This window comes from Phalacrocorax carbo, chromosome 17 (assembly GCF_963921805.1).
Source record: "Phalacrocorax carbo chromosome 17, bPhaCar2.1, whole genome shotgun sequence".
Classification (NCBI taxonomy): domain Eukaryota; kingdom Metazoa; phylum Chordata; class Aves; order Suliformes; family Phalacrocoracidae; genus Phalacrocorax; species Phalacrocorax carbo.
The window spans coordinates 9138788-9210876 of NC_087529.1; the positions used below are offsets into that span (position 1 = coordinate 9138788).

Sequence of the window (72089 nt, forward strand, 5' to 3'; positions counted from 1 at the left end):
CATGGGCCTCTCAAGCAATCAATAATATAGACAAAGCAGCTGTATTTAGAGACTTTGCTCTGCTGTTTGATTCCTGAGCAGACATTTCATGACCAAGATAGAGAATGGAACTACTGACTATACAAGAAACCTTGTTACAGAATGAGATCCCATAGTCCAGTCCCATAGCTTATTGTCCACATGGAAACCCAGCTGAGAAATCAGCATTGCTTTATCAGCAAAGTTACAAATATTTACTGAGGCACAGAAGTCAAACGGGAAGAACTGTCTAATCCAGGCTATGTATGCTTATAACTGCTCTGAGCATGAAAACCACTGGGTTTTCTCAATTTTTCTTGCTTTATGGGTGGTCTCCAGTGGTATCCATAAATAATCTTTTTATTTTTTTTCTTACTTTGTACAGGATAAAGAGGATAATAACCGTACCAGCTTCACCAGCCCATGGAGAGAACAGCTGAAGAGAGCATGTGAAATTGCTATGATGAATAGCAGAAGAGGGGAAGGCTTCTTGCAGCGAGAGACATCTGAGCAGGCTTCAGGCCAGGAAGCAAACTGAGGAAAAAATTCTTTGGATGTAACCAGGTAGGTTGCTAGGAGTGGTGAATGGTATTGTAGAACAGAAAGCCAACAGGTTCTGCATGCAAAAGAAAACCAAAGAAAAATGGATGCAGTAAAACATGTCATTCAAACCTTATCTAAATTAAGGAAGGAAAACCAAAGTGCTATTCCAAAGAAAGAGCTTGAACTCAATCAAAGAAAAGAGATTCTAAAAAAGTAATCTGTAGCTTAACATGGGCACAGCAATGAGAAGTTTACCTTGAAAAATCAGTTGCAATTGTTTGAATAGTTTCTTTCTAGACATATCACAGTATCTAAGATTCCAACGAGTACTATAGTCAGGTATCTAGGAACTGTCAGGTGTGCCAGCACTGCCTGCTGTCACCATTTCCAGATTCAGTCTACTCAAAGACTTATAAAAAAACCAGCTTAAAAGAGGTCAGCCTTCTGACCATCATGCAGCAGACTAGTGCTGCGGATCTAATACACAGCAGTCTTTCCTAAGTTCCTAGTGGCTCTGTATCTTCTTTCCTTTTAGAGACAGTATGAGGATAGCTTCATTAGGGTGGCAGGGGCTAGGCTATTGTGAAACTGTCTGAAGAAAGAAGAGAACGTTTCTGCTCTTTAGAGACACTGAAGGAGGAAATAACGTGTACCTTTCTATTAAAAATATGTTTTGCCAAGGAGAAGCAAGGCTTGCACCCCGTGTGTTCCAAAAATATTAGCCCTGCTGTGCTCATAGTTAACTGTTTCAGCTCCGTGTGCAGTGATAGCACATGATGCAATGATGGTGGCAATGATGGTAGCAGAGTACTTCTTGGGAGCTCGAAAAGCAGTAACCTAGAAGCCTCTGTTCCAGAGGCAAGATCAAGCTGTTCTGTCTGTCAAAGACACTGACCAAATTCATAATGTAAATATAGAATATATGCAAACCACATCTATAGCATCCCGGCCTCCCCACTGCCGTTACTAGGTGCTAAAGAATTCAGGTAGCTCAAACTAAAGAGGCATAAGCCGATTGACCCCTTTAGCTCCAGATGCCTTTGGATTATTGGTAGGTGGACTTGCTAAGCTTTAGCCTGACTCTGGCCAGTCAAAACACTTGTGAAGGCCTCAGGATGGTTTGACTATTTGTTACCAGCAGCAAGCCAAATGTTAAAGACCAGCATATTAGATAAATATTATCAGAATTTCAGGCCAACAGTCCAGCAGTAAAATGCTGCCACGTGTTGAGATCTATAGCTGTCACTGGTGTGAGTTTATGCTAGCGGCTTTCTTCTCCATTTCACTAATGACTGCTGTAAACCGCCTCTGTCAACAAGTTGGCTTAAGCTATGACATGACTGGCTTTGCTCATCACTCTGTACACTTAGCAATCTCCTCCTCCGTCTCAAAGTGTTTTGGAAGCTCACATACATCATAGCAGGACACTGAATCTATTGATGGCTTAGTGATGAACAGATGCTGGGAAAAAAATAGTAACAGGAGAAAGTCTGAAAAAAGTATTCTCCCAAGAGGGCCTTCCACCCAGCAGAGGCATTAGTAAAATGCAGGAGAGTCTGTCTTCAGGTTGTTCAATGGCAATCAGTTTAGGTCATTCCTGAATGGAGTTTTCCTAAGCAAATAAACATGGGAAGTTACTTTTCCACCAGAGTGTTGGTGAAGCTTGTGAAGATGAGTGTGTGACCAATCTTGGACAAGCATTTAGGTACATTGAATCCACAATGTTGCCTCCCTATCTGAGGCAGGCCTAAAATTTTTGGGTGGGCATGCTATCAGAAAAGGTATGTGTATACTATTCCCCCAAATAATTGCGCATTTCAGAAAAGACTTGATTTTTTTAAAGTAGTTCTTGAATAACCAAGTGCCTAAATCACTTCTAAAAGTAAAATACTAACTCTTCAATCAGAAGATCTTGAAAGTATTATCCTCTGTGTTTTTGAGTTACGTTCCTTTTCAAGCATTTTTCAAGGCACTGATCACCCATAGATCGCTTTGAAGTTACTGACAGATGTGAGTAGTCAGCACCTGTGGAGAAGTTGAGAAGTTTGGTGCCTCAGTTCATTTGCCTGTATTTTAAAACTGTGGCCTCTACTTTTATTGACTTTTGAGACAGGTGAAGTTGATAAAGTGAATGAGTATAAAAAAACTTAAGTACAGCAGAGGATTAAAAAACAGGGAAGATGATGAGAAGAGAGATTGTGGCTGAGATTAAAAGGCAGGATTTCATTGGGATGTTTTCTTTATGTCAAGACCTCCTTTTTATTGCCTTTTTTCCTTTATATGGAGTTGCACTGAAAAAGCTGCATCCTGACTCTCCCACATCCCTGTATTTTATCATGGTCAATGATGTACATCCTTGTAAAATGCAGGTTAAATATTTTTGTGGTTAAATGTCACCTGGCTTGGTGGAAGCAGAAGGCTTACATATAGGGCTGGTAGGAATGAGTCATTTTATAAGTTGCAGTTTCTGCTGCTCCCCCTCGTCTGGACCTGTTTTCATCCTACACCTAGCAGGATCCTGTCACTGAAGTCACTTAAAACATGGAATGGAGGATTCATGCTCCGGCATACTGTGCCTGTATCCTGCACTGAGCTGGGACTGTGTTCCCTGGCTGCAGTTCCTTACTCTCAGACTCCTCTGAGGCTCTGTGGTGTGTTTCGTATCTAATTTTGAAGCTCTGGACAATTTTGCTGCTTCGATCTCCTAAGTTATACAGGGTCAGACCTGGTTGATTCTTGGATGGGGTGATCTCCAAGGAAAACACAGGTGTTAGCCTGCAGGAAGCGTGATGGTGATTCAGTAGGTGGCTCAGTTCCCTCAGAGTCAGGATTGAACTGGTAAGTTTCTCCAGGGCCAGAATGCAGTACTGGCAGAGATGACATCTTACAAAGGTCAGGGCAGGATGGAAAACTGATGTCTGTTTATTTTGTTTGCAAGGGCATAAGGAAAAGTTCCTGCCCTAGGAACGAGGCGCCTCTGATGTGATTAAAGAAGTCAACAAAACTTTGCTGCTTTAAAACTGGGACATGACCGTTAGAAAAGATCACACCTATGGTGTTCTAGGAGGCCACAGAACACCATTCCTTAGTCTACAAAAGTCCGGTTCTTTTTTAGCCTTGCTGCTAGTGGAGAGCCAGCCCTGCTGCCTATGTGAAGAACATTCCTCCTTTACATGCCAAAGATACCAGCTTGATTACCTTGATGGGTCAGTATAGGTTACTCACGGAGTAGGTTTACAGGTGAAACACATCCAAAACAATTAAAGCATGCTAGCTACTAAGAACACCTCCATTTGTGTTCCTTCCTCTTTAAATAATAACAGCATGAGATGAAACAACCCTTATAATATTATGGGTCATAGGTAGGCCAAGACTTTAATGAATGGGCCTGTGGTATCTGCTGGCACAGTGTGAAAGCCTCTTCAGGACAGCAGAGCAATGTTCCTCTGGAGAAAACTTGCATCATGTCTCCTAATTTCTCTCCTCCACTGTGGCCATGTAGTTGCATCTCCTGACCACATGATCCATCTGTTCAGTGCTAAAACTAGGAAAATGAAAGAGGCTTCAAACGGGTGGGACAACTTGGAATCATAGAATCATTTAGGTTGGAAAAGACCTTTAAGATCATTGAGTCCAACTGTTAACCCAGCACAGCCAAGTCCACCACTAAACCATGTCCCAAAGCACCACATCTACATGTCTTTTAAATACTTCCAGGGATGGTGACTCCACCACTTCCCTGGGCAGCCTGTTCCAATGCTTGACAACCCTTTTGGAGAAGAATTTTTCCCTAATATCTAATCTAAACCTCTGTTGGTGCAACCTGAGGCCATTTATTCTTACCCTATTGCTTGTTACTTGGGAGAAGAGACTGACACCCACCTCACTACAACTTCATTTCAGGTCTCCCGAGTCTCTTTTTTTCTCCAGACTAAACAACCCCAGCTCCCTCAGCCACCCCTCATACGACTTCTCCAGACCCTTCATCAGCTTCATTGCCCTTCTCTGGACACACTCCAGCACCTCAATGTCCCTCTTGTCCTGGGACAGCTTTCAAGCCACTCTTCCCCAAGCCTGTAGCATTGCATGGGTTTGTTGTGACCGAAGTGCAGGACACGGCACTGAGCCTTGTTGAACCCCATCGAGTTGTCCTCAGCCCATCAATCCAGCCTGTCCAGATCCTTCTGTAGAGTCTTCTTACCCTCAAGCAGATCTACACTCCCACCCAACTTGGAGTTGTCTGCAAACTTACTGAGGGTTCACTCGATCCCCTCATTCAGATAATTGATAAATATATTAAACAGAACTGGCCCCACTACTGAGACCTGGGGAACACTGCTTGTGACCAGCTGCCAGCTGGATTTGACTCCATTCACCACAGCTCTCTGAGCCTGGCCATCCAGCCACTTTTATCCAGCAAAGAGTATGCCTGTCCAAATCGTGAGTAGCTAGTCTCTCCAGGAGGATAGAGCGGGAAACAGTGTCAAAGGCTTTACTGAAATCTAGGTAGACACTATCCATGGCCTTTCCCTCACCCACTAGGTGGGTCATAGAAGGAGATCAGGTTGGTCAGGCAGGACCTGCCTTTCATGAACCCATGCTGTCTGGGCCTGATCACCACATGATGGCACTCAAGATGATCTGCTCCGTAACCTTCCCTGGCACCAAGATCAGGCTGACAGGCCTGTAGTTTCCCAGATCTCCTTCCGGCCCTCCTTGTGGATGCGTGTCACATTTCCTGGGACCTCCCCAGTTAGGCAGGACTGCAGATAAAGGATTGAAAGTGGCTTGGTGAGCGCTTCTGTCAGCTCATTCTGTACCCTTGGGTGGATCCTATCCAGTCCCATAGAACTGTGTGTGTCTAAGTGACGTAGCAGGTTACTAACCATTTCCTCTTGGATTATGGGGACTTCATTCTGCTCCCCATCATTGTCTTCCAGCTCAGGGGGCGGTGTACCCCCACAACACTCCTACCTACCTTCCTCACTCTGCTTATTTAGATACTGCTCTCTGCAGCATGCAAGGAGAACAATTACTGAAAGGTTTTTCATCCCAACCAGGATTAAAGCAATTACTCCATGTGTGTGGACAATTGTGTCCACGTCTCATAAGAGGTCAAATTAAGTAGGAAAGTCCTTTGTAGACTTGGCACAGTCTGTGGTTTGTCTCAGCTTTTGACATAGTAATTTGGCTTAGAATGAAGTTTTCATTCTGGTTTTATTAAGATTAGTTTTTACTTTAATGATTTTGGGTCAAACTTCCTTTTTGCTTAGCACTTTTCCTAAGTTTCTGAGTAGTAGTGAATGAAAGTTCTTCTTGTAACATAAATCTTTCTACATTTTTTGACCCAGTCATGTATGTTACACCTGGCTCAAAACTTCAGCTCTCTAAATGAGAAATGATGCTGTGGTTCATCCCACTAAAACTGGACAATGATCTCACTGATATCAAATTTACTCATGCCTTGTTACAATAAAATGCCTTAAGATGAAATCTACCTTTACAATAGATTTTTGCCTCATGAAGTGAGAACTTTTTCAGGACAATTATTGTTATTCCTAACTGGTATTGTTAGTCTATTGATCATTAATTTCATGCATCTTTATTTGTGACAGTGCTGAACACATGCTTAGTTTTAAAGTACTGAGGCACTGTTCATTACTGATGAGGTCTGTAGTGGAAAGAGAGTGAAACAGCGCTAAGCATTTCTGAAAGTAAAGTCAAGTGAATGTAAAGCATATGTTTACCATTTAGTGCCTGCTTAAATGTTGTCCCAAAAGAAGGTTGGATTTCTCATCCTTAAGTATTTTGCATTAAATCAGAGGAGTCAAAATTCAGGATTTGTTTCATTGAATCAGTCAGCTCAGTATAAATGAGCTGTTTTCTGATCAGCCACTGATGGTGCTTTCTATGCAGACATGCTCTTGGATGCTCCATCTCATCTGTTGCTTGTGCTCTTTAGTCCTGGAGTTCTTTATGTACATTTTTTTGCCAATTGCAGCTGGAATTGCCAGTTACTATTTGAAAGTAGAAGGGGAACAAGTACAGTTTCTAGATTTTTGTGGGTTTAGGCATCTTCATGGCAGCTTTACTGAGCTTGCTCATATTATGCTCTTCCTGGCAATTCCTCCTTTTGAAGTAATTAAAACCAATTTCATATTTATAAATAAAATGTCCTAATGCATCTAATATTTGATAAGGTATGTCTGCTGCCTGCTTTTCGTTTTAATGTTTACACCAGGTGCCTCTTGCTATCAAGGAACTAAGCAATGAATAAATTTAACAGATATTTCTTTTAATTAGCCCCCAAAGAGCTAGCAATGAAAAACACTATCAGAAACATTTTACTGCTTTAGAAAATATAAGACTTTTTCACAAAGCCACTGCACAGATTTACAGAACAGCAATAAAATCATCACCTGCATGCAGAAATAGATTGTTTACACAGGGATCTTGTATGAACTGTGCATTTATTATTATTAACTTCTAATCATGCAAACACTTCCACACATGCATCTGAGTAGAGCTATTGAATTCACCAGGACAACTATGCTGCCTAACATTAGGTACATGCGTTAAAGCTTGTAGGATTAGGGCTCCATTTCTGTATATCCCTAAGAGCTTTGCCTTCTCTCAGAAGGGAGGAGGAAAATTTATATTCCAGATCGGTGTAATTATTGTAGCACATACAATATTGGCAAACTAGATTCTCTAAATGTCTGCAACGTTTCAAAGTGGTTTAAGATACAGGCTAAAGGCTGACAGTTTCTTATTCTGACTTATATTCTGCCCCCTCTGCTTTTGATTCTGCATTCAGAGCTGCCACAAGAATGTCAGCACTGCAATAAATATGCATTTATGTAGCACCTTTTTTTTTGAAGTTTTCTAAACACTTTACAGACAGCTCTTTATATTCACATATCTCAAAGTATTTCAGAAATCTCTCTTAGTATTGTTATCCCTCTTTTATTGAGGGAGAAATGGGTGTGTTTCAGGGAAGTGACTGATCCAGGAAGCATTGCTTTCAAATTAGATAAATCAGAACTCTCCTATGAAAATTTCCTCTGAAAGATCTCAAGTGGCTCTGAGGGAAAATGTAGTTTTTATTTCCATGTTGCAGTTAACTGATATAGGTAGGATTACATAAGGCTAATAACCCTCTTGTGTGACGAGAGTTAGCCTAGAAAACTCCCATCAACCAGAGACACAGTAATTATCTCCACTCTATGGCTAGGATATTGTGAAGGAATTCCAAGAATCCTAACTTCAGAGTTGTTTGTTGCAGACCATAGAACATGGGGGTGTGGTAATTCTGCACTGAGTCCCTCCCACAGGTCAGTTTTACACAGGACTTTTAAGGGAGACTGAAATGACATCCTGGAATATATTTTTTTGTATATGGTTTATCTGGCTTGCAGCTGAATTGTCCCCAAGATTTGCAGATAACATAGCAGACAATGTGCCCATGTCGCCCTGCACTTGTAACATACCCAAAACCTGGAGCGACGGGCAGTGGAGAGCAAACGTCCACACAGATCTGCAGAAATTAGCCTGACCTGATTCAGCCAGAGTTAGCATATCCTTTTGGTAGCTGATGCACTGCTATCCAGTGTGTCTGTGCCACCGTCTGTGGTACATCCCATAGGATCCATAATGCCTCACCGAGGAGTCACGATCCCTAGGGTACAGGGTCATCCCATTATATTGATCCAATCCCTGAACATCTAGGGAAAAAACCCAACTTTGTCCCCCAGCTGTGTAGAAGTTCCTTAATCAGAGAGCACTATAGAGATACAAAAACATTCTCTGCCAGCAAAATATTTCCCATAATGTTGTTATGGGAAATGTCTTGGAAGTGGCAATCGATTCTTCTTTGAAGTTATTAACAACGAAAAATTAATGCCAGAATTGAGGAATGAGAGGGCTGCAAATATGAGAAGATTTAAAGTCTATCTCTTAAATGTGCTCCAGCAGGGAGAAGTGAAGAGATCCAATTGCTTTCTTACTCCTGGAATTTCACTGTTGGTTTTAATAGTGTGATACCCTAATGACAGACTCCACATACACTCTGGGGTATGTTCTCAACTTAATCCATGGGGATACATGTCTGTAATACTCATTAACATCAAGGAGTGTTAGGATGAACATAAATCTTTGCTCACTAAGATGTGAATCTAGACCCTGATGTACACCATACAACATCAGCTGCTGACTGAAGAAAAAGAGGAATTCCAGCACCTAGAAAGTCTACTTGAGAGTTCCTAGACTAAACAATCGATCCAGCCAAAAAAATCAGGGATGAAATTTCTACTCCATGTTTTGGTTCAAAAACACCAGCTGTGATAGAGAAAGATGCATACCCAATGGGCAGTCTCTGGCTCGCACGGGAAGTCCATAAAATCCCTATGAATCCCCAGCTGGCTAGGCAAACTCTCTAGTTCCATCAGAAACCTCAAAAAACAGAGAAGCAATGCATTTCTCAGTAAAATTTCAGTGCCATAGAGCTAGGGAAAACATCACACTATGCATATACATAAAGAGAAATTTTGATGCCAAGAAATTGGAACTACTCTATAACAGACTTCTGATTTGTGATTTCTTTGGCATGGAGCCTAACAAAAAATCACTGTGATTTCCAACTACAAATATTTTTGGAACCACTAGACTTGCTCCCATGTGTATGTTAAATGAAATGAATGTTCAAAGCCTGTAATAAAACCCCAGAGGGAAGACTCCGATCAGAATATTAACATTAATCTTAGGAAGTCACTAGGAACCATTCAGGCTACAATAATAAATTGCAATAAAGAAGGAATATAAGGGCTTTTTTTCTGTCTGTCCAGTAAGCAGGTGTTACTGCGAACACTCTAATCTACACAGCACAGAAGTGAAGTGGTTGCCCTTAAATTTCCAGTTGCGTAAAATAAATAAATGACATTACCATAGTGTGTACAGCAATCCCTCTTATACTAGCCTAAGTGTAGTTTAGGGAATAGTGCAGATACTGAGGCAACATAATACAGCTATCTGAGACAAGGCTAGAAAGTTCTCAAAAGCAATCCTTCTATCAACAGCTTCAGAGTCTCTGGATTTATGGTAAGAGCCATGGCCAGGCCACTTGCTTGTGATTGGGTCCCTGGTCATTCAGCCTGGGAAGTCAAAGATGCCAGGACATGATGCTATCACCTTGCTCCTAGAGCAAGTGGCTGAGCTGCATTGTTCTGACCTGCCACCTATACTGAACTTTGACTTTGATTTTATTTGGATCCAGACTGCAGTGCCTAAATTTAGGTCTCTGAAATGGTAGCAAATTACCTTATCAACAGTGGCTCCATTTTCAAAGCTAATGATCATTTTCAAAAGCAACTTCCTTTGACGAGCAGCAGTTAATCAGGACTGTTCAGCACTGTCATCTAGATGACATGGATATATATGTTCAGTCTTAAACCATTGAGTTTAAATGCCTTGACCACAGTCTCTAACACTGAAATAAAACTGTGGTTCTCTGTCTGCCATATTTGCTTGTAAAATTTAGGAAGAAGAGTGACCAGGAGGTGAATCAAATCAAACCAAACCTGCCCTTTTACTTTGATTGGATTTTTTTTTAGGTTTGGTGTTCTGAAATTTAAGTGGCGACAGAAAAAGTTTCTTGTTATCATTAGAAAGATAGACTCTACCACGACTAGCACACAATTCTACTGGCAACGTCATAGTGTTTTCACAAATAAGTGGGAAATAAGATGTACAGGAATTTCTTAATTCAGTAGAAGGTTGCCCTCCAGTTCAGGCGCTGACTCCCAATGCCGAACATATTTCTGTTGTCATGGAGAAGTCATTTTACACACCTGGCTGTTTCATGGTGTTCACTGTATTTCTGATGCAACTCAGATTCCTGGCAGTCTGGGAACTCCCACAGCAAAGCCTGCTCTGCAGAGATCTGTAGCTCAACAGTAAGGAGTTGGAAGCTAACCCATGTTGAACCATATCATCGAATCTTTTGGGATACACTCAGAGCTTGTAAGGAAACAGAGAGGTTATATCTCAAATACTGAAATGCAAAACACCAAGACACCTCAAGGAAGTTTTTTGATCACATGTACAATGCAATTCACAAAGAACTGTCTAAACATATAGTGCCTTTAGTGTGTGTAGTGTGTCCCTATTATGAGTTTTCTGTGTGCAACCTCACAGAATAGCAAGATTGTCCTCCCAGGTATGAACAGTGCTCTATTAATAGTCTATTAAGTACTAGGAGCAAATGGAAGTCACTTCAGATGGCTCTTGAAAAATGAATCAGTATCTACTCTGAAATTAGACCCCAAGTATGGAAACATAAAATAGGATGTGGCTGTGAGAGATTATTTTGGGGCCATATGGTTTCTTACTCAGCTCTACCCTCCTTTTCAGGAAGCAAACATGTCCCAGCACCCTGTGTTCTTTTGAGATTAATATGGGCGTGTTTTGTGAGAACACTTTGTTGGGCTACAAGGAATTTTGTTCTCTCATAACATACAACTGCTCTGGTAATGTCTCTTGACCTGTCTTTGTGGAAAACACTTATGCAGGCAGAAGCTCTTATGCACCGATTCTTGTCTTCATCCTACAAAAAAAGTTGCTGTTTTTTCTCTTCACCACTCTGTTTTTATCTCCCATCTATCCTATTTGACACATCTCTCCTCCTGACTGCTGGTAGGGCAAGCCTGTGATTTGTTCCAAGCAAACACTTGTGCCCACTTTCCACCATTGTGTGGTCTCATGTTATGAACTTACCTGTGGGTGTTTACTTTGGTGGCATGACCTGGTATTCTGTAGCTCTGTGTCTTTTTTCTCCTTCCTTGATTTTTTTTTTCCCCTCAGCCACGATAACTCTTTGTCAGAAGCTGTTGCATTTCTGCTTTGATCATATAGAATGTACCGTATAGCCTCGGGTAACACAGTGCTGCTTAATACAGATGAAATAGCTACAAACCCTCTTAGAAGCAGGGTTTAAAAAGGGATACCAGTGAAATCAGATCCCTCTAGCTGGACAGCAGTCTGATAGGAGAACAGGAGCTGTTGTGGTATTTGGCAGCCAGACAGTCTTTATTGTTATTAGATGAAACAAAGCTTGTGATCTTTAGTCCTTGACCTTAACTGCAGCAGCACACTCTTAATCAGACCTTAATTTAACACCTAACATGGTCACAGAAAGGATCGGACATGGGCTGCTGGTTTAATTACATATAGCTGATATCATCCAAACCAATTTAACCTCATTGCTGTGTGTTGGGCACTGGATGGGGATCGCCCTTTAGACACAGAATGAAACAGTTTCCAACAGGAAAAAAAAGCAACATACTGTTCCAAGTTTTGGGCATTCACTTTAAAAAAGAAAAATACTCTTTTGGATACTTTGCAGTTGGTGTTACAACCTTTTCAGGAAGAACTAGAATCAGCATGATTTGCTAAATCTGTTTGCCCTTTATGCTTCCATTTTAAGTATTTCTAATGTTCGAAGATTAAGCAGCTTGCTGATGGGATTCTCCCATCCATATTCATTGAGTCTGTTGCTGTGTTGTAGCATCTCATGATTGAACATGTAACTGGGTAAAAAGTAATATTTATGTGTTTCATGATAAGATTTTCACATTTGGCTACTGCTTACTTTGTGCTCAGTTCTTCGCAAACTGACACAATATTTATTTTTGACATTTAAATATGAACAGTCATATTTTTACATGTTATGACACAAAATTTGATCTCTTTCTGAATTAGTCTGGAAATCCAAAAACATCCAAAGTCTTCCTTCAGAAACAGGATTGTTTTGATTAATCAGATTTCACTCAAATTTTTTTTCACCAAAAACACCATAAGCAAACCAAATCCACAACAAGCATTGTAAATATTCTGCAGTGTTTTAGTGAAATCAAAACTTTTGCATGAAAGCCCAGTTAAATGAAAAAGGATTGTTGTGAACATCATAGTTTTACTGAAAGAAATTGCCTCGAGTTTGCTAGAGGTAGATGTAGATGTCTACCTCTAGCAGAGCATTTAAGCAAAAATGCTAATGAATAAAAGTAGAGTAAAATATTAATAAGCAGCAGAGCTTGGTCTCTGGACTTAGAAGACAGAGATTCCACTGTCAGTGTTTGTCACTGGCTTGCTGAGACCTTGGGCAGGTTATGTTGCTTCTACAGATGAACTCCGATGGCTCTAACTGAAGTGGTTTGAGACATTACCATTCTGCGTTGGCTGTCCCACCTGCCTGCAAGAGGTTATGTGCCTCGTGGCAGGGATGGCAGAATAGCGTGACAGCACATTAGCCATTCACATTCAGAGTGTGGCATGTTAGCCTGCATTAATGATGAAGGTGGATTTACACTGAGACACCCTGCAGTAACATGCAGGCACTGGGATATACACCTCATAGAATCATTGTGCACATGTAAAGCTGAATGCAGATTGCCTACTGCTCTCAGAAGGAAGCTTCTTACTTCCACTCTGCACAGACATAAATGACTTCATAAGCTGTAAGACCCAAGGCCAAAGATTTTAGGTTGAAACTAAGTTAAAAGCAAAATGAATCCAAATCCTCCATGTGAAGTTCTGAATAAAATTGGTATTTTCTTCTGTTACAGATGAAAGGCAGACCTTGCCCATGTAAATGCTTTTGCACTTTAAAGGCCAGATCACTGAAAATCTTCCCAGGTGCTTTCAGTGCAGAGGCCATTTGAATATGCATTTAAACTGAACTGGCTAACGCGCGTTTCCCAAAGTGCAAGCCTTGGGAGTGGAGTAGGCTACTGTATGTTTAGTTCTCATTTTGAGTTTTCACATGATGACCACTGTGTATTTACATTCTGGTTTACTTTGCACAAACTTTCCATTGCAGGCCCCTTACTCTGACTAAGCTTTGACTGAGACAAAAGAAAGAGTTGTAGTGTTAGAGCTATGATGGAGCAGGGTTTAATCTAGCTGACACTATAGTTACACAAAATCAATATGAACAGCAGGTTGTCACTGGAACTGAAAAGAGAATCTCTATGACAGGTTTATGTGGTTTTTTTAGTATTTCAGTTTATCTTGCACACTTCTTTTGTATAGGTAATTCTTTCTGTTGGAGGGTCCGTTGAAATTTTCCCAGACCTGGCTAGAGGATCAGCGTTGCTTTAAAATCTGAATAAACAGTTATACGCCTTGGTAGCTTCAGATCCAGTAGCCAGAACAAATGACATTTTGCATGAAGTCTTCCAAATTAATTGCTCTGTGACCACTGTAGACTTCTGAGTTTTTGAATCGTAATAGTAGAATACTGTTAGGCTTTTCTTGAAGAGCTCTGAAATGCCCTTCTTTCACTACCCCTGATTGTTTCCAAAGTTAATGAAGTTAGCTCAAAGCCCAGTATGATTTCACATACTCCTGTGAGTTATGTTTTGACATGGGGTTTGGACTTTTTTGTGATTGAATGTTTTTACACGGCTCTTTGTGACCTCATGCTAGGGCAATCACTGTGTTGATTTGAAGGAATGTAGATGGGTCTGCAGAAATGTCAGGGTCTGCCATTAAGATGTTTCTTTCACCTCAGCAGGAGTACTCAGCATTACTGTGAGCGTTGTTACTGAGATGCCCTGTAGTAAGTAATACAGCACTAGAGCACAATTGCTCTGATGTGTTCCAGTAACATGGTGTTAATGTGCCATTGCTTCTCTGTATTTCAGCACCAAGGCATCACTTCTTTGGATTACAATAACACAGGCTAGTGGACTTCTGCTTTAAGAAAACAGAGTAAGGCAGTCTGTGCAGTAGTGTTATGCAGTGGGACAGTGGGATGCAATCAGCACTTTTCACACTGTGCCTGAATGCAAGACAAGCTCTCAAAAGGCTTCTGAGTCCTGCAAAGCCTTTTTCATATGCTTAACTTTACACTCCATGGACTTGATCCAAGGTTCAGTGGAAGTCAGTGGCACACTGTTTCATCCCTTTTGGATAGCTTTGGACCAAGCTGGGTCAGTACTCCATTTCAAAGGGGCCCCTCTTTCACAATGTATAAACGTAAGCATTTACAGTACCAGAGTACAGTGTACATGGTAACTCATGTAATATGTTTTGGCTAAAGTTTTCTATTTGTTATGCTGCCATTTGTCTGCACCATCTAATGAGTATTTGCTCTACAAAGGCACTTAATAGCTAAATGTGCAGTTATATTTTCCAGAAAGCTCTTGTCCGAGAAGTTCTCTTTAAGAGTAGGTATTTCTTATGCTGATTTCTTGCAAAGAAAGCGAAGTTTGAGCTTTCTTCCTAAAGAAAAACAGTGCACCTTATTAATAGTTCTGATTTTTTTGTGATTCTTAATATGCTTAGTGGTGTTCTTAAGCTTAGAGTCTCCAAAACTAGATGATTAACCTTAGTTTGTGTGAAATTCAAAATAGGAATTTTTGAGCTTTCATTATTGTAGAGAAAAGCTTGGAAATAAACACACATGGAAAGCAAATACCAGAATGCTAAAAAAAAGGAACCCAAAGTCATAAGCTAAATTGGTACAATATTGTGGCATAGAGAATAATTTAGTCCCAGATTCTCACTGAAAATTGCTGCTTATTAAGCAAAATAAAAATGTCTAATTTTATTGCCTTAAGGATACTTAATCAAACAACAAAATGTTTTTGTTTATAAGATTCATTCTTGATGTGACAAATATCACATTCTATATGAAAACATAATAGAGTAAATTTACATCAAGAATAATTTGATAAAAAATGAAACGTTAGCCTTATTCAGAGGTACCTGTATATCCATGTGGGTGCATGGGTGTGAGTTTTTGTTTATGTCTTCTTATTTTCATACCTCATTCACGATTTTTGAATGCCTGAGCTTGGCAGCAGTGAACATCTGCCCTAGTTGTGGGTACTAAGTGTCTTTGAAATTCTAACCTAAATTTAAAATTTCTGCCATTAAAAAAAAATAATCCTCGACCAGACAAGCCACTTGCAAAATGCTGGGCTATAAATTACAGCCATTTCTTTTTATTACACTGTTATACACTAAAAAAATAAACCCAAAACACCTAAACCCACAAAAGTAATTACACCAAACGTGCTCTTCATCCAAAGCTGAGCTACTGAGCTTAGCGTCAGCTCCAAGTAGACTGTACGGTTTAGCTGCAAACTAAACTTTTGGAAAAACAGAAGCTGAAATAGTAACACAGCAGTAGGTCTGTATTAGCCCTGTAGGGAAATATCTAAATAAGCAATAAAATTAATGAAATACTATTTATAACCATTGTCATAAATGTATTATTTATAAGTAAAAGCAAAGCAGGTTAGCCGCAGTAAACTGACACAGCTCTACTGATTGTAAGGGTGATTTACACTAACAGTGGATCCGGGCTAGCCTTTTCCAGTACGGCTGTCACTGCTGTGTTGGACATAAATTTGAGGAAAACACATGCCTGTGAAGTATTGCACTGGTTCTCTGGCTTTCAGCCTGGATCATCCTCTCACCCGTGAGGCCTCAGACTTGGTCAGCAACACCTGGGTGTGAGCATCCTTACAACCAAAGCAGAACCACACTGCTAAACCACTAGCTAATATTTATCAGAACCCTCCAAATTCCACACCCGCTCTGGACAATCTTCTTCTGCTTGTCTACCCTTCCAGACAGAAATTGTTCCTGACACCTAACTTAAAATCTCCCATGTTGCAATTTGAGCCTATTACTTCTCACCTGTCATCAATAATCCCCATGGAATACAAGATGACCATCTGTTCTCTATGTCACAGCATTTTTACTGAGTTTTCTCCTGATTCCTTTTGATTTCCTCTTGAAGGTTCTGCCTCTAGACCTTGCTCCCTTCAGGGACTTTACCCATTCCCAGTAGAACTGCAGACTGACTTCGTAGTTAATAAAGACACTGCTCCCGTTTATACCCTCTGAAATAGTCTTACACTGCTTGGGTATTATTAGGGTGCAAATAAGTATTATTGGCCAGGACCAGTGGGTTGGATGTACATTTATGAACATGGAGAGGGAGCATTCCTATTCACATCAGAAGCTCCCACAAAGCTCAGAGTAGGGTTGTTCTATCAGATCTGTGTCAGATTTTGAATAAAGCTGAACAGGACCTATTAATTATTTCTACAAAACACCTCCTTATATGAAAACACCTTTTGACATTTTTGCAAATACAGACTTCCGAGAAGGCAGCTCATGACATCAAACGGTAGATACTCCCCTGGATCTTTAGGGATGATCTCCTATGTAAGCTTAGCCTGATTAGGGAGGAAAAATGTTGTCAGAGCAGTGATCTGGAGCAGGTATTCTAAAATGTTGAGTAGAGAGTCCATGTAAATTTTTGAGACCTTTTAGGCAATGTTGAACATTCTGTTCAGAACTGCACCTGAAGACATGCTTTCACCAGCACAGCTGACACTGAGCGACCCACACAGGTTCTGCAAAAGCTAAAGACCAGCCACAAGATCTGTGCATCATTTAAGACAATGCGTGCTTTGCTTTTATCACTGCTTGAGGACAGAGGGAAGAGAATTTGACTTTTGTAGCACAGGAGGATGAAGCTGTGCACATTTGCACGTGTTTTTGCATTTCCCTGTTAAATGTCCCTACATTTTGAAAAGTTTAGCCCAGGAAGTTACATAAAAAATTCAATTGTTATTGAATTTATACTTAGCATGTGAATTCTGTTACAGGAGGCTTTTCAGATATGGTCATTTCAATAAATTTTCTTGCTTTGGTTCATAACATTAGGCAGGATTGTGTCTTGTTTGCTGACTATTGACTTGGCATAGCCACAGGGTTAGTTTGCAAGACAGAGAAAAAAAAGATGGAGGCATTAATTGTTCATTACGAAGAGTGAAAAATTGTAACTAATCATGGCACAGTGTTGCTGCTAATGCATTTGAAACCTCCCTCTACCTCACCAAACCATATGGGGGTTTAAAATGTAAATACAATTTGTAATTGAGAGCAGCATTTTATTACTTGCTTTTAAGAGGCACAGGACGCCTGTAACCCTCAATATGAAATTTCCGTTGGCTAGAAATAAATTCAGCTCCATGTTTTGTTTTTATTCCCGCTGCGACACCCGCACGAGAAAGGTAACGGCTAGTCTGCAAGCTTTCACTCTCTCACTCAACACTGAGGGGAGAAGTGGCTGGGAGCTGTGGTTTTCAGTCACACTACTGGCTTCCTCACATTGCACGCTGGAGGCAAAAGCAAACATACTGCAGAATAAATCCTCAGAGATGCTGAGAGCTGCTGAGCTACCACAGCCTGGGCTGGCCTCAATGAGAACTGCAGGCACTCAGCCCTTCCTGAATTTTGCTGTCATTTTCAGTAGTATGCTGCCTAAAAGCAGCTTTTACTGCTGATTGCAGTTATTTATTTATCAGCCTTGCAATAGCTCCTAGAAAGTGTGGTCGTGGGCTCAGATTCCATTGTATGAGGTGCAGTACAACTATAGAACAAGTAACAGTTCCTGCCACAGTGAGCTGCAAATGTATGTGTAAGACAAGTGACAAGAAAAATATACAGCAAAAGGAGTGTGGGACTTTTTTGCTTCTTCTGTGATATGGGACATGTCACAACATTATATGATTTATCGTTAGATTCTTTAGGGAACCAAATACTCAAGCTGTATTTGACTCCTGACTGTAACAGTAACAGGATTCAACTTTAAACTTTCAGAATTTTAGCTGGTTTGGGAATGCAAAGTTCCTGTATGGAGACGGAGGCCTTAGAGTGCCACAATCAAATAAGTTACTCATGGATACCTCTGTCAGCATGAAAATAATCCCCTTCAATCTTCCTGTCTTCCTTCTCTTCCTTTTCTGTCAGCTCTAGATCTGGGAAGCAGCATGAAGAGATCCTCATAAATGGCACAATAATCCTGCCCTCCAGTACTTGCAGGACAGCAGTAGGGGAAGAAGAAAATGAAGTTATCCACATTTTAGCTGGAAGGACTAGTGACCTCTGCCTGTGTGGAAGTCAGGAATGTCTAGAAAATTAAAGAGTGAAGAGGCAGGGATTTTGTGCTGCTTTTGGCTGGGGTAGAGTTAATTTTCTTCACAGAAGCTACCTTGGGCATCTGTTCTGGATTTGTGCTGGAAACAGTATCAATAACACAGGCGTGTTTTCATTCCTGCTGAGCAGTGCTGACACAGAGTCAAGGCCTTTTCTGCTCCTCACCCCACCCCACCAGCGAGTGCCTGGGGGTGCACAAGGAGCTGGGAGGGGACATGGCTGGGACAGCTGACCCCAGCTGACCCCAGGGATGTCCCACACCATATGGCATCATGCTCAGTACATGAAAGTGAGGGAAGAAGAAGGAGGGGGGGGGGATGTTCACAGCAATGGCATTTTGTCTTCCGAAGTAACTGTTATTGCATGATGGAGCCCTGCTTTCCTGGGGATGGCTGAACACCTGCCTGCCCATGGGAAGGAGTGCATGAATTCCTTGTTTTGCTCTGCTTGTGTGCGTGGCTTTTGCTTTCCCTCTTAAACCGTCTTTATCTCAACCCACAAGTTTTCTCACTTTTACTCTTCCCCCATCCCAGCGGGGAGGAGTGAGCGAGTGGCTGTGTGGGGCTGAGCTGCCGGTTGGGGTTAAACCACGACAGATTTAAAGAAATATAGAGTAAGACCTCTGGATTTTAAGGTAGACCATTACATCAGCTCCTGTGCTGGTTGCTCACCAGCAAAACGGACAAATCAGGTCAAAGTGGACATTTCCAGGACAACTGAAGGGAAAGGATTAAGAAACTATGCAACAGTGGGTCTCCCTGGGCTGAAGAGCTCACACCTCTGCTAGAATTATTGCAGCTTATTTTTCAAGAAGATAAAACCTGTCCCACAATTCTAGTAAAAATAGAGAAAATAATCAAAATAAAACGGAAAGTGAAATAAGTACTGCTTTGAATGGACTAGCCGGAATATTTGCCTTCAGTGCAAGTTTTGAGATCTTGTTAGATGCTCAGTGCCTCATAGGGTTTAACTCATCATATACTTCTTCACTGAGGAATGAGGAAAGTATTAACTATAAGACTTGAAATGAAGGCAACCATGCTAGTGCCTGCCACTTTAGTGAATAGAAACTCATTCTGCTGCTTCAAGACTTCTCGGCTGAATTAATGTGTAGGACATAATAATAGCCATGCTGAGAATGAAATATTCCCTCTCTCATTAGAAACCACTTCTGTTCTTGTTGAGCTGTATCCTCCTACCTTCATCTGCTCTTTGTTCTATCCAACATTATTTACAATAATTGTATCCACCTTCGCTGTTGGATTTCTCAAAGGAATTGTGGCTAAGAGGGATAAAAGAACTCTACACACTCAGTGGCTTTTTCCTCAAACAAATCAAGAAGTCAAGCATGGTTTACAATGAGAAAGAGCTACTCGAGGAGCTCTGGGGTGGGCTTTTTTTACCCTCTTAACATTGCAGGACACCTAGACATCCTATCTTATACATGAGAAATTGTACATTCTGTCAAGTAGATAAGTGAGTTGATTAAAAAAATCTGAATATCCAAGAGCTCCTACTGAAATGTCAGGATACATAACACATTCCTTGACCTAATGGCTGGAGTGAGGTAACATAGGAGTAATCGACCCATAGTTTGTCTTCAGGGAGTCCTTATCTTCCAAGGTCTGTCAGCTTACTGGTAAGAAGCAGGCGAACTCTCCAGGACTAAGCCGCAAGCGTGGAGTGATGACTGGATTTGCTAAAGTTACTTCTCTCTGCACTGCTATTAGCCTTGAATATTTCTGTGTTTCCTTATATTAAAAAAAAATCCTAAATACTCAAAGTGAAATATGGAATGACGTGTCACAGATGTGTGCTTGCACATTAACCGTTTTCACATCGCATTGACAAATACCAAAATGCAAATTACTTCTCTTCACTAACCTGCATTTATCTACAAGAGTTTCTGCACAGTGCACAACTAGAATGGCTAAATGAGTGAAGAAGAGTTGTTCATACACAAACACATTAAACAATAGATGAAAATAGGGTCTAAACAGACTGTACGTTTACCTGCCTCACTGTAATATGCACTCAGTAGACAAAAGAGTGTTTGGCTTATGAGGTTAATGAAAATTGGATTTCCTTCTGCCTGGGATATTTGAAAAAAACCTTAGGCTAGGAGTTTGCAGCAGAATCTTTCCTGAAGGGACTTTGTTTTCTTCTGTGCTCTCCCTGACTGATACATGTGACCCATGAGTTCTGAACGGCATCCCTGTGTCTGAAAGTGAACACTGAGAATTTCGTGGGTTATTATGTATTTTTCCTTCTAATACAGCATAAGTTTAGTGTCTGTCGTTGGTGAGGGAGCATTACTCACTCCCCATAAGAAAATTAAAAATAGAAAAAAGTGGGTATTCTTTAATTCCATCTTCTGAGTAGCTTGTTAAGATTTTAGCTTGCTGTAGAAGGTCATGGTAGCCCTACCTCTGCAGTCACTATTACCTATATGCCATTTGTTCATGAAAGTTAGGCTGAGGGTTGACTGGGAGCCACAGTTATTAATGATAAGCGTCTTCCAGTTTAGATTCCCAAAATTTTTCCCTTCCCAATGGACTCACTGCATCGCTCTGTACTTTTTCAATGAGGTGGTGCATGATGTCCACCCACGATTATGCTGAGCCATATCACAGAAGTGCCTGACCCAAGTTCATTTTGAGGATAGATTTGAGGTCGCTTTGTAGGAACCTGGCTTGAGCTGACATGGGCTGGTTGACATGGGGCGGGCGGTAGACATTGTCTATCTGAACAATGTCTACCTGTCTACAAAGGCCTTTGATACGGTCCCCCACAGTCTCCTCCTGGAGAAATTAATGCGTTATGGCCTAGACAAGTGGTCTGTGCAGTGGGTGGGGAACTGGCTGACAGGTCGCACCCAAAGGGTGGTGGTAAATAGCTCTTTTTCCAAGTGGCAACCTGTTATTAGTGGAGTCCCCCAGGGATCAATATTGGGCCCAATGTTATTCAATATCTTTATAAGTGATCTGGATAATGGGATCAAGTGTAGCCTGATGAAGTTTGCAAATGACACCAAACTGAGTGGGGAAGTAGACATTCCAAAAGTGAGAGCTGCTCTGCAGGGAGATCTGGATAGGCTGGAAGAGCGGGCCAGCAAGAACCTTATGAAGTTCAACAAGGAGAAGTGTAAGGTCATGCACCTGAGAAAACATAATCCAGGAGTGCAGCACAGACTGGGACCCACCTGGCTGGAGAGCGGCTCTGTGGAAAGGGACCTGGGGGTCCTGGTGGACAGGAAGCTCAACATGAGCGAACAGTGGCTGCTGCAGCCAAGAAGGCCAACAGGATGCTGGGTTGCATCAAAAAAGGCATCACCAGAGAGATAAAGAAGTCATCATCCCACTCTACTCAGCACTTGTCAGGCCACACCTGGAGCACTGTGTACAGTTCTGGTCCCCACTATACAAAAAGGATGTGGACAGGCTGGAAGGGGTCCAGAGAAGGGCCACCAAGGTGATCAGAGGACTGGGAAGCTGCCATATGAGGGTAGGCTGGGAGAGTTGGGTTTGTTCAGCCTTGAGAAAAGGAGACTCAGAGGGGATCTCATCACCATGTACCAGTACCTAAGGGGCAGCTACAAAGAAGACAGAGACTCCCTTTTTACGTGGAGTCCCATGGAGAGGACAAGGGGGAAGGGACACAAGTTGCTCTTGGGGAGATTCCGATTGGACACAAGAGGGAAATTTCCCACAGTGAGGACAGTCACTATTGGAATAATCTCCCCAGGGAAGGGGTTGGCTCGGCCACGTTGGACACCTTCAGGAGTCGTCTGGACAGGGTGCTGGGCCATCTTGTCTAGACTGTGCTCTTCCTAGAAAGGTTGGACTAGGTGATCCCTGAGGTCCCTCCCACCTGGGATTCTGTGATTCTGTGACATTACAACTGCCTGAGTTTCAGTGGAAGAGATGAGCCAACAGCAGTTCTCTCCTGCATTTGTTTTCCTCAGCAGGGAGCAGCTTTTATGCTTGCAGAGGGTACAATGGCTAGTCTGTAGAGCAGTATCACCACATGTATACTCTGACCTGCAATTAGGTACCATGAGCAGTTTGCTGTTCTTCCTTTCAGGAGAGATTTTGGCTTCTAGAAGCCTTTGTCTTGACTTCTACTGAAAGGTACAATGTGGGTCAAATTTTTTTCTTACACAGGTTCAACTTTCTGTGCATCCAGAGCATTTCAGTTTTATCTGTTTCTGTGGTTTCATATCTGACTTTGTGCTTTAGGGAGTATCTCTGTGTCGCCAAGACTTTGGGTTTGTGGCCCAGATTTCTTTCACATATTTTTAAATCAAAAAGCTCAATTTAAAGGTATTTCCTTCACAGACAAGGGAGGAAGACTAGTACCTCAAGGAGTGATTCAGCCCACCTGAGATGCAATTCTTACAATTTATTATTCTTTTTCAAACGTTGTGTCCTCTAAAACCTGACTTTTGGGGTGTTGACTCATGATTTTGGGGTTCTTGTATGGAGTATATTGGAATATGACAGTAATTTCTTCCTGTCTGAGTGACTGTACTGTGTATTTTCAAACTACCATGGGATTTTGTGTTGCGTTTCTGAGTACATTGAGGTTGGCTTGCATGCATACATAACTAATGTCTGCGTTTTGAAGTGCCAGGAATGTGAAATGGGTTACCTAGCTAACCGAGTCGAACAGCAGGTCAAGTCATGTCACAACAGTATAATTCATCCAATAGAATGAGGATAGCTTGGGGGGTCCTAAGTTAAAAGAACTTGATTAGTCTCAGCTCAGAGTAAAGATTACCACAGACTGGCAAACACAGGAGCAAAGCATGGCTTAGGGTCCCAGTTCTGCAAGGTTCTATCCATAATCACCAAAATGTTTAGGAACTAAGTCCCAAGAGAGTTAGTCTGAGGATTCAAGTTGCTTAACCACCATTGTGAATGTGTCTGCTTGTTTTCAGAAGACTGGTATGGGAGGTGCTCAGCTTGTCTCAGAGGTGTTCACTGCCTGGCCCGGCTGGCTCCCACCCTGACTTCCTATGCTGGCAGGATGTGCTCCCACTCACTATGAGAACGAGCCACCACTGTCAGTACAATTCACCCTTCTGCACATTTCACATACAGCTCCTGGACTACAGTGGAACCACAGTTTCCAGCATTATGGACCAGATGATCTTCAGAGTTCCCTTCCAACCCAAACCGTTCTATGATTCTATTAATGCTACAAAGAATAATTATATTGGGCCAGACTCTGTCCTCAGCCATGTGATGGTCAATCCCAGATAATCCCACTCATTCTAAAAGGTAACAATGGATTTATGCTATTTTTTTGGAGGTTAGAATACAGCACCTTTCTTATGTGCTGTGCTCCTTTGCATAATTTAAAGCCAAGTTTATGAGTATGGGTTGTTTCTTTAGTAGAAATAGGAAAGTTTGTTACTATGCCATGTGGTGATTCTCCCATAATGACTTTTTAGAAAAGTGCCAAAGGATTGAATTAGGAACTTGTGACATTTACAAAGAGTTGTGAAATGCCTTTGTGGTTCATAGCTTTTACATCTACTGTGGAATATGGCCCTACTACCAAGTCCTACATTCAACACCTGCAAAGCAATGCCAAGCTACCATACTCAAAATTTCTGAAGTGACTGTGTCAGCTGGCACTTTTCACTGCACTTAAATTCTTGAATTGTCCCTCATTTGGCAGTCTGTTTTTTAGTGCTCTTATGGATGATATAGCCTAAAATCTGTGCTGTACTCTGAGGTAGTATTGCTGCCTATCTTCTGCTCCCTTGGGTGTGTGTTGTAACCTGCAATGGAACATAAGTGACTCCAAACTTCAGTATGATGTGAACCAACATACTCTGGGATTCATCTGCATTTAAACCACAAATATCTGGCATGAATTTAGTCACTGGGTCAATATTCAGATATTATTTTCTGTAAAGAAAAATGGCTTTTGCTATGCTGGATTTTTGACAGAGGAGGTAGATCCTTATGTTTTAGCACATCCTGATATAGTTAGATATTAGGTGACGTTGGAATTGTTTATCCCAAAATTTTAGGAAGCTCCATGCAGCACATATTCCAAATATTTTCAGAAATTATGCATGTATGTGTGTACAAACAGAAATTACAAATGCATCAGATTAATTTAGAAAAGTAGATTTTAGCCTAACAGAAAAAGGCATAGCAGACCTCATCAAAAGCTAAATTAAAGACAGAAATATTCAGGCAAAATTTCTGACAGGGAGAACCCTGTCAGACAAACAGGGAAACCCTGTTTGTCAAGTGGTGGGCTGGTTCCTCCATTCTTTGAAAGTTTTAAGTGAATAAAGCCTGCCTTACTGTGAAGATACTTGGCCAAAATATTATCAGACGCCTAAACCTCACCTGCTTTTCCAGAGCTTTTTAGCTTTTCTCCAGCCTCTCTCAATTCCTGACTTCTGCTTTGTTAAACCCTAACTTCTCAGCACGGTATCTTGCTGCCAGAAAGAGCAGGCATTGTCAGCAGAAACTAATTACTTCCTCATCAAATCCTATCTTGTAGCAAAAAACGTTGTCATCTGTCCCACCGATTCCATTGTCTCCCAAACCATTCATGCACAGATGATACCTCTTTTGTGACCAGCAGTCTAAGGTGGGTGTGGAGGATATGTTAAACCGCAGATGTGACAACAGTGAGGACAAGTCCACTGATTAGACTGGCTTAAAGTCAATGAGGACTGAATTCTGTCACTGAGGATGTCATGGCTTGAGTTGGCTTGGACAACTACTATCAGCGTAAGGTAATAATATTAACAATAACAACAACAGCAACAATGTTTAAATATATGTTCTAGCTCAACCTGAAGACATGGGCTTGATACAGCAACTGATAGATAAAATGCTATGGCCTGTGGTAGACAGGAGAAGTGGCTAGATATTTTTTTTTAAATGTTTAACCTGTAAAACTCTAGCAGAAATTACAGTAGATTTCATTATAATCCATCAGTTCAATTAGTTTGGTTACTGTAGGGTCTTCTGTTTTGGTTCTGTTGGATAGAGAACAAGGCAGAGCTGTTGCACAGGGATTCATAACATCACCAGAACATTCCAACTTCATTTATTATTATTGTTTGAGGTTTTCCCAAATAAGGCTCATGTTTGCCTTTTCCACTGGGGAGCTGTGCAATATAAAGTAGCCAGTGAATGCAAAATAAAGAATTAAGGCTGGGATTCTGCTGCCTTGCAGTCCAGTCTAGCCTTGCCTATGATGGACTTCCCATTGGGCCTATAGTAAGATACAGTTTTGAGCTTCTGCTCTTTGTCTGTGGAACAAGGAAGGAATGACTGTGTGTTTCAAACCTGCGGGTGTGTTGGGAAGAGAGATTCAGCCTTGGTTTTGAAATACACATATACTGTGGTAATTAGAACAATACAAAAGCAAATAAAAACAGGAAGAAGAAAAGTACCTAAACCACAAAAGGATTTGGTTGATGTGCAGCAAATGAGATATGGGACCACAGACTACGTGATGTAGTTAAGAGAAATATTGAACAGCTGCTTTGCTACACACTTCTACAAAATGAAATGACATCCTGCAGGAAAAATAGTGCAGGCTCATTTACTACCCAAGAGGGCAGAGCTAAGGTTACAGGGACTTTAACAGTGTTGTCATTTCCTTACTCCCATGAGCTGTGTTTTTGAACATGATGGCTTTCCTAATGTAATTGCGTTTCATGTGATGATTTTTTAGAGGAAGAATCAGGAAGAACCCCAGCAAAGCCAACAAAGTGATCTCAGTGTAAAAATGATGCGAGCCACAGTAGAATCAGGCATGCTTAGCCCATAATGCTCTTCTCCAAATTTTGCAACAAATGCCCCATGCTGGAATAGCAAGTAGGTATCAGATGAAAACACAAAATAATGACAACAGTGCATTTTTCGGTAGCCACATCATATTATGTCATTGATGTCAGGCTGAGTTATATTAGCCTGCTTTTCATTATATTGTGTTATGCCTTTTGACATAATGCAACACACTGTAAGTAACATAAAGTGACCTCCAAGTATAAAAGAGAACACAGTTTTTGTCAGATGTGATAGTGGCTATGAATTCTCAGAGAGGGAGGGGTAAGTCAGAAAAGGAGGTTTGGATTCAGTGTCCTGAACAACAAATGCACAGCACTTAATTAACAGTTACAGCATCCCTGGCAGTTTCCAAATAGATATATGTGTCTCCGCTCAACAGACAGAGAAGATTCTCAGTGAGATTTGCACCCTTTAATTTATTTAAAATTCTGCAGAGGTATCTGTAATAGCTCTTTCTTTTCTGTACCTGAATGGTAGGAGCTCCATAAACAGTGAACATAAGACTAACTTTCCTGAGACTCTCCACATTGCCAGGCTCCAAAATACAATAGTGTGATGTTTTAACCCCAACCGGCAGCTCAGCCCCACACAGCCACTCGCTCACTCCTCCCCGCTGGGATGGGGGAAGAGTAAAAGTGAGAAAACTTGTGGGTTGAGATAAAGACGGTTTAAGAGGGAAAGCAAAAGCCACGCACACAAGCAGAGCAAAACAAGGAATTCATGCACTCCTTCCCATGGGCAGGCAGGTGTTCAGCCATCCCCAGGAAAGCAGGGCTCCATCATGCAATAACAGTTACTTCGGAAGACAAAATGCCATTGCTGTGAACATTTTCCCCTTCCTTCTTCTTCCCTCACTTTCATGTACTGAGCATGATGCCATATGGTGTGGGACATCCCTGGGGTCAGCTGGGGTCAGCTGTCCCAGCCATGTCCCCTCCCAGCTCCTTGTGCACCCCCAGGCACTCACTGGAGGGGTGGGGTGAGTAGCAGAAAAGGCCTTGACTCTGTGTCAGCACTGCTCAGCAGGAATGAAAACACGCCTGTGTTATTGATACTGTTTCCAGCACAAATCCAGAACAGATCCCCAAGGTAGCTACTGTAAAGAAAATTAACTCTACCCCAGCCAAAACCACCACAAGTAGTCAGACTAAGTTTAGCCAACAGACTTTCTAAGCAGCACTGTATAACCTGTCCTCTGTATCAAGAATTTCATCATCTAAGAAAACCACTGTAGGCAGAAAGGAAAAGGGAATCATCATGGGTCTGAAAAGAAGGAGAGCTTGTAATTAATTTAAGGTGATTAGGGAAAAGTAAGTGGTTGGGAAGTTGTTCATTGTCTCTGAAGGGCTTGAAATCCACCTTAGCTGGGTAGTTCTTGCTGGTAGCTTTGCTGGTACCAGTTCATGTTCTCACTTTAATGTCTACTTGAGAGGTGCTTGGTCTATCCCCCTGATCCGTGCTCTGCACACCTGCCAGGACTTGCAAGACAATGCTTCAGTTTGCTGCTTTCCTTTTAATTCCTATTTACATTTGGATAACTCACTGAGCATATCTGTTCCCCACCTATAGAATAAAGGAACGTCTGTGACTTAGAGGATGTTAGGAGCACATAACAATGAGAAAACAGATGACATGGCCAGAGAACAGTAGTAGCTGGCAATTCCATAAGGTACATTTTGCCAGAGTGTAGAGTGCCAGGATGGGGCTCACGTGAGTCTTATCTTTAGATTAAGACTGGCCTTGCCTTTACCCTCAGCACCAAATCAGATATGGGACGTAGAGATCAAGCCTGGTCAGTGTATAAAAAGTGGACTCCTCTTGTATGAAGGCTGAGATACAATGTCTTCTAAAGGTTTGGGGATTGTCCTGGCCTATTGGCAGAATATGGAAAGTTTCTGTTCCCAAATATGATTAACTGTCACATGCCTTCTTCTGAAAGCATGCCACTCAAAGCCATGAAGGAAAACTCTGTGTGCAGAAGTGGTGTAATGTGGTATGAAGTTAGTCTCAAAACTCAGTCTGCAACAGCTGGAAAACTTACGAAGGTATTTGTTGTACATTTCCTCTGTAACATATTCAGCATTAGTGGCTTTTTTCTGTCTCCGCTGACCTAGGAGAAGAGGCCACATTCTATTCGGCAAGGATTGTCACTAAGTCCTGACATCTGCATCTTTTTAGATAGTGAATGTCATATTTTCATGATCAGTCTCAAAGATGGAAGTTGCAAAGGCACCTGAATACATTTGATGTGGTCTTCCTGAGCAGTAATAGATGAGAAATCTCACTTAAAAAGGTGTTTTAAGATTAAAATTTAATATTGCTAACAGGAATAGAGTGCAGCATTGTGTGAAAAACCTGCACGGGTGAGTAGTTAGAACAGCACATGATATCAGAATCCAATGTGTGTCACCTGTATTTACTTTATCATTTCTCCATCTATAAATACACTGTAAATTAATACTTAATTTCCAGGCATGCAACATTCCTTTAAGATGTGTATGAGATGCTGTCCTTGTTCATTAGGCTATTAAATATTAGAGAATTAGCAGCTACTTATGAACAGTGCGCAATAAACCAGGCCCTGCCCTCCATCCTGCAGAGAGATATGTGCAATCAGACCCCTGTGACACTGACATCCACAGTGCTCTGCATGAGTGCAGAGTTCTACCTTTAAGTATCATTTTGCAGCATCAGAGAATCCAGAATTAAACATGAAACAGTCTGGTAAGTATAGTTAAGTCCATAAAGAAAGCTGTTACCTTCTACTTGATAAGCTCATAAAGAAAGCTGTTACCCTTGGTAGGACATCAAACCTTGCTTATGGCCAGAGAGACACAGAGACTCAGCGCTGGAAAATCTCACGGAGATTTGCAGCCAGGCTGGATCTCAGGAGACTTCCTATTATTATTTTCTCTACTAATAAATCATTATGTAGTCTCCTTCACAGCACAGAGTTCAAATAAACCCGTCCCTGTGACAATCTGATTCTCTGAAGGAGTGTCCTGTTCTGTTGAGTCATGCGAGAAGAAAATACAAAGAAATAGAAAGACAGATCAAAAAGGGGTAGCAGAAAGGGCCCTGGGGGCAGACTTAAGTTTGGTATTTAATATTTCAGGTAAAATATTCGCTTAGCATCAATTATCTTGTTGGGTTCTTTTTTTTTTTTTAAATGAAATTGCCTTCTGAATCAGCCAGCTCTCTAATTACCAGATTGAATGATTGAAATTTTTAGGGCAATTAAATTCAAGCCTTTCTTTTTCAGTCCTTATGTTATTCCCCCCTTCTCTCCCTCCCCTCTCCAGTCTGGAGCCTTTCTATAATTTGGAGGCAGTTGCAGAAGCAAGCAGACCTTTAAAGCCAAGATGTATGTCTCCCTTAATTCCTCTGTGGATTTGTTTTACAGACTAAGGAGAGAGGGTTCGGGTCTCTCAGGACATGTGCACTACAAACACACAGTATTGTGTGGGTTTTATCCTAACATGTCATGTCATTTAGAAACAGCTTGGAAGAATACATTTAATATAGAAATTCTGTGAAAAGACAAAGATCAATGTAGAAAATACATGCACTATTGGAAAATGCCTGCAGATGAAGCTAGAAATCTAAGGAGCAAATTGATGATAATAATGATGATTGATGATATACAAGATAGGAGAAAACAAAACTCCCAAAGAAACAGTACAAAGCATCTGTTAATAGAGCTCTTAGGACAAACTCATGAAATGGCTGGATGAAAAGATAAGTATTCTTCCAAAAAAGGACACAAAATTCACAGGATGGAATCCTGGGCCCAGTGAACTCAATGACAAAGCTGCTGCTCATTTGGCTGCCTTGTGAGGATTCGAGCACCAATCCTGCAAAACAAGTAGCCGTATTCTTAAATGCAAGTATGTGAGCTATTACCTTGATTTCAGTGAGACTATCCCTTCCTTAAAGTTAAGCAGATGCTTAACAGCTTTGCTGAATCAGGACCTAACCCAGTGAACATGATAAGTCTTTATCACAATGAATCTTTGAAGTTATGTAAGATTTTCCTCAAAAAACCTTACTTTGAGTTTTTCAGATTACCAAGACCAGCCTAGTACACAAACAAGGGTCTGCTACCCACCAGGTGGTTGCAGGCGAAGGGACTAAGGGATTTATTTTTATGCTGTGTTATGCTAGCTATTGGTATAATGTTGCTGAAGTCAGAACGATGAACCCTGGGCTAACTTCCAACTTGTATCCACCACAATTTTGCTAAAGCCAGATTAATTGTATTATGTTTATTTATTTCTTAATTACCCCTGTAGGTGTTCGAGGTACTTCACAACAGCTAAAACAGTCCTTGCCCTGAAGAGCATGCCGTCAAATCTAAGATTAGAGATGACAGCACTGCAAGGGGCTGGACCTGGAGAAAGAACGAGGTCCTTATTCAACTAGATAATTAAATGTATGTCTGTCTCAAAGTTCAGTTGATTGGTTAAGCACTTTTGTGACTCAAGGTTATAGTGACTGATGTAGACAAGTATTTCAGATGCTACTGTATGTTCCTGAAAAACCTATTTTGGTGCTGTTTTTACTGTACCGGTTGTCCTGTATGGATACTCTCCCAGACACAGACTAGACCTTTAGGAAATATGATTTCATGTCTGTGGAATTATGCTGTTTTGTACTGGTTAATGTTTTGGCCCATTGTGATAATGCCAAACACAATTTATGAATCAGATGGAATGTGTATGCATTAATGTCTGTGAGAATTCCCTGGGAGATACAACCATTGTGGTTCCTATGCTGCCTTCTGTTTTCTCCTGCTCTTAACCCCATATTCATTGCTAACATCTCTTTTTCCATGCTTTGAAAAGCATGAAAACCATGCTTTTCACCATGGCTCTCCACCAATTTGTAGTAGCTTGAAATCTGGCCCCTGGACTTCAGGCATGTGTGATAGATTCAGGGAAAACAGACCTGATCTGAGTCACTTTATTGCCATCTGCAGAGCACTGCTTTCCCAGCACACATCCCAGTTATAGAAGCACCTATGCAGAACCTCAGTCATTTTTCTGGAGCTCTGAATGCATGCGCCAGGGTCTGGAGCTACCAGACGTCTCAGTGGCCCAGATTTATTGCTAGTTTATTCTGCGTGTTCTCAAGGAGCATGTCTCTCTTTCTGTTTTTTCAGGATGCTCTGTCCACTTAAAATCTTTTTCAGTGCATGCCCTGTGTTCATTGTTGAGAAGTACTTGGGAAAGCCCCTTTAGCTCTAGCCTATTGTGAGTGCTGTACAATTGTATCCCAACTGGCTACTCTACTTATCTACTGCATTATTTCTGTGAAAGCAAAAGCCATGCATGGAACAGATGCTTGGAATGGTATTGGGATCCAGTTACTGCACTTTTCCAACCTTACATCTATTGTCTAAACTTGGAGCAGGCATATTTTTATTCCTTGGTAACACTATATAAAGAGACAATTGGCATTTCGTTTGCTGGCTGACTAGTTGGCAGAGAAGGGGTGGAAGGAGCAGCAGCAGTATGGTAGGTTTTATTCTTTCCTATATCTGTTTATCTCTGCCTGTATTTCTTTCTAACCCAACCCTAGCAATTCAGAGCAGTAATGATCACACTGGACCCCATGAAATCTCATACTTAGTATCACATCCAGAATGATGATACATCCCATAAGTGAGCTGTGAACTTCCAAGGACTTTTCTGCATGTGTTTAACAAATGAATAAGGTGGGGAACAACCCAGATGCACTTGCTGAAGGAAAGAGCTTGTGCACCTTTTTCCAAGACTAGTACTCCAGGGCAGCCATTGCTGTCACAGCTGGGTGTTAATTAGTGCTAAGGTCTGCTATGGTGTGATGGGAGTGAGGGGAGGGGATATCTCTGTCATTGTAACTGTGTTGCTCTTGAGACCGCAGGGAGAAGTAGAAAGTACTGAAGAGATTTCTGTGTCTTGTCTTTGCCCTGCTCACTGTTGCCTTTTAGCTCTGGGACTCAACAGCCACCTCTGCACCAAAGGTGCACTTGATGTGTTTCCAAGGAGCACTGAAGAACTCCTGCCTAAGGAACAGTGGGCAGACTGGGCTCTAACTTTTTATTCTGCAAATTCAGAGGAATGACTACAACAATATTTTTTTAAAAAGCTGGTGATTCTCTCTTTCCTTATTTTTCTCCTTTTTACAGGTCCTTTTCAGGCTGTCTTAAAGTAAGGCTGTCCAGTGGCTCCCTGGCGCTATGGAATATTTGATTCTGGAGAACACTGGAGAGGGAGTTGTATATGAAAAGCTTTCTCAAAGCTTAGTTCAAACCTGATTCTATTTAAGCAGGTGATGAATGTGATCCAAGTGCTGTTCTGAGCAGGATAAAACCACATTCAAAGTAATTTCCAAAATCCACACACAAATGTAGGTTCTAGTTTCAGTCAGTACAAGCCCAGTGTCAGTGGTTTCACACTGAGCGCGCAAGCCACTAATCACGTTCTTCACCACTGCTTTAGAAGTGAGCAGTGCCTTGTGCTGATTATGCCTCTTCAGTTGTGGATTTACAGGTTTCCCTTTAATCAGCTTCACTAAAGTCTAAGCCAGCCCTTTTGTGGGGTGGGGGGCAAGTGCTGGGTCTTAGGTTCTCCTTTTCCCCTCTTTTTAAAAATTTTATTTACCAGTTTTCTTCCCTCCTATTTAGTTCAATGACACACCACACTGCTTGATGTTTGAAGATATTTCAGGACATTCTGTGGTAAAATTGCTTAAGTTAGGAGATGTGAAAATATAGTGAGAGACCATTCTGTCTCCTCATACCCAGTTCAACTGACAATTCTCTGTAGTGGCTCTTTTCATTGTGCCTTTTGTTTTGGGAAAATATCTTCTGAGGTACCTTACTATACAGGGACACATGAAACAGATTTAAAATGGAAAGAAAAAAATAACCTTAATGAAAGAAAGCTGAAGAATATCTTTACATAAGGAAGTGATCATTTTTTATTAATCAGAGGGAAATGTATATGTAATTATGCTAGATGAACTCTGTGGGGAGGGTTTTTTCTCTCTTTATGATGTCTTAAGGGATTTATAAATATTACAGAGGTTTTATAGCATCATAATATTTCAGATGTGCAGTAAAGCTACTTTCAAAGGATTAGTGCAGACAAAGCAGCATAGTAAAAAATAATTACAAGTCAGTCAGTGCTACTAGGCTCTGCCATACAGGGCTGATGAGAGTGAGAGAGGCAGGGTTCAGGGAGATAATTTTTCTAACAAGAGCAGACCACACAAGTGCTGTGGAATGGAGTTCTGAGAACTGTCTACAGCTCTTCGTTAATTCCAGGGAATTTCAGTGAAGTTGGGTCTGTGATGTCTCCCTGCATGCTCTGAGCTGATGGAGAGAAGCAAGGGAAGAAGAGAGGTGGAAGAAAGGAGAGGGAAGCCTTTTTCATATTCCCAAAAGATTCCTTTGTTTATTCAGTTCCAGCGACACCTTGTAGCAAATTCTGTGTGCTGAAGGGAACGGCGTACCCAAAAATAGATTGCATTCTGATCAAATGTGTTTTGCAGCCTGCTTAACTGTCTGGAATGCACCACCTGTACTGAAACAAGGACTGACCTTAGTGGAGCAATGCTGATTTCACTAGCTGAAAATGCGGCCAGTTGTTTAACTGTTTAAGTGTTTGGGTATGCATCTGCACATACACATATGTGTACGTGTGTGTGTCTGTGAGCACAGAGGACTGTGTAGGTAGAGGGGGCCTGTTCATCTGTTTACATGAAGGAAGACATGTATATGCTAGTGAAGAAATTCTGTTGGGTGGGGAAAGCAGCTGGTGAATTTTGGGTCACAGAGGTTGAGTCGTCTGCGGTTGGAGAGGTTATCTGCTGCTTGGAGATAAGTTTTGGGAGATAATACATTCTCTCTGTATATCTGTGCAAGAGAAAAAAGGAGACTGTGATTGGGAAGGGATTCTATGTGGGGCAAAGGAGAATGCTTTAGTGTATGGGAGTGTGAAGCAAGGAGGATGCAGTCCAACAGATTTTTGTATCTAGCAGGGATCAAAGGTGTGTGTGTCTGTGTGGGTGTGTGGGAGGCAGGGACTACATATAAAATGGAGTGAGGATGAGAAGGGAGGGATCTGTTTGTGAGTGCAGAGTATATAATAAAAAGATATTCTGGTTCTCGGTTCTGATAACGTGGGTTTTTATTTGAATGATCTGAGGCTGTTGCCTGTTTGAAATGCAAATTGTGCCCTTAGAGCAGTTTATGTTGCTTACTCCTCTAGACTGTTCCCTCAAAGGCATGCACTTGGGCTGGCCCTGTGCTGCTCACCTGCCATGAAAAGGACCTAAACCATGCTAAAAAAGGGTGGCTTGTCCATAGCTGTGATCTTTGGTGCAGATGCAGTGTAAATTGTCTCAGCAGATCAAACTTGTGAGACAATAATCAACAAAAATCCTGTCCAGTGCTGCAAAAATCCCTTGGATGGTCCCGAGATGTAACTTTTGATTCAGAAGCTGGATTCAATGATAATGAAAATCCAAAGACAGGAAATGTCAGCACTGAGATCCCAGAGTGGATGAAAAACAAGGAGAGAGTGTGATGGATGAAAAAGTAATAGTAACTCAGAGTTAACATCATACTGTGGATCACAGTAGGGGACAGAATCTGAGTGAGATGATGGATGATTCTGTCTTTTCTGTAGTCACGGACATAGTTACAGAGGAAGGAAGTATAAAATGTGAAACATTGCAATTTAAAGTTGGTAGTACCTCATGTCTAGTTTGTCCTGGGCTGAATGAACACGTAGGGGTGCAAGACAACAGAATCAGGCTCTTAACAGTGTATGCGGCTGTTTTTCTCTGAAGAACTCCCTCCCAGGAGATCTGCTTTTCTACTGGTGTCTTCTTCGGTAAAAAAAAATAAAAGAAGACACACTAAGTTGCTGAGTGGGGAACTGCTTCGCTTGTGTTTTAACTTTGGCTGTCAGGAATATCAAACTGTGTCATCTTTAGATATTTAGAGTATTTTCTGAGTTGTTTAAGGGATGGTGGACCAAACAGGGAACCCCAAGCTAAACTGAAAATGTGGCTTCTGGCAACGCTACCCATTTTGCCTGACTGCCTGTAGAAACGTTCTTGCTCTGCAGAAAATGCTAAGTAGAGGTCAGTTACTTCATACTTACTGAAGTGTAGAAGTGTTCACCTGAGCAGCCAGCGAGGAGTAACACCAGTTACGGAGCTGTACCTTTGTCTTGGAGCAACTTGCCTCTTTTACCGTCCTTTTCTATGTTGTCTGCAAAATTCATTGAGGGCCTGAGATGATGAAGTTCTGCAATAATCCAGTGCCACTTTCTTTGTATCTCTCGTGTCATGAACCTACTCCAGCACCAGCTTTTTATGATTTTATCAGGGTAAACAAAGCCTCATGTTTTGAAGTAAGAACCAAGTCTTTTCAGCTCCCTCCTCCTTTGCATGTAGAGGTATAAACTGATTTGCTGCCCCCTTTTCTTTTAGGTCACCCTGGAATCTTCACTCTGATTCACTTGAACATACACACACACACACACACACACCAACATGTAAAAAATGAATCCCTGTTCTTATGGCTATAAGAGAGGCAAAGGCAGTTCACACTCATTGTTTCTGCCTGCCTGTGCCACTGCACTGTCCTTGTTCTCTCTGGCTCCCTGGCACTGCTGGATGGGAGAAATATAAAGAACTTCGTTGAGGAAAGCTCAGCTCAAAGCAAACGCGTGGTTCAACAGTGTTTTCTTGGGACCAGATTTTGGTATGGCTCCATTTTCTCATTTCAAGCTTCTAAAACAAACCAAAACCAAACTAAGGAAAAAAAAGACCCTTTAAAATCCAGGCTAATTGGGAGAGTGCTAACACTAGTAAGACAAATGAGTGATATGCAACAAGCCTGTGGTTTCTTTTCTAAAGTGAAGTGTTGTTTTCTTCACAATGGGATGATTAATACACTCAGGCAGGAATATTAATAGGCTTGTTCAGTTGTTGCAACATTCTTCCCACTGCTGTGCTATTGAGGCCTCGGAATCTGAGCCCAGGGGACCCTCAGCTCTTCAGTTTCTCATCTGGCACGTTTTGTATGTCAGACTCAAGGCACATGTTGCAAAGATAGAGCAGCTATCTTTGCAAAGTGCAGCTCGGCACACTTTGCATTTTACAAATGGAGAAATCAAGGCAGACATAAGTAATGTGTCAGTCACCCACTTGCTCCTCTGTAGGTCACCTACTAAATCTTTGACAGTTTAGAAACATATGTTTGTTCAGTCCTGTGTTGCTCTTTTTACTATACCGTTCTTTCAGAGAGATATTCCAGAGTGAGAATCCTGATTCTATTAATTAAAAATTTCTGGGTGTTTGGAGCTGTCAGACAGCAGCACAGATCTATTTCTATTCTCCTAGAGCTGCCTTTTAACTTGACCTACCCTCCACAAAGACAGCTCCACCTGCTTATTCCTCAGCCTTCCTCTTCATAGCACCTGCCTATCCACCAGTCATGCAAAATCAAGGTGCAGTTTCTTCCCGTGATTATGCATTTCCTAGCCTTTCAAAGCAGATAAATTAGGGTCCCAATACTCTGTATGCAAAAAACAAGAGACTGATAATCCAAGATGCTCAATATGTTTGGTGCCAAAAGACTTAGCTTGAAATTGGTGATGGAAAGCCATTCCCATCCAACAGCTGTCCATTGGCCCCTGCGAAATGCATTCGTGGTCTCGGCCCCATTCCACAAATGAGCGGATCATAAATAGGATCCAAACCCAGAGCTTCAGTAGAAAAACTAAAGATAGATTGAGCCATATGGGCATGGATCTCCTTTATCATCCCAGTACATGGCTAACCAGAGAGTAACATTGAACAATGTTCATTGTCAGCAAACATGCTGGGCTGAATTTTTCCTAGTACAGTGATTGTTCTCTGGGTAACTAGTCTTCAATCCTTTTTGCCTTGAATAGGACTTCACTAATGTAATGAAACTTTGGGTGGTTTTTGTGTTGCTGGTCTGTTTCTAATAGATACTGAGCCACAGATTTTGGGTTTATCCGATCCTTTCTTATAGCTACAATCCTTGCTTAAAGCCTTGCAGCACAGAGAACCCATTAAACTGAGGAATAATGAAGGTATTGCCAGTGTTTGGCATTTAAAGTTAATAGAGCCTGGAGCTGGAGCCCACTGTCCTTCATTGTGGTGCTAGCTTAAAAAGATGCATATTGTTTGCTAGCATGGGAAATATTTATCTCGCTGAATATGGATGCTCTATCTGGTCACAGCAGAGCAGCGCATGAGAATGGTAAAATATGTTTTGTCTTCATAAAGACGAGGTACATGAGCACAGGAGAACCAGTTCTACTACCCCATCTGAAAAAGCTGAGGCCAGCCTTGTGCCCTGTGATCATTTCCCCCAGACAGCTTGCAATACATTCCGCTGGGTAACATCTGCTTTCTTTTTACCTCGGGGAACAAATACACATAAACACATAGGACTGTTAATATTTCCATTTGATCTGGAAGTGTTAAAAACCTCCACCAGGCACATCATGTTACATGGAAGATTGCCCATTACTGCTCAAAATAACATTTATTTCATGTGTAGGAGGAGGAGGGAATCTGTTTATTCCAAAATCAATATTTCTACATTCATTAAACATTCCACTTATTCACTTTTTTTTTCCATGGCTTGGTGGCATTCTATCGTATACTTTTATCCTCACTACAAATACAGTTTTCTTTTAATTTCCATTCCTATTTCCAGATTTTAGCATTTTGCATTAACTGATTGGAGGTTGACAGGTCTGGAGTGTGGGTTTGTGGGTGAGTGTCTACCATAGCCCTAATTTTCAACTCGGGTTCTAAAACAGGGTGGCTGAATGTGGAAATCTGGCTGACAAACTGAATTGATGAGACAATGTACACTTCAAACAGCGTCAAGTGGGAATATTTCCTTGAGCTGCTCTGGTCCTCAGGATATTTTAAATCAGTACTGAATTTGAACTTTCACAGGCTTTTTTATTTTGATGAAAAGAGACAGTAGAAGTTGCCTTCTGTTTCATGCAGAATAGTCCAAACTAAGTAAGACTAATTTTCCGTGACATGAGAACCAGGTGGGACTATGATGATGAAGTTTAAAAGTAAAAATGATAAAGCAAAAAACAGTCTGGCTGGAAGGGAACTCAAAAGGCATTGTAGCTCATTATCCTGCCACATGTAAGGATAATGCTGTGATTAAAACATTTCTGTAATCCATAGGAATCACAGATTTGATTCTTTACTGCAGAACAAGAACTGTATTGTCTTAGGTAAGCTGTTTGGGCCCTTATTCAAAGATACATAATGAAGTCTAGTTCTGACTGATTTTTCATGAGCATTAGATTCTGAGTTGTCATTGTAGCTCTTCCCCAATCTTTCTCTGCCTCAGTCCTCAGACTACAGAATTGTGATAAAAGCAGCCTGCCCTTTAAGTTGATTATCTTGAATATTAAAAGTATATGGTCTAGTAAGGCAATGTACTGTAGGTTGGTGCAAGAATATAGACTGTGAGGTGTTCCTACATAGGAAGAATCTGTTCAGTCAGTGTTGGTCCAGACAGAGCAGACTTCTAAACATTTCTACGTGGGTAGGAAATTATATAATTTCCCTTTATAGTTCCTGAACTGAGTCTTCATGCCGAGCCACATTTTTTGAGTCTGGCTGACTGTCCCTGCATGGGAAATGGGAAGGAGCAGTACCTGTAGCCACTTACCCAAATTGCTTGTATTTCTTGCAAACAAACAGCATGTTGGGAATTTTAGCTTACATCTCCAAGTGATGCTATAAGCTTACATCATTTTTCCTGTGGTACAGAGCTCTGAAAAGCCAGTGCAGAAGGGGAAGTAGTCTCCTGCATCTAATGGTCTGGCATAGGTGACTCTACCCAAGGAACAGGCAGTTCCTTGGGCAAACAAGGAGTGGACCAGCTGTGATATTCAGAGTTGCACTTTGGGCCCCTTACCTTTTTTAAGCCAGCACAGTGTCAATCTGTCCTTGTTTATCTGGGCTGTCAGGTTCCAGGCCAGAGCAAGGGAATGGCAAAAAGCCTCGGTGAGAGATTCATCTGTCACTAAAGCAGCATTATTTTTATCCCATTTTTAGGGAGAGAGAAAGAGATAATGGATTGAATTAAAAACTTTGTCATGACAAAACACAATCCTCTTGTATTACTTGACTGTGTATATTTTGCCTTCTGTTAAAGATGGAATTTGTCTTTGTGGGTGCTCAACAGACAAGGTAATATATATTTGATCTTCTTGTTTGTATTACAGGCTCCAAAAAAGGCGAAGAAGAAGATAGAAGGTGGTTCCAATGTATTCTCTATGTTTGAACAAACCCAGATCCAGGAGTTCAAAGAGGTTGGTCACTATTCTGCTCTTTTCTATAGTCTCCCATTATTGCTAATGAATAACATAGGTTTTGTTTGTAATAATTTGGTTCTCCATCTGCTTTAATAGAACACACAGTTGTTTTCTGAATCATCTCTGTGGTTTTGGCTGGTATATAATTTTCCTTGTGTGTTTGTTTGTTCTTCCCTTCATTCTTTCTTTCATTCTTTCTTTCCTTCTTTCTGTCACTCCCTCAATCTCCTGTTTCAGGCTCTAGACTTATTTGAAAAGCCCTCAAGCCCCTGCCCCAAAATAAAGGAAAATTATCATCTCATTCCCTTTAGTTCTGTTTGAGAAAAACACTTGAGCACATGTTTAAACTTAAGTTTAAGTGGTATTTTAAATAGGAATAGTCTTACATGCTCAAGTATTATCCTGAATACAGATGCCTTAATGAACCAGGGGTTTAATTAGTGGACTGTTCCACAATACCAACAGAGAATATTCTTCTGTGCCCTTCTGATACTGCCCACAAACTGGAAACAAAAATACCAAGAAGCCCTCAGCTGACTTTCTCCATAAATGCCAATAAAACAAAACAACATATTGAGATTAACTACGTAAGCATCTTTTAGTTCTCTAAGAATATGGTATTACCATGCATTGTAGATTCTTTGACCAGAGGTATATCTAATGGGCTGGTATAAAAGCTGAAGCTTATTAAAGACAGATTAGTTGTTTGATTAATTTATGCTCCTTTTCTGAGTGGATATTCTAGAATGTCTGTGAGGCCACCACATTTTGCACCAGTTTGTAATTTTAAATTATTAATTTTCCTCCATTTTTTGCTAACTCACACCTCCAAAGCAATTTTTGATGTGATAAATAGCTACTGTTTCATTTTGTGCATGTGGCTTTCAGCTTTACTTTTAATGAGGATTCCCACCAGTAAATCTCAGTGGTGAATGACACTAAGAACCCATGCAAAGGATTGTGAGTATGGCCCAGGTAAATGAATTGAAAGCACTAACCTCTTCCCTACAGTTAATGGGAACATGTTTAACACTTTTCTCCCACCTGTTCTCCTGTCCTTTGAATCTCCAGTTTTATTTTCTCCAAGGACTACTGTTTGAAGACGTATCAATAAAGGGAAGAACTGGTCAGAATGCTATATTTGATCTACTCTAAGTAAGATAATACTAGAAGCATTTCTGGCAGGATGATGGCAGAATAACGGCAAAAGCGTAAGGCAGTGGAGTGGTCCAGTGAAAAACAAGACTGTGTTGTGTCTGAAAACTGCATACTTGGGTCAAGGATTTCCGAAAAGCTGTTTTTTATGAAAATATTTTTATCTAGAGATTTCAACCAGCTCACCAGAAAATGTTTCAGCATTGCTGTTATTGCATTATTTTGAGTTCACCCATTACAATATATACGTAATGCTCTTCCTGTCTTCTGTGAGCTTGCTGGGCTCTGTTTTGTTCTTCATATTTTCTTCTGTTTTGCTTCGAAATTGTGGGGATCACCACTTAAAGCAAGTCCCCCAAAAGGAGGGAAAGCAACTCTAAAGAGCTGGGCTTAACTTTTTATTAGGTGATCGTTTGGCAGGTAAATGAAGGGTTATGAACATGCATGCTGCAAGTAGTCACACGGACAAACTGGAATGTGAGCAGTGGGGCTGTGTAAGAAACTGGAGGTAAAACTTCATGAAGATAGGTTGATATCGATGATCTTAAGGGTCTTTTCCAACCTTAATGATTCTATGATTCTATGATTCTATGATATAATACAATTATGGAAAGAAGTCCACCTTGTAGAGTGGTAGACTTTAAAACTCTGCAAGTTACTGTAGCTGCAATGGACTTGCTGTATTCTCAGGACAATGTTGTCTTTCATAATAATACTGAAGTAAGAATAATTCCCGGTCATGGTAAAGATATGCTCTCATATTGATGTGCATGTCAGACAGATAACCAGGTTCAGAGGCATGCCTGGTTCTACTAATATTCCCCTTCGTACGGTCAGGGGAATTTCAGGTCATTAAAATCTTTCAAAATCAATGAAACATTAAAAGTGCAATGGCAGCGAACAGACAGACGTGCAAATAGGTAAACAGGCAGTTAGCTGGCTTGGTAAATAATGGTTAGAGTACATAAATTCTGTGTTGGCTGAAAATAGAAAAATAACCGGTTTTTTTCTATCAGAAGTTAAATTTTGCCTGAGAATAAGTATTTAAGGTCAATACATCAAGGTCAGTCAGAGCACAGAGAACAGTCTGAAGGATACATGTATTGGAAAGGGAAACAAACTTTGAATACATAACACTATGAAAGCCACATTCCTCTGTACTTTTGAAAACGCAGCTTTCTCTGTACAAAGTGTCATTTTGAGGCCCACAAGAAATTGACTTTAGCTTGATCTACAGTAATTAAATGTTTTACAGAATATGATAGCTGCACAAAGGAATGAGGTATGGGAAAGGTACAAAACACACAGAGTAACCACTGACTAAATCCTCCCTAACTAAAGCCTCCCTAATTCAAACTTTCATGGGTTAAGGCCTAAATGGCTGGAGCTGCCAGCATTGGCTTCAGCCCAGCTACACGCTGCACTGAGCATTAATTTAGGAAGAAATTTGGGTGGGTTTAATTAAACCCCTTGCCAAGATACAGTAATGTGTTGAAAGTGAGGAAAGTGCAATGATGTGGATGAATCAAAGGAAGTTAAATATTCTTCTTTACAGCACGAATATAATACCCCCCTGGACTAGTATGTGTGATCGCAGCACTGTCCAGTGCAACATGGCAATGGCAATAAATTTTCCTTTTTCTTCCAATAGGCTTTTACCATCATGGATCAGAACAGGGATGGCTTTATTGACAAAGCAGACTTGAGAGACACATTTGCCGCACTAGGTAAACTAGTAATAATAATTAAATACTTAAAAGAAATGCAGTTTAAATTTTAAGCACATAAGAAAAGTTTGTATTAGAATTACAGTGGGGAAGTAATGCGATACACAGGAGGCAAAAGAAAACCTGTTCGGTTTGATCTTCCACATTTATGGTAGTTGCTATCTTACTACATAGCTCCAGCTGGAAAGTCTCCTAAGCAGCCTCTTTCAGAAGTGAAATGAAGGTCTCTCTGGGACTCACTGGCGGGTGCAACAGAGCTGTGCAGCTGGCATCTCTCCAAAGGCACTGATCCCTCCCCTGTAACTATTTCATAAAAAGCCCACCCAAGCAGGGGTCCACGCCAGGCATTTCTGATTTGCCTCTGAATCCAGGCTTCACAGGCTGCACCTTTTTCATCTAGGAGCCATGCAATATCTACCAATTAATGTTGTTATCATGGACTAGCTGCCCCTCTGCCCACACAAAAGTAGGAAGGCTTCATGTGAGGTTATGTGTTGTTGTGCATTTATGCGGGATGGAATGTGCGTGTCATGAGATTAGGTATTGTCCATTCCACGTGCATCACAATCTTGATAATATCAAGCAGATTAAAGAAAATCTTCCCAAGGAAAGGAAAAAGCAAAATATTAATGATCCCAAACCTGGAGTTGTATCCTTGTTGCAACATTCAAGCCTTGAACAGTGATGTAGGCATCTGGGCTTTTGCCATCTGGATCTTATTAAAAAGAGTTTGATAAGAATCTTTAGTGCTCCCTGGGGTGGAATCAGACACCAGAAGAGTCAGTGCAAAGAGCAGAAGCTCCTGAACTCTATATTGTGACAATGAGGTTTGCAAACTTTGGCCTGTAGCTACTGTTACCCTGGAATATTTATTTCTTAAGGCCAACTTCTGGTATCTTTCCTGTTCAGTGAAGCCCTTCAATGCCTATAAAGTACAGCCACAGCAAATAAATACTCAATTTAAGTAGGGTTGCCAGGGTCTAAATTCTCATCAATAGGACTTCATGAGGATGCAGAGGGGATAGAACTACACAGAGATGGGGAAGGGATGTGACTACTCAACTCATCCATTTGCCCTCTACTCAGAAAGGCATCTCAGTATGCAGGAGAGCAAAGACTGAGACCTTGGTTCACTTCAGTCACTTTGAACTCTACTATATTAATATCAGAGGGGCCTGTGTTTCACCTGGGATTAAAAAGAAAAAGAAAAACAATTTATTTGGAAGCGCCCCTTCTTTTGTCCACTACTGGCCACATCCTTATTATTTATCCTTCTTACTCCTTCAGTCACCCTTTGATCTTATGAGCCAGCTCTGCCTATTTGTTTTACACTAGGGTATCCTGGAGTTGTGTTCTACCAAGTTATTAGCAAAGTTACACAGAGCCTTGAGCTCCCCAGTGGGAGGAGATGAATGGGAATCGTTTTTTGAAACACAATTTTGATTTATTATGAAAAATGATCTCTGCTGCAGGTCGTCTGAATGTCAAGAATGAAGAGCTTGAAGACATGGTGAAGGAGGCGCCAGGTCCTATTAACTTCACTGTCTTCCTTACTATGTTTGGGGAAAAGCTGAAAGGTAAGTACCTTTGGGGGGTTGGAGAGGTATCTGTCAAAGATCCTCAGCACTGAAATATCTCAGCACCTTGCAAATTATAATAATGTATCCACAGAACAATGCTTAAAGGAAAGGAGTGATCTCCATTTTTGCAGACAGAGCTGAAGTATGAAAAGGCTAAGGGACGGTCCAGAGGACAATTCAAAGGTGTGATTTCAGCTTACATAAGCTAACATGAAAGTGGTAAGTTGAGGTCCAGAAAGTAATGAAATCATGGCAGCCTGGAGCACAGTGCAGATGAGTTATTCACCATCAGTAGGTTCCTGTTGCTCATGCTGTAGTGGTATCACTCCCAGTGTTAGCTGGTTTAAAGGCATTGTAAGCATTTCTTTAAAAAATCCCTCTGCACTCCTTTGGTTCATTATGCAAACATGACCCCTGCATCATCCTTGCAGTTATTAGGACACGAAGAAGAAAAATGTCCTCTCCTCATTTTCGGTATTAGTTGTAACCCAGTGGCCCAGCCTTGGTTTCACTTGAGGTCAATATTGATTTTGCCATTGAATGAAGATTTTGCTGAATAACTCTTAATGGAGTGGATAAATTGAAATAATTTTATCTCAGTGGATTTACAATGATAAGGGAGAGGCATTTTGCCTATTGCCATGGGCATATATAGGGATCACTGTAGGGACATTAGAGAATTTAGCGGGTGCTAAATTTGTTGTGGGAGCAAGTAACTTAATCATATCTCTTATACAGTTAATGGCTAGAAACTGCAAGAGAGGGAGTGTGAGGCTAAGAGAAACCTCCGGTCATTGTCCTATATGCGTTAGAGAGAGGTGAAACCCTTGACCTTTGAAGCAGGGTTGGCCTCAGCCAAGCACATTCCAGATGTTTGTTAAAATAAGTAATTATCAGAAAAATGGAAAAATCTGATCCCATCTTCTCAAAAACATTTATTGCTGCTAAACTCTGTCTTTATATTGCTGAGCACAATTTCAGTGAAGGGCTTTTTACACTTCAAATAGATAATAGAGAGGTCTGAAAGAAAAAATCAATGTAGCTAGTCCTCAAAGAACTATACTATTGCTAAGGAGCACAGCATGTCTGGGATGCATAAGAGGTGATGGAGAAGGCTCTAGACTGACACTGATGAGGGGATTTTATTACCCAGACATCGATCTGTCTTAATTAGAGTGGTACCTCCACCTTTACATTCCAGATATCATCTTTCAGAGCAGGCAGTGCCCTTCTCTATAATCTTCCTTCTGGGATGCGTGCCTATTTCTTGTGGGGGTGCCCTGCTACCCATTCCTGTCTATTTGTGATGCTTATGATCACACAGAGCATGGAAATGAGCTCTTCTTACCTTCCCCTCTTCCCTCTTGTCTCTTACAAGTGCTGAAGCTGGCAAAGAGTCTGGCCTTGCCAATTGTGTGGCCTAAAACCAGAGCCAGCACAGGAAGGTGAATGGTAAAGCATACTCCTCTTGTCTGCAGGTTTCCTGTTGGCTACTAGCAGAGGAGGGTTTTTTTTTTAATTTCCATTTGGTGAAGGAAAAATCACAGCTGTGCTTGTCATGCCCTTCTGGTTGGGTTTGTCATGCAAAGGAAGCAGAGCCAAAAGACTGCACATTCCCAATCAAAACTAATTGGGATGAAGAGCCTTTGTAGTGCAATTAGAAAGGGAGAAAGGGCTAGAGGAAGTGGATATGGCAATTTTGCAACACTCTTTATTAGCTAAGTACCACTCAGAGAATTTGGTGAAAGGTGCTTTCTAAGTAAAATTTGTTGTGCTATAATTGATTTCTGTCATAAAGGGGAAGCTGGGATTTTTGGACGAGTTTTAGCTTTGTATATTGAGATTATGATGCCAGATGAACAGCTAACAAAACTCGGTTTATGTTAATGCCAACCACATGGAGCTGTTTCTACAGGGAGTCAGAATAATACAATTTGTACAGAAAACAGAGATGCCGCGCATCAAAGAAACCACTTTATTTACCAGCTAATCAATAAAGAATGCCGGCTGTATTGCTTCTCTTCAAAGCCAAAGTCCAAGGATATGATAGACTAGAAAATGTAAAACACAGTAAGGAAAAAAAAAATCCCCCACACAGTGGTGACTACTTAAAATGCAGACCTTCCTCGGAGCTGGAAGATGTTTCTGTTCATGGGACAATCAAAACACTCATTAAATACCAATGCTCTTTGTATTGATCATATATTTGTTGCAGTTTGAATACATTGCCTTTAGCTTGGCAAGAAGATGTATATGGCCAGCGTGTGACAAGAAGGGGGCCTATAGCCTTAGGTTTATTCACTAGTACTTAGTAGTATCAACTAAGATACTACTACTAATCCCTGTGAAACCTTTCAAAGAAAGAAAACTAAGAAGGCAGCAGGGGTGTATGTAGTCATTAGAGCAGGCAACCTTGACTGGGTTCTATTCTAGTTCTTTCTTTGCCAAACTTTAAAACAAACTTTGAAACTCCAATTTTTTCTGTTACTTCTTTTTTTTTAATCACACTTTCAACATTTCAGCATCCCAAGTAGCTTCATTTGTCCGTGGGTCAGTCCACCTGCTTGTAAATTTGGTTTTCAACAGTTATAAATAATGATTTGTTTTATATATATTACTGTAATATTTTGAAATACTGGGGAATAGTCAGAAACAGAGTATATAGAGTATCCTTTGGTGTGGGTCGAAACTGACTCTGAGTATACTCGGAATCTGTGGTATTACAGAATAGTCAGAAACCCTGGCCAACATTAAGGCACTGTGAAAGCTAGTATCCGACCCAAATTTTTTCCAGTCTCAATAGATGGGACAGATAAAGGATGGAAGAAAAGGAAGACTATTACTATCATTTTACTGCTGGGAACAGAGAAGCAGGGAAATTAAAGTCATACCAAAAGTCTGTGGCACAGCTAACAGCAGAAGCAAAATCTTGGAGCCGTAATCTAGTGCTTTAACCCATCGTGTTTCTATAAGTAACACTTAATGAAGAGATACTTAAGTGGAAGTGCACTACAGAATGTAAGTGCAGATCACCATTTTACATTGATCATCCTGTTCCCATTGCATTCCATGGACATTCTGATTTTATGATGAGCTCCATTTCCTTTAGTAAGGGAAATAACCTCTTCTCTATATAGTGAAGAACAAGTAAAATCAAAAGCTGTTTTCACAAGGAATGTACAGTACAAGATTAAAGGAAGCCAGTGAGGGAAACAGTTTGTTATATTTTCATTTCTGAAAGCCACTAATCCTCTGGGTACTGATATTGGAGACCAGTTCCTGGAAGTTTTCTCTCCTGCAGACATAGAATAGATATGAGTTATTATTTTTAAGCTTCTGAGCATTGAACTATTCACCTCTATTGTTTATCTGACATGACAAATGCTGCCGACTTACGGAACCTTTGTCTTCAAACCTATAACTGCAGAATTCTCCATTTTGCACTGTTTTCAAGGGAATGCAAATACTTAGCAAGTATTCGGCAGCTATAGAAGTACATCCAGGCTTCTAAATTATATTTCATTAATTTTAGGCACGGACCCAGAAGAAACCATTCTGAATGCTTTTAAGATTTTCGACCCAGAAGGAAAAGGCCACATAAAGGCAGACTAGTAAGTTTTTTTCAATCCTTTTAAAATAATAATAATAATAATAACAATAATAATAATAATAGTACAAGTTTAAAGAACTGCTTAAAAGCTATATTTTTCACAGTATTTTAAGAGACAGAGGAACTGTCAGGCAGAGAAATATTTAGCTTTTTAAGCCAGAGTTAAAAAACTGGACTATTGTATGAATGTATTTGTATACCAAAAAGAGATGTTATTGTTTTCAGACATTGCAAGAGGCAACGGAAATATAATCACATGTAGGCCATTAGATAGCCTTTTTTGAACGTCTGGATATAAATCAACACATGACTCTTTGTAGATTAACTCCATATGTAAAATTAAAATGAATGCCTGGTGCCTAACTCTCAGAGTGCTTGACGAAAATGGGAAAGCTAGTCCCCTTTTAAAAAAAGTGATCAATTTAATTAACTCTGGGACATGGTTTTAACGAGGACATTTTCCTTGTTATGTGTTTACCGTTTGAGCCTTCTGCTTCTAGACAATAATTTGCTGTAAAATTCCACTAGATATGGTGGGAGCCAAACCAAATAATACTATTAATATTATGGCAATTATAGTCAATATGGCTATTTTTTAAATAAGGGGGCAGGACTTAATTTGTATTCATAACCTGTTACACCAACAAAGCAAGGTAAAAGGCTTTAAGTGCTAATTGCACAAATGCAAATCCTCATTGCACTGCCAGAATGGTGTAAGCAGGCCTGCAGGTAAATGAGATAAGTGATATCAAATCAGGGCAGTGGATGAGGAGGGCTGACCTATGGCTTCAGTGAAATGCTGTATGTGCCTGGATTTATGCATATGCTTAAATTCCTTGGTGAATTTGGGGTCTATACATTTACTGCAGCAGGCATTTCAGGTCAATTTTATAAAGCATAATATGTATAGGAAATTTATTAGGGAACCATGAGTTACAAAACTGTATTTACATCAATTAATTCTGCTAATGTTGTGGTAAGGTAAATGAAAACTAAGCCTCTTACCAGAACCTCTAAGGTAGAGCTTTCCATGACATGATCTGCAATTATCGATGTCTCATTAAAGTTAGTTGAAAATACAAAATTAACATACAATATTTCTTTCTATTACCAGTATGCTTTTCTATGACAGCACCCCAGTGGGTATGGGAGTCCTATTACGATACCCAATATGCAAAATAAAAGCAAGGAGACAGCATTTTCACTAAAGAACTTCCAAATTAATTAAAACCCAGCAAGTGGATGTAGCAAACAATCAGAAGGAACAGAGGGTTAACAGTCATCCTGATTGTTTTGGGGTTAACCTTATCCAAACAGCCTGGGAAGAACAGTCAGAGAAACACATCAGAAGTGACTCGATCAATCAGACTAAAATGTAGCCTGTTGCCAGATAGGCCAGATCACATGGTATTGAAATCACAGCCATGAAATCCAACCTTCTGATAATACAAAACCCATGAAATGTTATATTTCCCACCACTACCTGTGACAACATACTGCATACAAAATCTGCAGCTTGCCACCCTGTGTCCAGTTCTACGTTCCTTGGACGCTGAAAGCCAGTTGGAGTTTGGGGTAAATTAGGAATGCAGTACCACAGCCCAAAATGAAGATGAGAGAGAAATACTTGTATTTTCCCTTGATGGAAAAGGTCAACCTTGTCCCCACCCCCACTGCACTGCTAACATTAGACAATTGTTTTAGTTCATCACCACAACAGAGCATAATGTTTACTTATTAGACCCGAGGGTAATGTTGATCATTACAGAACAAACCATTAAATCAATTCCGTGAATGTCTTTGAGGTTTAACGTCTATTCATATGCTTCCAAAATTTAGACATTTGAAGGTTTTGAAATAATTTCTATGTTGGCTCATGCAGCCATTTCAATATGACAGTTAATGTTAATAAATAGTATTTCTCCATATTAAAAAATCCTGGAATGTTTCTCTCCAAAACCAGCCGTGTTGACCTTTTAATCAGAACTTCTTTTTATGTTCATGGACTTAACATCCTTTTGGGGATTTTTATGCTTCTTCCCTCTGCGTGTTTTCACCTCTAGTCTGGAAATGACTCACTTAGTCCATCTGATGGTAGCTGGGATAGAGCCTTTCAACCTTTCCAGAAGCTCCAGGAGTTTATAACTTACTTCCAAATTCAGTGACAGACTTTGTTTGTCTGCATCGTTACACCACACATAAAATCCTTCCTATAGCATGATGTCAAAAACAGAAAATGCTTTAGGTCAGATTCTCAGCTGGTGTAAACTGGCATAGTGTTTGGAAAGGTTAGATGATTCAGTCCTAAATGCCATTCATTGGACAAAGTGAGTCAGGCCAACATCAACTGTGTCTAATGCTGATGCCAACAAAACTTTTCAGATTTGTACCGGACAAAAATGGACCCAGGGAGTTCACACGCATTCTGGGCCTTTGGAGATTAGTTTGGCTGAGCTAGTGATGTTTCTCATCATAGTTGTGAAGCACTGCTCATTTCAACTCACCTGTTTTTCTCCAAGACAATGCTGTAGAAAGGGCAAACCCAGTGGAAAACCAAAATGCCCCAGAGATTTCACAGATAATTTAAAAAAAAGTTTTGAAAATATAAGAATGCAACAAAGTATTTGTAACTGTAGAACAAACTGATGTCCGCCAGGACAAGAGATAACATTGAGACTCCTGTGTCAAGGCAAATGGATATTCTTTTTGCCCAGAAGACTTTGATTTTTCTTTTCTTTTTTTTGAGAAGAAAATAGTCTTTAAAAAAGAAAACAAGAAACACAGAGGAAAAAGAAAAAAGTACATAATCTCTAGCTTTGGAAATTGTGAGTGTTCGTTCCTCTATAAAATAAATAATGGAAAATGTGCATAAATCCTTAACTCAGTCTTTCTTCCTTATGAGGGTGCCAGCGCCTACTGGGCTGTGCATCAGAAGATAATTAGATATTTGTCTTTTCTTTTCTTTTCCCATAAATACTTTAAGCATGTGAATAGAAGGCACATAATGCCCAGATCTCTTTTTGATTCAGTCCTGTTTGTGATGAAGATAATTTGTGACTTCTGACAAAATTGCTGTAAGTGCTTCCTTCTATTCACCAAGCTCCTTCCTGTATCACACTTCCTATTTACATTTGCTAATGCTGTTTGCCCCAGCACACATACATCCAATAATCAATTTATGCTGATGAGAATGCTCGCTCTACTCTTGCACCCACTGATCATTTGAGAATCGCACTTCAAAAAAATGCAGTCACATAACAAATGGCCAGGATAACAAAACAGAAACAGCAGTATGAGAGAAAGATGAAGAAAGTAAAAAGAATGATAAAGTAATGCAGGAAATTTATACACAACAACTTAAGTGACTTCAGAGTATTTCCCAAAACTTGCGTGGATATTTTCACTCTTTTCCTTGTGGGTAAGATCCTTATTCATTACCCAGAAACTTCTTTTTTCAGTTTTCCCTTTCTGTCTTTCCAAATGAGCACTTCATATCAACAAGAGCGAGTTTCAGAAGTGTATATGCCTCTTATGCAAATTGGGCTACATCTTTGTTGTAGCCTTTTACTGGAAAAAAATATGTGTGTCAGAGATAGGAGGAAGTGCGGTTGTAGCTTGGCCATCAAAACTACACTTTTATCTCTGTGACTTTTTTCACTCCAGATGCATGGTGTATGGCAGCAGAGAGAGAAGCTTTACTATATTGCCTGAACATCTGCATCCACAGTAGGTTAATACTGCTAATATGGAAGTGCCTCTGTGCAAGCATGGTTTCTATTATAAATAGTTAGTTTTAAATATTCACTTTAAAAAGCAGAAATAAAGATTCACTTTAAAAAGCAGATAGGGCTGTTTCCAGAGAAGCTATTGCTCTCACTCCCCCACAACAAATTCTTTTAAAAAGTAGCCTTTTTTCAAATCTACAATTGAGAACAGATTTCTATACTTGTTTCAGCTTTTGTTTTTGTACAACAGACTGCTCATCTGTTATCACAGGTTTATAGTCTGTTGTAGCAATCTAGAAAAAATACTGATAGTGTATAAATGCCCTTGGTAGTAACAAAACGAGACAACTCTGCCTCTTCAGTATGAATACAAACTCTTTCAGGTTAATATAGGAATTCCACAGGAAGGGGAAATTATTAGTGCAAGTGAAAGGGATGTTTATGTGATATGATTGAGTTCCTACAGGTGGATGTTCTAGCATGTTGTGCCCTCAGCACACGAGTAACTAGGTGAAATATAAAGGTGTTTTATCTAAAGGGGTTGGACTAGAAACAGTAATTATTCTTCCTGGGTTTTCCGTTTACCTATAAACTTAGGGAAGAAAAAATTACATGCTTCACTGACTTCCCACCATGGGTTTGAAATCAGAGGGTAAATCAGCTGAGGGTCTGACCCAAAAATACTCCCTTTGATGTAATTGCATAGGATGCAGATTGTGTGTGGGATAAGCTCCTTGTTACAGTGCTGTAACTCCAGATCAAGACATTGTACCGTGAAATACAACAGGTCTCATGCAATTTCACAGTCTCCTCTGGGAATGACTGCATGCAAATAAAGGGATTCTCAGATGATGATTCGGAATAGCTGTTGGAGTTCTCTTTCAAGTCCTCTTTCTCATTTCATGCTCTGTTCCTTTCATCCTCAGATTTTACAGAAAATTTTATCTCTTTTGGTTTTGTTAAGTGATCCAAATTTTAAACAGCAAGTGAGAAAACCTACCATTTTAGGTTAAGATAAGCATACAAAATTGCTGTATTTCAATTAGAATAATAACCTTAAACAATTTTAAACCTCTATAAAATATCACAAAAGCAAAACAAGTTGGCAGAGCGAGGCATTGACATTGATGGGTGCCCACAGAAAATCTCTTACAATATCATGTAAGGATTAACAGCTCTAATTTATGCGGTCACACAGATTTTCTTTCATGCAACTTCAGGAGGGATCTTGCCATCTGAATTGTCATGTGCCATTATCACCCTTTAATCAGGTTATTTCGTTTTATTTGAACAGCATCAAAAAAATGCTTATGACACAGGCAGACCGGTTCAGTCAAGAAGAGGTAAGGACCTTCTGGCTTATTCAAAATATGAATCAATCTCCAGCTACTATCCAGCAATAAGTATTTGCCCCTCTTTAAATGCATGAATTCAGCTCAAATCCAGACTGAGAGAAGGTTGAACCCAGCTCTAGCAATTAGGAACAAACCAAAGTGTCTCTTCTGACTAGTTCCATGGCTAAATCAAAGTCAAAGAGATTCTTTGGACTTCCATCCAAGTGTAAGCGTGGCCTATCTCTTGCTGTTCTTTCCTATGGTGAGCTGGGTAATGAATTTACTAGAGTTCAAGTGGGTTTGGGTGGGGGCTGTGATCTGGTTTCCATTTCTGTGAGAGTTATTTTGTTGGAAATCTGAAATGGGTTCTGAAATGAGGTACTGAATTTGTGGTTTGTGTGAGACTGAACACGGATTCTGCTGCCTGGGAGGAATTTAGAGGGACTTTATTTTCAGAAGAAGAGATTGAGTGGAGTTGGTTCATGGCAAGAACAGACTGGGCTGCAGATTGGTGTAGGCTTAGGCTTACCTGGATTTCAGGGAGAGCTCTTTTTAACAGGAACGTGTTGGGATTATAGCATGATTCTATTAACTAGTGGTGCCCTAATTCCTATTTCAATTTTACTGAAGCTAAGGAAAAATTTTCCATAATGGTTAATGGGTCAAGGCAGAAGGGAGCTTAACTGGGTTGAAAATGAAAAGCAGTACATGTTGCTGTCGTACAGTCCTATGTTTGTAACGCTTATCTCCTGTTTGCTTGGCAGATCAAGCAGATGTTTGCTGCTTTCCCTCCAGATGTCTCTGGTAATCTTGACTATAAGAACCTCTGTTACGTTATCACCCATGGTGAGGAGAAAGACTAAGAGGAAAGAGATGAGCTTTTCCTGTGGTGATGCACCAAGTTATTTCATAATGCTTTTGTGTGCAAGACAAAAGGCTAAACATTCGGTATGTGAAGCCATGTGGTCATCAGAAGAGAACCAATAAAACAATTGAAATTAGATTAAAGTTATTTAATGCTCCTGCTTTTACAAAAAAAAAAAAAAAAAGAAAATACCATTTTTGTGAGTTTTTTCCCATCCTTTTTTTTATGTCAGTGGTTTGAAATGGAATTTTTTTGATGAACTGGTGCTTTCGTGATTTATTGACAATCCTAATGTTCACCAGATGGTCCATTGGGCACTGCAGTGTTGCTTAACCTCTTGTCTTTTATACATAAGCTCCATGTATTAATTGAGAAATCCTCTAACTTATTGCACCAGCAAGAGTATTTGGTAAACAGAATTCTGTTTCATTTCACAGCCCTTAGCAATGAAAGTGTAAATAAAACAATCCTAAGCTCTTGTGAATACGCAATATGCCCTCTCCATCTCAGTGATGTGGCCAGTTTCATAAGCCACTTGACTCCTTTGCTTTGCAGCAAAAGAACAGAAGCAGAGGAATAGTGGTTTTTTCTCATAGCGAAATTTACCTAGGCGCACTTAGAAACCAGTAATAATGAATTTCCCCCTTCAGAGGTACCTTTATTATGTGTAGGAAGTCGTCCATGAAATAATAATAACACCTAGTCTCTCACGCATTGGTCATCAGCCTTGTTTTACAGGTGAGGCACACACTGGAAGGATGTCTTTTGCCAAAGATTGTTTGAAGGTCTACGGACAAAGGCAAGAAAAGAACTCAGGAACTGTAGGTCAGGGTTACACATGAAAGCAGACTACCTCTCACTTTTATAATCCAAGATCAGTATAGTTTCTAAAATGGGCTACAGTTTCTTGGTTTTGGACTTCTAGGAACTGGATGTATTCTGCCTATGTGGAATATTGCATGAATACTTTCTGCGTGGGAGTCAGAAGGATGTTGCAGCCAAAGGAAAACAAGCTTCTGCTGTTTTAACAACTAATGAAAATGGTTTCCTTTTGCATCAGTATTGTTGGCACCACAGTCCCACAGACATTGAAAGGAAGTAACAAGCCACTTATTCTCCATTTCCATCTTAGTTTTTGTAGAAAGAGAACTTGAGGGTAAGGTATCAAATTCTGCCCTCATCAAGAGGGGCAGAAATTAGAATGGAATAGAACAGAATAGAATAGAATACACTATTTCAGTTGGAAGGGACCTACAACAATCACCCAGTCCAACTGCCTGACAAATTCAGGCTGACCAGAAGTTCAAGCATGTTGTTAAGGGCGTTGTCCAAATGCCTCTTAAACATGACAGGGCCGGGGCATCGACCACCTCTCTCGGAAGCCTGTTCCAGTGTTTGACCACCATCCTGTTAAAGAAATTATTCCTAACTGGTATCCAACAATGACATTGCTACACTGGAAACTTATTTTTAAGTTTCACAGTATATGGTATTTCTTAAAGCTATTGATCTTCAGTCATGTGAATATAGCTTCTCTTTCAAAAGATTAGCCCTCATAATAAGCTTACAAATTTGTCCTTAAAGTTTCAAGTGCTAAAAGGTAGATATAAACATTCTAAATATTGTAATTTAGACTCATGATTTCAGAACAGTTGTGGATTTCACACATTAAAGAGATGATGATGCTTTGTTTTTGTTCAGAGTGTGTCAGATCCTGAGCTCTCAAAAATTCTAGATGTCTCCAGGTTATCACTTCTGCTTTTTTTCACCTCCAAAATTCACTGCTCGATGCTCTTTTTCACATCCAAACAGCACAGCAAAATAAAAATTTCATTTATTTGGTTGAACTAATCTCCAACAGACATTTGGGCTCTGCCTAGGAAATAGTAGTTGGTAACGCCTTCACCTTCTGTCAGTAAGAGAAGTTCAGAGATGAGCTAGAGTGAAAGACTACAGAAAATAAGTTAGCTCCAACAATTCATAGGAATAGACAGAAATGTTGAAATGAGCTGTTTCGATCTTTGAGAAATCCTGCTAAGTTATCCATTGGTGTATACAGACTCCAAATGCATCTGCAAGCGACTGTGCCCTGCTGCATAGAGAAGGGACTGCTACTGCCTAGGAGAATGGGGTCTCATATCTCGGGTAGCTTTAGGTAAAACACCTTTCCTCTTTGTGCTCTTGCTTCCTGGTTTGCTACATGGGAATATCACCACCTTGAGACCTAGTGGGAGAAGGCTGCATCTATAGGAGCTTGATTGTAGTTCATGTGCTACAGGCAACGTTCCTCCTTTGGAGAATTTGCAGCCTAGCTATAACGGTGAAGAATGAGTAAGAGAATACCACAATCCTTTTATTACAATTATTTCACAGTGGTCTTTTTGGTAGCAATGAAACATACTGTAACATAATGTGAATTTTTATGAGACTCTTTGTGAGCCCTTGACACATACTGAAATCTTCAGACTTCTCATGAGCTACAAAGAGCCATTTTGCAGTAGAGGTTGCTCAGATAACTCGTGGAGGCTCTGATTCAGGTGAACATCGAATCATATGCTTATCTTTAAGCATGTGCATTGGTTTATGTGTTTTACATGAAAAAGCTTTAGCATCTGCAAGACTCAGGGATGGGGCATTCACCCCCACCTGCATTTTTTGTTGTTCCTGCAAAACCTTGCACTCAGGACAACAGGAATGAGGCAGCTTTTAGCAGACACAACGCTGATATAATAAACCTCACCCCTATGTCTAGAACCATTATGCAAATTCCTGTAACAGCAATGTTCTACTGTGGTAAGTAGGCAATTCCCAATTGTATCTACCAGTAATTATCTTTCTTAAAACTATTGGTGGACACAGCTAGAAGCAAAATTTGGCCCTTTCTTACATGAGCCTTGCTGAAGATGTGGAGACAGCTTTAGTACTTCTTGCCATATGTTCCTGTAACGCTTGAAACAATTACATAGTCACTCAGACCCATCCCTCCTAACAAGGTGTGCAGCTTGACTGGGCTCTGGGAACTAGTAAAACTTCATGCAATGCAACAGTCTGCATGAGCTTTTTTTCCACCTCATGGCTTATTCACCAGAAGCTGAGATTTCCCATACAAACATAGCTTTTACCTCTGCTTCATACAATGGCTCTTTTCTCTCCAGAATGTGTTTTTCTTCATAGCTGTATGACCACTGCTTAAGGGGTGGACTTATAGATAGGCAATGGGAGGTCACAGAGGTAGAGGGTTTTCAGCAGCACAATAGAAAAGATGGTCTGTGAGCTTCTGCATTAGGCTCTTATGTAGACCCAAACAAGTGACAGCACTTTTTGGCTAAGCAAGGAGCTGCTTACAGGAGAGGGCTGCAAAATGGATGTTTAATTTACACACTTCATTTAGAAATTGCTTGAGTGGTAGATCTGCAAAATCCTCTTGCAAGAGCTCCACAAAATCACATACCAAATCAAATGAGTACCAACTGTTCCAATAATATAAGCTGAAGTCACTCAGGCATCAGACGTCAGATGGCGCTTACAGTTTTTACGCTGTTTAAAGATTTCAGAATGAGACTGAAGACTAGATAAAATAACATTCAGGGCTACCTTTAGCCTTCAGTCTAGAGAGGTTTATTTTTCCTCATGCAAGCTGGTAGACAAAAGCATTGAGGATAGTGTTCTTCAAATATGAGGTCACATTTTTCCATCAAAGCACGCACTTTTTCATCTGTTACCATCTAGCTACATGACTTCTTCAAGTGCAGCTCTGTAGCACCTTGAACTGATGGAAGTCTGGTCTGAGCAGTTCCACATTCATTCCCTCCTTCCTTCCCATCAGCACCAGACTACATACATACATACATACCAGGTTCTAACTGAGACAACACCTCCTTGCTCTTCAATCACATCACCTCCCTAAATTTTCTTGCCTGTCTGTCCCTGTCAGATCCCTGAGTGCACTAATAAGCCACAGTGGCCTTAACAAATCTCACCTGGAACCCCCACCCATGGGAGGTGCCCATGGGCCCATTTAAGCTCAGCCTTCAAACCTTTTTTGAGCTACAATCTTGGACCTATACTACTCCTTGGCTCTCCATATTACTGTGGACATGCCTAGCAATTGCTGAACTGCATATGATTCCAGTAACCGTTGCTTAGTGTAACCCTGACCTGCAGCTTGACCTTTTCACTTTGATCTTGGACCTGCCTCATTATCATAGACTTGCCTGATGATCTGAACTCTTGAACCTGACTACCATCTTTGGGCTTGCCTTGCTTGGGTATCAGTGAGGCCACTTTCCTGCTGGCCATGTTACCATGACCTACTGCAAGCTCCCTGTTCCTTAGGGAACAGCTGGCCTTTTCTGCTCCCCAACAGCTGCAGATGGGGCAGGAGCACGGAACTGTGGGAAGGATGGAAAATAGGACCACCTTAGTGCAGACTAGGTTGAGCTAGGCTTTGTCTATACAAGCAATTTGTTTTGGAGTAGTGCAGTTCTGAAGCAAAACACTTGATTGCCCTTACTTACCTAGAGCAACCTGGGTAGCTTTTTGGAGGAAGCTAGACCAGCAGCTCTGCTTGAAATTCAGTCCAAATGCCTTCTGGTTCCTGATGGTGACCAAAGGAGGATGCAGGCTGTGAGGTCTTCCAGCAGCTACCAAACATTCATGCACCACCAGAGTACTCTCAACCACCCAGAGCTCTCATGACTCTCTGAAGTGGTTCAAGGGCTATATAAAACCTCAGGTTCCATGGGGCCTTACCTATTTGCCTTCAGGTTTTTTGTGGTTCTGCTGCTTCCTTCTTCATTGGTGCACTTTTCTCTTTGTTCAAAATCCATTTCTCCCTTTTTTTTTCCCCATCTGTTGCCCCAGAATTTCTGCATGTCAAGGGCAGTGCAGCAGATGTGGCTATTCCAGAATGCTCGAAGAAAGCTTTGGGTTAGGCTATACCACTAAGCTTGTTGCTCATTTAGACTTCTGCACCTTGGGCTCTTGGACCATCATGCAAGAAAATTTGGAGCTGTAACTCTCCCCTTCTATAAGAGAGAAGGACAGATGTTCAGATAAATATCATAAAAATATCACAGAATCTTTATCAATCCCAATTTAATTTCAATCCCCATTGTCATTTGGGGACATAGAGTTGTGGTTATGGGGTTTGGATGCAGATTCAAATAACCAAAGGGAACAAAGAGCCGAGGTTAATTCCACAAAAACAGATTCTCACCAAGCATCATTAAAATGATCAGATGGGAATTGAACTTGCCTGAACCCTGGCAGTTGCTCTTTAGTGGCAGCCCTTTCACAAACAATTACTATTTGGATGGGAAAAAACAAAGAAACAGTGTAGAATTGATAATGTGTTTTATTAACTCTTAAATGTTTAATCCTGTAAACCCTTCTGAAACCTTGTGAATGGGTAGAGCACCCTTTGAAATATACTGTCATAAAAGGCAGAGAAAGGTTCTCATGAGTTTCCCCCAGCTTGTTGTTCTGCTTGGAGGCAGGATTGTTGTTAGATATGTTTGTCTGACCTGTCTAAACTCTCTAGGTGGCCTCAAGTCCAAAGCTAGCCTTACATTTATGCATTTTTCCCCCTACCATCTAACCTAAATATTTCTGTCTGCAATTTAAGCCAGTTTCATCCTTTGCATCCTCTTTGTAATGAATGTTAGCACACTGGAAGACTGTTAACTTTTTTTTCAATGTTCTTTTTCCAACTTTTCCTCTCAGCGATCTTTTCTACACTTCTAATTCTTCTTGCTCTCTTTAGGATTACCTTAAATTTGTGCATATTTTCCTTAAAACATGGTATGCCAACTTGGACACAGAATTCCAGCACCAGCCAGAACAGAATAATTATTTCAGGGGTTGGTTATCCGTAAAAAAACAAAGCAAAAAACCCCCACTGTGTTTCAGCAGCAGTGAAGGTTGTGTATGTTTCTAGGCAATATGGGTAGAAGTTTATTCCAGACCTCTCTTTCTTCGTAACTGCTTCCTTCTGATGCCCCTGTAGCCTGTTCTATCATTCCCAGAAAATTCCTTAGATCTGATTCCGCTCTGCCTCTGTTACCTTGGTAATGTGCCAGCATAGGTTATCTGAGGATATACCTTGAATTTTCACTAATGTTGAAAAGGTGCAGATTGTCTGAAGTATGAGGTTTTTATGTGAAAACACAATGCCAATACTGTTTAATGTTTTCATTAATGACCTGGATGATGGGACTGAGCACAACAAATCCATGCTCTTCCCAGTGGTGTCCACTGACAGGATGAGAGGCAATGGGTACAAATGGCAATTAAGAAAATTACATTTAAACTTTTTCACTGTGATAGTGGTCAAATATTGGAGCAGGTTGCCCGGATAGGCCATGGAGTCTTCATCGCTGGAGGTATTTCAAACCCAACTGCATATGGTCCTGGAAAGCTTGCTCTAGCTGATGCTGCTCTGAGCAGGAGGTTTGGTCTAGACAATCCCCATAGGTGCCTTCTAACTTCAATAAATCTGTGATGCTGTGATGTTACATACAGCAGAGTTGTTAATACAGCCCCAATGACACTTTGCTTTTACTGGGTTGACATATGATCAATCTGTGCTGCACTGAACCTCAGAGCCTTTCCTGAGGAACTGCAGCCTAACCAATTACTCTTTGAATTTTACTGATGCCTTTCTTCCAACATGTAACGATCTGCACTGATCTTTAATTCTTTCTTGTTGATTTTCTATCTTCCCTTCTATTTAAGGGTGTTCTGAATTCTATCCCTGTCCTTCAAACTCCACATAAGTTGCCTTAACTTACAGTCCATCATCCACAAATTTTGTGTGTTCTCTGTTTTGCTCTCCAAATTGTTAATATTGAACAGTATCTGACCCTAGGACAGTCTTCTCCTCCTCCTTTGCTTTCTCCCTTATCATCCTTGAAATGCCTTCTGATTTTAGCAGTGATAATTAATGCTGGACATGTTTTTAACTGTACTCTAGGTCACTGGTCTTTAACCTGCCTGTAGGTTAACAGAAAAAGTTTCTCACCTGTGGGCCTTGCTTTATTTCCCCATCATTCTGTTTAAATTCAGGTGGTCATCAGCAAGATGTTATCCATGAACCACAGAGAGCCATATCTCTCTAAGTCATTCTATGAATGCTTACAACCAGTGAAAATGGAGTCCCTGTTACAAATGGGGGAAAGCCAGCTTCAGCAAGCCTGGTTTATAGGCAAGAGCAAATCCACTTCGATTCCTAAAGGCAAGCCCATGGCTTGCACCAGAAAAGACTCCAACTCCCACAGCTCTGATTATGTGGCTGGGGTTCACAACTTGCTATGGAACACTTCTGGGCATGTTGATGCTGCACAGAGCTGCTGTACCGCTGCAGCGTCTGAGGTCCCTTGTCTTTCAACATGCTATTATGCCATTTTCCAAACTCAAGTCTTTGGAAAGTGTAAGAGGGATTTCACATTGAAGGAGCCAGACTTTAGATCCTTGAAGCACATGCGGGCGCAGTATTTGAAATAACAGTTTTCTAATGTGCACACCTGGAAATTTTTGTTAAGAGTTATATAACTTGGGGGATTCTCATGTATATTGGCTTAACTTGGCCACTTCAATCTAGTGTATATTCAAGGAGGCTTATCTCTGCAGGACTTCTCTCCAGTGACTGAAAGGCAAGAGGTCCTTGAAAGAGTATTTCAGGGCACTTAAGTTCATCTCTCCTCTGATTCAGCCTCTGCAAGCATCTGTCTGACTCAGCTGATTATAGAGCAAAGGTCTAGGAATGCTAACTCAGGTATTTAAGGTCAAGCATGGCAATACCTCCTTGAGTCCTTATCTGGGGAAACATTGCTATTTGTGACTGTCTCTTTCAGTTTAAATGATTAAATGATTACTTAATGTGTCTTTTGACCTGAGGAACATCTCTTTTTTCCCCAAAATATACTAGCAAGATCAGTGTTTGGTCTGCTGCTTCAGCAGGAATACAGAGCTCAGATGCTGGGTGAGGCAGGAATTTTTTGTTACAATAGTTAGAAGATAGTATCTGCCCTTTCATGGGTTAAGAGACCTTATGTATGTGAGTGAAGGGAGATCCAAACAGCCAGAGGACTGAAAGAAAAACTAAGGTAAGAACAGTCTTGGCTGAGGTCACATCACAAGTAGGGAGAGAGTCAGGATCAGCGATGTCTCCTGTTGACAAGCAGGCATTGGCTGCATTGCTATTCCAGATGCTGGTCCTGCACACTGACTCCCAACGAATCCTGACAGTCTTGGTCAGGTATTTGCTACAAGTATTACAGCTGCTCTTTTTTTATTACCAGCGAGCATAAAAAAAGCAACCTCTGGAGAAGACATATCGTTATTTGGGTAGCTGTGAAAGCTACTCGCCAAGCTCAAGTAGCAGCCAGTTTGTATATACATGCACAGCACAGATAAACCACATCACACTCCATGCTTGGGAAGGGGCAAAGCTGGTTCCTCTTTAGCTGACTTGCAGAGTGTTGCTGAAAGCCTTTTGATTCCTGCTTTGTATTGGTTTTGTCCTCCTGCATGTACCTACCCACACTGTACTGAAAACTGGGGTCACTCAGTGTGTCACAGGCTCACATTGTTCAAAAATAAGTTTTTCTACAGAAAACTGGGGATGATGGCAGGTAATGTTAGTTCTCCTACCTTATCCCTTTAAGTTTTGGAAGCTGCAGATACCACCACAGCTGTGATGAGTAGAAAGTTCATTACGAGAGAGAGTGGGGCAGGCTTCCTCTAACAGGCCAGAAAGAGATACGTCTCCATTAATTTACTGGTAAGCTACTGCCTTTAAGCTATCATATATAAAAAGGACACGGTTTAAATAGGAGCCAGAAAATTATTTGGAGAATGGGAATTAGCTAGTTTCAGCAAGGATCTCTGCCCTCCCAACTGGGCTGAGGGTGTAAAGGCTGTAACAGAACTTAATGCTTAGAAAAATAATACTAGTGTGAATCAAATGCTGAAGCAGTACAAGTATCCATATTTCATCTGAAATTGTGAAAATCTTTAAGGAAATATCAGTGATTTCTTTCTAAATTGGTGTTACAGTTCACCCAAGTTGTACAAACGGCAGTGTGCAGGCAATGCTGAAATACTGCGTGCTGCCCTATTTTTCCTGGGAAAAGATGGAGAAGTTTAGTTTTGTTCCTGGGTTAAAGCATGGCATGACACCTGGAACCTTCCCACAGCTGTGTGGGGCTGGGAGGGTAGCTCTGAGTGCTCCACCAGCCCCACAGGTGTGGGGGATTAATGCTAACAGGCTCCACTCTGCCCCCCAGGAGCCACTGCCAGATGAAGGACAGGACGAGAGTCTGCTGGGCCCAGTCGCAGGGGCTGCTCTGCATCCGTGCACAGTCCTGGCTCTCCTGCCCCTGCCCCTGCCCCTGCTCCTGCACCACCAATGTGGAGGGGAGGCCTCGGCATGCCAAGGTGAGCCAGTGTTTTTTTCCAAGCAGCATATTAATTAGGGTGTTTGAAGCTTCAGATCAACCCTAGGTTTGTGCCTGGGGAACTGGTTCTTTGGGGGAGGCGGGACAGGAAGGTTGTGGGGGTTTTGTTGTTTTGTCTTACCTTGGCTGTGAATGACTTTCAGTGCCCTGTTTAGTCAGCTGTGTCTGATTATATAAAGTAACCCCCTGGCTTTTCGTATAACATATAAAGCTTATCACCTTTTTCCAGCCACTACAACACAGTGTGCTCATTAAAGCACCCCTCAGTCACTGTAAAAACAACTGCCTGCTTTTAGCATTAAAGATCTCCTGTGTTTTGCGCCTGTGTGTATCAGGCTGGTATCGGTTAAGCCCTGGGGACCGAGGTGCTGGGCAGCGTGCTCTCGCTGGCAGGGTCTGGCCAGGTTGCCTGTCCATATGCCTGGCTGGCAGAGCAAACTTTTAATTCTTCCCCCCTGCCCCCCCCAGCTCCCTCTAATTACTTTTTAATGGTAAGGTAAAAACAGTGGAGAAAAATGGAGTGGAGTGCCTTGGAGCCCCTCTCCCACTGATTGTCTGTGTTAGAACTGGGATAAAAATAAGAAGCCTTGGCCAGTTTAACTGCTGTGTGTATTTGTAGCATCTAATTGAAGTGCTGAAGAAAGGAATAGGGGTTTTACTGTTTTCTTTATAGTCGTTCTAGTGAGGGATGGCCCAGAGGACAATTCAGACTGCTGAAGCGAGGAGCTAGGCCTCAACTGGCTCCTGAAGGAGACACCCCTCACTCATGACCACTATGTTAGCTGGTGGCTAAATTCACTAACAGATTTGGGTAACTTGAATGCATCCAGTCATTCAAAACTCCTCTGGACTAACTCCTTGCTCCTTGCAAGTATCAAGGCATATTTCTTTTGCTTTGGGTTAAAAATGAAACCCTGGTGCTGTGGGGCAGCATGGGGTGCTCTGTGAGTAAGTGCCAGTCAGCACTGTTGCAAAGACAAAAGCAGATGTTCCCAATAAAACTTTAACTCCTCAGATGCGGGTGCTTGGCTGATAACAAAGGGCATGAGCAGGCCCTGTGCTGTTAGGCAAGTAATGAAGGCTGGTGTGGATTCTCTTATGTCTAATAAGCACTTTGGTGGGGCTCTTAAGCTCATCTTCATCCTTTACCCAGCTGCCTATCCTCTGAAACCCACAGGAACTTCGTATCTTTGAAACCTCTCCCACTCTGTCAGGTTTGGCTGAAGTTTCCATATGGTTATTAGAGCAGAGGACAGGCAAGTGCATGTTTTATTATTCTATATTCCCCCAGTGTGCTTTTTAATGTGTGTGCATATATACTGCTGCTCCTGAATCAATTTCATGTTGAATCCTCAGTTCAGTTTAATTTAACTGGCAGAGATGGGAACTTGGAGGGTTTCTTTTTCTTTTGAGTTGTTTCCATCTACTGTTTTATGAATATTCCATTGCTCAATAATGGGAGGTGGAAAATGAAATCCCAAGATCATCTTTTAAAGGATGTTAATGACCATGAATGTAACCAATATAGTTAATAACAGTCCAGGCAGAGATGGAAGACCATTCTCTTCTTTTGAATAAGGGCCAACATAGCTTTCTGATTATCCCTTCTAGAGAGGGATCTGGATATTAAGGGATAAGTCACGCTAAGTATTTCCTTCTTAGACTCCTTATTCATTTATGCCTACTGGGTTTTGTCATCTTTAAAGGTGTTGTTTAGCATGGTTTGAATTACTTTAAAACAAATGAGTCTTTTAAAAACCAGCTTTTGAATCCATGGAGATGTTTACTAAATCCTTTTTATTAAAGGGGTGAGGTTTTTCTTCTTGAAGGAACATTCTATAACAAAAGTAAGAATTATTATTAATTTGAAGTATGAAAGAGAGGAACAAGGTCTCCAGGCTTCACAAAGCCCTCCTTGGTTGAAGGAGTAGTGTGTCTTGAGTTTTCTTGTACTTTTCTGAGTTAAACTTAGAAATTTGGAGGCTCCACAATGAAGTACTGTGTCACAGATCCCAGCATAAAATTACTAGGGAAAAAAGTATTATTTCCTTTCCATAAACCAAAAAGCAGCACAAAACCCCCTTTTTAACCCTGGAGCAATGAGAAGATAAGGAAGTATTGGGCAGAGGGAGAAACAAAGCCCTTTAGGCTAATAAGCATGCCTCTAGGTTTATCTTGGCTCCACCTCTCTCCTTTGTCACTGTATTCTTCAGTCTCCTCCAGTCTAGCTGCCTCTTAACCTCATTAATACTTTGCTTTGATGGTCTTAAGTTCTTGACAATTTATTCCAGATGTTTGCTACTTTGAGTGAAATAGATTTCCCAAATTTCCTGTTTACTCTTAATGTCTTTTGTCTTTTTTTCTTTGAAAGTGTGACAATTTTTTTAACCTCTTAGCAATCTAAACATGTTAGTTCACTGTTCCACCCCCTCTTCCTCCTAGCATCCCTTGAAGTTTGGGGTGTTTTCCTTAGAATGGACACTCCTTTTTGTTGCCTTCTTGCGAGGCAATCTTGACCTCTTTCACCTTCCTTAATTCTGCACACATGAAATTCTAAGCTCGAAGTTTTTTAGGTGTGCATTAGTGGGGTTTTTGGGATTGTGGGTTTTTTGTTGTGGTTTGTTTTGGTTTTGTGTTTTTGGACCGTCCCCATCCCCCCATGGGTACACAGGCACGGGATAGGAAGAAAATTATGGGGGGAAAAAAGTTCCTACTTTTTGACACTGTCCAGACCAAATGTTCTTCAAATGTGGGTTTGCCCATGTTGCTTGTTCCATCAGGTGTTTTCTGTGGATTAATTACGTGGAGAGCTTTGAGTAGACATAGTGGGCTGGCATCTCCTTGTTGAGCTGCTCCAGGTGCAAAAGTTAGGGCTGCTCTTAATGGCATTGACAAAACTCCCTACAGTGTGAGTGTAGCTGGAGCAGCGTAGCTGACCTGGGAATGGCTGTGCTGTTGGAAGTTCCCGTTATAGTAATAAAAACTTGTCCACTTTAAAGTGGTTGTATGGCTTTAATTATGCTGTTGTTTTCTTTAAAAATAAAACCAAAAACAAAACAAACCTTTAGGTGAACCAGTTCTTCAAGTACAAAAGCTGTGCCTAGACAAGGCCTTAGGCCTCATTCTTGCAAACACTTTCACAGGTGCTTAACTTTACCACTATGAGTAATCCTATTGATTCTAAAGGGCACTACTCAGGCAATAAAGAGTGGATTTGTATGATCTGTGGTTTACTGTGGGGTATATCAGAAGTCACTCTTCTGAAATTAATGATTACATGGGTGCAAGAGGAGTGTCCAGCCCAGGGTTTAGTTAAAATTAACAGTACCTTTGCTTGTAGGCTTCCTTTGAAGTATTTAGCTGTCTTGTCTGCTCTTTTCAGTGCTGCTTCTTGAAGGCCATTAATTTTTTGACTGGTGACTTTTGTTACAATGCCCTTCAAAATAAATATTCCTGTAGTATGGCTTTCTATCTCTTGGCTGATTGTAACCTTCCGTTGAGGCTATTCCATGTGTCAGTGCCTTTACAATGTCATTTTCTGGTGCCTGACACTGAGTGAACTCATGCTACAGCTTTCTGGCCTCTAGATCTCTCTTCTCTATCCAGTTGCCTATTTTCATGAAACTTGTAGCAATGTGACAGCACTGAAACTCCTGTCTCCCTATCAAATTGAGCTGAAAGCAACCAACTCATTCCAAAGTTATTAGAGATGCATGCCCATGCACACCGTGATCATATATACATTATTTTTGGAGGAAGTCAGGCAGAAAAAAAGTTATTTGATTAGAGATAGATGCATTATAATGTTTTATGAGCTTGAAAAAATTACTTTGCTGTACGGATTGTCTTACAAATATGCTTTACCCCAATTCACCTCTTGTTCCCCCTTGAAAAAACAGGCATAAGCCTACTTTTTATGCAAAATATGGATGGACAAACCTTTTTGGAAGTCACAGAAGGAAAATTCCCCTCTTGGTATTTTAACAATATAATAGGCTTGGCACTAGGGATGAGAGATCTGTGCCAGTTGCCAACACAGTGGGTGAGTTATTTCTGCTCAGGTGTTTGTTGGAGGAGGAAACCTTTGAGCTCTGCTTAGTTAGAGAAATACTTAGGGGAAACAGCCCTGTTGTGTTAAAGCACCAGGAATCTGACATCATAACCAACTTTGTCGCAGCCAGCTGTGCAGCAAACCATTAAACAGAAAGGCTATTTTACTCATTCCAGCCTCTTTTCCCCTTTAAAAGGGCAAACCCTTGATTTTAATATTAAGAATTTCAAAACAGAAGAAGAGAAGACCAAAACCTGGGTTTCCAGGTACTGAGATCAAGAAGAGAACATCCATCTTCAGCTGGAGGAAGTAGAGGAGGACTTTATTCCAGACGGCTAGAGGACCTGCATTTTGCACAGCACGATGTGTTACAACTCCAGCTCTCAAACGGGGAGTGCTATTAATGCAGCAGTTGTACTATGACACTTGTGTAGGAAATGTGACAACTTTGGCTGGCAAGAACCTAAATTGCAAGTTTTGCAGAAATTGTGGCAGAATTTGCATTGAGCTCTGGGGGAGCTGGTCAACACTGACTCTCTCAGTTGAATCGTACTGTCTGGCAGTGTGCCACCGGATGCACTGAGGAATCAGGGGTGGGGATGTAGGACACCACGTGGAGATTAAGAAAGCCAAAGTCTGTTACTGGCTTAATAAAGTCTTGAACAAGTTGCTTTGCACTTGCTCCTCTCGTTCTCTTTGTATTAGTCCCAACGCTTTGTTAGGATTCTTGGCACCATACAGGTAGGTGCTTTGCAGAGGAGTCTTCAAGACCTGCAGGAATTACAAGGTAGATGATGATAACTTGTAAATCCATTATTATTTCTTAGGCTGTGTGGAATGACCTCATTCAAACCCACTTCGCATGTTAAGTTCACAAGACAAATGTCAAAAATCCAAGCTTAGGGAATGGGTGTAAGAAAGCAGCATCTCTGCTGATGCTATTTCTTTCCTGCTGTTAAGCAGCACATACTGCCTGTCTCATTCTCCTGCCTCTGTTTTTAGATCTGTGGTGCTTTGGAAGGGGATCAAGTTTACAGCTAGTTTTCCTCCCTCCTCCAGGTTGTAAGGCAGACTGCTAGGTGTACCCAGAAATCTTGTGCTTTCCCCACTGAAAGAGATGGGGATCCTAGCTGTTGGACAGCCCGAGGGGCTGCCGCCACTGGCCTTACTCCTTCTAAGTGTTGATCTTGGGGCTCTGCCACTGCTACTGCCAGAACTTGAGGCTCCAGCTCAGCTCCTGCTGATGCTATTGCTGGCTCGGATGCCTCTTTTGCAGCTTTCTGGTTAGATGTTAGCTGCAAACCTGGGGTGTGCAAGATTGGTCACTACTTGTCTTAATTTCTTTTCCCCTCTTTCACTTTGTTTGCTGTTCACCATTTTGGAGATGAGTACAAAGTGAGACACATTGTGTAGAAGTAATGCTAACTCTGGGAATAATCCAAAAGGCTTTTTGTTTTTTCCAATCACAGTCTTCGATTAAATTAGAACTGAGTGGTGTGTCCACATGAGGCCAAACCAATGAATTTGGGTTTGAAGGCACCAATGTCCTGTGAAGAGAAGGGATCTAGTGAAACTACAGCTCAGGATAGAAAAATGTCTTTGTCAGGTTGTCAGACCTATACAGCCGTTCTGGATTTTTGCTATTAGCCTACAAAATAGTCCATCCATTTTCCATCTCCAAGATGCCCCTTAGGTTCTGCCTGCAAGGAACAGCATCGGCCAACATCTTCCACGCAGGACCTTCATCTATTCTGTGTCATTTGGCAAAACAACACAGTAGAATCTTTAATGAAGAAAAGTGGGTTACAAAACAGCCATAATGGGCATCTAAGCTAATTGAATTTGTTAATATTTTTCTTTATAACTTTTGTGTCTGGAAGCCCCAGCTGTGATCAGGGCCTTGTGCGAGATGTTATGCAAATGCATATTTTGTACAAAGGTGATGCAATCACTTGGAAAACTTGATAATCAAAGCAGAAAAAGGGCAAGAGGGGAAAGCAAAAGCACATGAAGTGGCGTGGCTTCTTCAGGGCCATGTGGTAGATCACTGGCAAAGGCAGGAATAGCAGTGGGTATCCTGAGTCCCAGGCTGGTCCTTACCTGCCATTGGCATCCTGTCTCTTCCCGTCTCACACCCGTGAGCTTTCCCAGCACTTCCTAGCCTCTTTTAAACTCTGTCACAGAGCCGGAAAGCTAAGTGGCTTCAGCTAATTCAATTTAACCTTTTTTTGTCAAGCTGCTTTCATATCCAGAGCCATGTGACTGCGTTGTGGTGCTGGGAACGGAGCTGGATTTGTTAGGCTTCCAGGGAAGAAATAGAACACAGCTAGAACTGCCCTTAGAGCAGAGCTGGGTGCTGTACTGAACAGTGGATATGCCATCCCAAGAACAACTTGTGGTCACAAGCCAGGCTACCCGGTTTTAAATCGTGTCCAACTTTTTGAGCCAGGCAACTAAATATTTCTGAGGCTTATTAAATTAACCAGTTAGACCAAGGCAATATACAAGGTATACAGGCCAAAGTAAGCATCGTGGGTGTAACTTTCTGAAGGAGAATTATAGTTGCTGCTGATCATGCTGTTACAGTAAATGTTGTGTCAGTGTTTCCATTATCCATCTCTTTTTTTCTTTTATTTTTTTTCCCTTGTTTTACCCCCCCCCCCCCCCCCCCCCCCCCAGCTTCTGTGAGCTGTTCTGGGGCTGTGTGAAAAGGTTTGCACCTCATGAAGAGATTTTCATGTGCTGCAAAATGTAACGTGAAACCACGGAATACCTGTTACTCAAAGAATCTGCACTGTTTGTACAGGGAAGGAGCAATCTTCTACACTGGGCTCTGAGCCTGATGCTGAGTACCCAAAATTCTGGGGCAGTTCAGCTCACACTTGATTCTCCCTATTGTGAAAAGTATTCACTTTGGTCCTTGTTTAGCACTGAAGAGATGACAGATCTTCAAGTCAGGTATACTTCTGTGGTTCAACTCTGCTGATACAAATGGCTTTGCTGTGTTTGTGATTTGTCCTGTTTTACAGTCTGCGTTATGTTGCCATGCAGGGACACTGCGATTGAGGGTAAGATGTTATACAAGATGCCAGCCTTACCGCAAAGACCTTCCGTTACTGAGTAAGCTCTGTGTCTCAGCCCACACAAACGTGCAAACATGCTGGACTCGATTAATCACATTCATTATGGTTGGATTTTCAAGGAACCAAGAACAGGGCTCCCTTATGCTGGGTACTCTGCAGCTCCAGAGAACCAGCCTTTCTTTGTTTCCTGTGTAATGTGCCAACCTGTTTCTCTGGGCCAAACCTGCTTTCTAATTCAAGTGACAAAATTAGTGAAAGACTGGTTTGCGTTTGCTCTTCCATCCGCCTGGGCATGTTTGGGAATCCCTTAGAATGACTGATTTCAGTGGTTTGAGCTTTTTTTTTTTAATTGCACACCTCCCACAGTAACTCTGAAGTAGCTTCATAATGGAAATGCTGACACAACATTATTGTCTCAGCCCCAGGAGTGTGTTCCACCTTCTGTTGTTTGCCTTGGCCTCTGTATATTGAATACTGCCTCAGTATAATTGGTTAATTTAATAAACTTCTGAAGTGCTGTATCAGTTGCCTAGCTTAGCTTTTATTCACTAGCCTCATGAAGAAAGTATAAGTTTCAAAAGCTTTCCTGTATGAAGTTAATAAAATAAAAGATATCTCCTACTGTACTTTGCATGTATGTCTTGGAGAGACAGCTTGAACTGATACATTTTTACAATTAAAGCATTTTAAAAACCTCTAAAAATCTTTGTGTAGTTAATGTTCCAGCTCTGACCTACCTAACTGCAGTTTCAAAAAAGATTTTAAACCTAAGGCTGTGCAGTACTTCAGTAGCTACGTCTGAACTATATGTTAGGCCAAACTGTACTTTAGATGAACTCTTGGGGTTGGAAAGGGGGGAGGAAAGTGGGAAGAATGTAACAAAATTTATTTGAAGGTATTATGGAAGGGAAGTCTTGCAATTCAGCCATGCCTGAGACTTGGGTGATCTGCACTGAACTTCTGGTTCTTGCTGAAGCCCCACATAACCATAAGCATACCCTTTGATGCCTCTCTGTTCCATTCCCCATTTGGAGGTCCTTTTCACATTTTGTGTGTCTCATTAATTCCAATTTTGAGATTTGGGGATTGTATGCTACAATGGGGCTTTGTATTGCATGAGCTGTAATAATGACGAGTTGGAAAGATCGTAGATCTCACAGCACACTTTCACTGCGGGTGCAGCGAAGCCTCTTTCAGGCCAGTGCAGAGACCACCTAAGAGAGGTCCCATGTGCCATGTGTGAGGGATTATTTATCTGCATTCAGCAGAGCCAAAGAGTGCAATGCACATGTAATGAGTCCACCTCTATCTATTTTAATCCCCAGCTTGAGCATCCCAAGATTTAGGGGTATTCATCTATCAAGTGATTTAGGTATACTTGATCATGCCTTGGGGCAGAGGAACAGCCTAGGTTACTTCTGATATCCCTTCCAGCCCTGTTTTTTTTATGACTCTATTACATCTGACAACAACGGAATCATATACTTTGTTCCAAAGGATTCTTCCATTAATTAGTACTTTGTGGTGCACAGCTCCTCTTCCCTTGAGGAGCTCTAAGAGGTTGACAAGTGCTAATTAAGTCCTACAAGAACTGGTGTGTTGGGTAATTATTATTTTACAGGTAGAGAAACTGAGGTGCAAATGTAACCCACAGGAAGTTTTGGGACAGAATCTCACTTTGATGCTTAATATTTTAGCAACTTAA

The 72089-nt window shown here is 41.0% G+C and overlaps 1 protein-coding gene and 1 long non-coding RNA gene across 3 annotated transcripts in view; both read left to right on the top strand.

Moving 5' to 3' along the window:
* Window positions 1-416: 416 nt before the first annotated feature.
* MYL10 (myosin light chain 10) lies at window positions 417-53935 on the top strand. Of its 2 annotated transcripts, none has more exons than XM_064467563.1 (7): window positions 417-582; window positions 39707-39793; window positions 42603-42678; window positions 44151-44255; window positions 47791-47869; window positions 52888-52936; window positions 53692-53935. In XM_064467563.1, exons 2-7 carry the CDS (start codon window positions 39758-39760, stop codon window positions 53788-53790), a joined length of 444 nt encoding a protein of 147 aa, XP_064323633.1. In that variant the 5' UTR covers window positions 417-582; window positions 39707-39757; the 3' UTR covers window positions 53791-53935. The 2 variants fall into 2 exon arrangements, with proteins under 2 accessions (XP_064323633.1, XP_064323632.1); XM_064467562.1 differs by lacking the exon at window positions 417-582 and adding an exon at window positions 31873-31924.
* A 9149-nt stretch (window positions 53936-63084) lies between these two features.
* LOC135316034 (uncharacterized) overlaps window positions 63085-72089 on the top strand; it is a 16685-nt gene continuing 7680 nt past the window's right edge. The window contains exon 1 of the long non-coding RNA XR_010375497.1: window positions 63085-63230. This is a non-coding gene — a long non-coding RNA (uncharacterized LOC135316034). The remainder of the gene's footprint in view (window positions 63231-72089) is intronic.

Coding starts and splice junctions, on each gene's coding strand:
- MYL10 (XM_064467562.1), top strand. Junction 39,794..42,602: donor AGATCCAGGAGTTCAAAGAG/GTTGGTCACTAT, acceptor TTCTTCCAATAG/GCTTTTACCATCATGGATCA. Junction 42,679..44,150: donor AGACACATTTGCCGCACTAG/GTAAACTAGTAA, acceptor TCTCTGCTGCAG/GTCGTCTGAATGTCAAGAAT.